Source organism: Danio aesculapii, chromosome 10 (assembly GCF_903798145.1).
Source record: "Danio aesculapii chromosome 10, fDanAes4.1, whole genome shotgun sequence".
Lineage (NCBI taxonomy): Eukaryota > Metazoa > Chordata > Actinopteri > Cypriniformes > Danionidae > Danio > Danio aesculapii.
Genome location: NC_079444.1, coordinates 13,745,401 through 13,817,489, shown reverse-complemented (window position 1 = coordinate 13,817,489; position 72,089 = coordinate 13,745,401). Strand labels below are relative to the sequence as shown.

Below are 72,089 nucleotides of genomic sequence, written 5' to 3'. Positions count from 1 at the left end.
AGGCGCTAAGTGATAGTACATTCATATTTTTTTTGCTTACTAGATTCATCAAAATGGACACCTGGTTAAAAACTGGCACTTTAAAGAAGTCAAGTGACAGTTGGGATGAACCATTTACATCGGCCTCTTCTATAGAGACGTGCAGTGGCCTTGAATATATGGACACCTAGAATAATTAGGCCTACACTAGAGAGTGAGAAAATGTCAAGTAAGAAACACTAATATAGCGACAGTTACATTGGTTTCGGGTTTACATGGATAGGAGATGCAGAAAATCCAAATCCGCAGTGTGTAGTCTGTGATGAGGTTTTAGCTAATAGCAGTCTTAAGCCCTCATAAATGGTCCGGCACTTATAAAACAAGACATAGCCACTTACAAGAAAAAAGGAGGCACAAAGGAGCAGTAGCTTTCATCTAAAAAATGCACCATTGGTTTCTTGCGTACGCTGCAGCATCCACCAAGAAGCTCTAGTGAAGAAAACATGCCAGATTCACTTTTGTTTGTACTTAATGACACTGTAAAGATTACGTCCATTAAATTCACAATATTTTATTATTTTTATTTTAATCACGTATACAGAAAATATGTGTATTTAGATATTGTAGTTAAAAATGTGGAGTTTAATCACATTTGCCAGGTGTCAAATATTAGAAAACGGTGCGCACAGAAAAAGTTGGGGAACCACTGCTGTAGAGAATAAAAGAGAAGCAACTTTACTTGGACACATTGTGCGAGCTCTATCTTTAATTAATATCTTCTTTCATATTATTATATTTACATTGGTGCTGATTGGGTTGGCATCTTTAACACACCCACTAAACAAGAGAAATTGTATCTCAAACACTCAGACTCCATTCAACCCAGAAACCGTAGCAAAATGTTGTCAACTGGTTTGAGCTTAAAATGTCACTGGAGGTTTCTGTTGTAAAGTTGGTCAGTTTTTTTGCCTGTTATATACTCCCCTCCTACCGCAACATCCACTTCTGCTGATATCTCATGAGAAAAATCTCCTCACAAACACACACACACAATAAAAACCAGAGGATGTCTAGCGATGCATTTATGTATTGGAATTGTTCTGAGGCCTTGTAAACTGTTACTGCCACAGTGTTGAATATGTGCTGCTAATAGAGCTGTGCAGTGATGTAAAATTCTCCTGTAGCAGCGGTGCGGAATCTATTTGCTTTGCTGGTTTGTGTATAAAGTACAGGCCGGTCCTTCCTCTCACTGAGATAAATCACACTCCATACAGCCGAACACACTCAACCCTAAATCGGCCATGTACAATGCCTCAAAAGGTATAAAAGGAAAAAACATTCCTGGAACGTTTGCCAAGGAGCTCCAGAGATGTGTTTGGTTCCGGCTACTCTGTCCACGGCTGCTTTTCCTTATAAAGCCATTCCTAGAGTCCAGACACAGCAAGAGTCTTCCCTACAAACAGCGGATCTGTCTGCTGCGGGAGTATAGTCTTCAATTTCTTGTTCAAAACTACTTCACATGATTCTGATGAAAATATTATGATTCATCTTCTGATAATATGATTGTTGTTGAGAAACATTCACAATAATAAGTGTTTCATAAGAATCATTCTAAGATAGGATGGAAGGATTGTGTATTGTTTTAGCCAGATTGGCTTGGCTCATAGTTGCTTATAATCTAAAATTCATTCATTTCCTTTTAGGCTTAGTCTTTTTATTAATCTGGGGTCGCCACAGCAGAATGAACCGCCAACTTATCCAGCATATGTTTTACGCAGCGGATGCCCTTCCAGCTGCAGCCTATCTCTGGGAAACAATCATACACAACTCATTTACACTCAATTTTTAGCCTATCCAATTTACCTGTACAACATGTCTTTGGACTATGGGTGAAACCGCAGCACCCAGAGGAAACCCACGTGAACGCAGGGAGAACAGGCAAACGCCACACAGAAACGCCAACTGACCCAGCCGAGGCTCGAACCAGCGACCTTCTTGCTGTGAGGCGACAGCACTACCTACTGTATCACTGCGATAGATAGATAATCTATCTGCGATTGATAATCTAAAATTATCTATCAAAAATGGCATTTTCGGTTTTTATTTGAAAGATAAATGAGTAAAAATTCTAGCTGAAAAAAGACTATCCTGTGCCGCACCGCCCAGCTGTCTTCAGTGTGCTGGTTTCACTCCAGCTGTAGTCACTGTACACTCTGAGAAGCGGCTTTCACACCAGACAAGGAAAGTTCTGCATTATGAAACCCATTCATTTCAATGGCTTGTGCTGTTTGACAAGTGCAGTTTGTTGCTGCGTCGACTTGCTTACAAGCGCTTACTGTGGTCAAAGTTCAAAATAGCTCCATATTCCACACTGTGGATATTCAGCAATATTGTACCCTTATCACAACAATTGTATTCATTTGGTAGATTCCTCCAAGGCAATGTTTTCTAAAGCCAATTTTTCACTTTGCGGAACAGTTCAGTATGGCTCTGCGCAGTTTGCATTTCCACTATAGTTTAGCAAAGCTTAAAGTGGGTGGGATTATCGCTGCAGTTGCACCACCTCTACTGCTGTGACTTTATGAAAGACATTTTGATTCTGGGTCACCCCGTCCAGCATTTCCACTGACCACGATGCAGTTATTGCAGGTGTATTGATATAAAACATTATACGTGAACAACAATACAGCAGTGACTGTTTAAATATAGCTGGTTTTGTGTCTTGAACAAATCCAATTTTCTCCGACCAATCGGTAATCAGCAGCGTGTATACATCACATTCTGTGATGGTCTGGCTCACATAGAACCTCATCTGAGGCGTCACTAAGTGAAGTTTTATAAACTAATTTCGAGAGGATCACTTGCCATGATTGGGCACAGCTGGTCTCACATCAACAATCATATGAATGACCAATCGGACGAATTCAAGCGTACATAAATAGCTTGTTTCCTTTACCTCTCTCATCTTCGTTTTGAAGAATCCCCCCATCCACCCAATCTCCTCCTCTTTCACTTCTGTACTAGAGGAGCTCTCGAGACCCACCTGAGCCCGAGCTCAGGACTCTCTATTGAGACAGCATGCCAATCCTGCAAATATTATCAAGCATTAGCTAAGTGTCAACTCTTAAAAAGTACTAGGTGTGGAAACTCTACCTAAAAGTGAGCTGTATTCAATTTTACGACATATTATTTGTATATATTGGTATTTGATTGTAACTTTACAGTGCTTTTGATGAGCATTATCCTCATTTTTACTCGAGAAGAAAATGTCTATGGCTATTTTTGGTTTTGTTTGTACAACGTAAGAAATTCTCTGACATGTCTGTTTTTCCCCCATTAGGCTGCTGGTAATGCTGTCAAGAGGGCGTCTGATAACCTGGTAAAGGCGGCACAGAAGGCTGCGTTTGAGGCTCAAGATGATCAGGCTGTGATGGTTAAGAGCAAGATGGTGGGCGGTATTGCTCAGGTAAAGAGAACAGCAGTCTTAACACAATTACAAGAGCAGTTGTTGCAAGTGAACGCACAGATTTCTCCATTTTATAAGCGTTTCAAACACAACAATTGACAACTCAAAAATGCTATATTTTAATGTCAGTTTCATACTGATGCGTGTCAAGTGTCCTTTATATTATTGTTTTTACTTTGTACTTAATAAATGAATTGTAATTGTGCTTGTAGCAACAAATTAATGCAATTGCACCTGTAGCCACAAAATACTTATAATTTTATCCACAAATTAAAGTAGCTCATTGCAAATACAAGCTTCAACCTACATTTTTGTCAAACTACAAAAATATATATGTAAAATGAACGCTACGGAGCTGTTTGACACCAACCACTTTTGTTCCTTTTCATACTAATGATATTCACAGGGATTCATTATCGAATATTACTAATATTATTATTATTAAAAATCAAGGTAAAATTACGTGGTTTTGTTTGCTTTTGAAAACACTACTGGATGGGTTTAGGGTAGGCCAGTGGTTCGCTAGACCAGTATTTCTCAACCATGTTTCTGGAGGACCACTAGTCATTGAGTACTGCATGTTTTGGATGCCTCCTTTGTCCCACCCATTACAGCCCTTTCAGTCTCTGCTAATGAGCTGATGATCTGAATCAGGTGAGTTTGATTAAGGAGACATGAAAAATGTACAGAGTTGGTGATCCTCCAGAAACGTGGTTGAGAAATACTGCACTAGAGGATCTGTATAACAAGCTCTGCCTTCTCATGGACATGTACAAGAAGGATGTGTATCTGAGATGTAAACCGAAATGTACCCTAAGCAACATTTTTCAGATTTGCACAAATTCAGATAGCGCCCTCTAGTGGATTTGTCATCTCAAACGTGCGACAAAACATACCCGGAGCAACGTATTTTAGATATACTGATTAATACAGAATATTTATTCTGAGTTTTGGTGTTGTACTGTAGATATTGATATTACTGTGTGTGTTACCTCAGATCATCGCTGCTCAGGAGGAGATGCTCAGAAAGGAAAAAGAGCTGGAAGAAGCCAGAAAGAAACTGGCGATGATCCGACAGCAACAGTACAAGTTCCTGCCCTCAGAGCTGCGAGAGGACGGACAAGAGCAGTGAGCCGCTTCAGAGACTAATCCATCACATTCAAAGTCAATCATATGCAATGAGTATAAAGTGAACCATGTATCAGGATGTCTATTTTACAAGTGTTTTTGTTGATTTCTGTCCCTTTTATGAGCATTGCCATGCCAGCTTTATTGGATTGTTGTATTTGGATAATACGCCACATCTATAAGTCCTTTTTAATTGCTTCTATCATATTTTTTCCAGTGCTATATAGATTAGATGAGGAGTGTGTGTTAAAGCTAGTGATCATGGCGCTGGGGTCAAACAGTGTTCGTAATGTCCACTAAGCTTGAGCAAGAGAACATTTGAAAAATTCTCAAACTAACTTGTAAGCTCTTCTACAAGTCTATTTTTCTTTTTTATATATATAATATTATTATTTTGCGGCTGATTTGGACCAGGGGTGCAATGATTATCTTTGCGTGGAAACAATTCATAGAGAAAACATATCATTTTTCTAAAGAACAGAATAATAAAGCTTTGAAATGTTACAAATAGTATCTCCTGTTAATGTTTTTACAGCGTCAAGGGTTGCATTTGTGATAACTTGTTGTTCTTTCTATCAAAAGTATATCTTTTATAAAACACAAAAGCCATATTTCCATATTTTGTTTGCTTTTTATAATGTATTTTGTTGCAATTCACTGTTGATGTAATTGTCATCCAGATGTCGATGGACAATATTAGATGAAAAAAGGATTTAGTTAATTCAAATGTCTGTGTTTATCAAAGATTAATCAGAGTAACTATAAAGAACTGTATTAAAGAAATGCTAAAGACTGTTATTAATGGATTCAATGCAGAGAGATTATTCTTTGCCATTACAGCCTTTCCTTTTGCATTCAGTATATTCTGCCTTTATATTTGTGTATTTAACAGTTTCTCACCTGAACTAAGCAAACGCACTTGTGTTTAACGAAAAACTCATAAATTCACTGTTTTGCAAAGACTTCTGATTGCATTTGTGTGTTTTTTTTTTACAGACGGGTGACATCAAGATAATTAATAGGTCATTAATGAACATTAAATCCTTTAGTACTTCATGCACTCTCAAATATAAAAGCAAAGTTATTATTCTCCTGGTTAAAGAAATTCATATTTAGTCTATAAATAAACTGAGAGTACATGGCACCCAAATATTACCAGGAAAACCATTTTAAAAGTCCTAAGCACCTTTATAAAACTGAATGGATTGATGAAGTAGCTGTTTAACACATTGGTAACATGTTTTCTTTTTTATCCTAACCTTAGAATATTTATAAAAGTGGAATAAAATGAGAAAAGTATGAAAAAAAAATATTACTAAGCATGACACACTATCACTTCAGAGATGACATCACTTCTGTTTAGATACTTTTGGCTACACATTATTTTTCTGATTTATGAGAATTAAGAAATGTATTGGACATCCATTCCGAGCAAACTCGAAAGAAATTAAAAAATACTGCACATGAAATGATCACCAGAAAAGTAGTTCCATCTTTTATGATAATATTTCTAAAGGAGAGCATATAGAGGTAAAACAGGGTGTCTGCTGGGTCTTGCAAAGTATTAAAAGTTGATCAATCAATTATGAGGAAATTAAGACCCTTACAAGGTATTAATAAGTCTTGATCATGTTTTTACGTGGTCTTAAATTTTGTCCAAGCGTTGTCCAAAGTGTTTGACTCCCAAAAAAAAGTGTATATATATTTATTTTCCTCCTGATATTAACAACAGCGTGCTAGACCCACTTGTTTGGGTTGTGGCACGTCTCTCCGGGTGGCGTCACGTAATTCGCTCGCAGGACGCTCTCCACATGTAGTGAAACCATAGAGCGAAACACAGCAAAATGGGGAAATGTAAGTTTGCGTACTCTTGGTTGGAGAAAGACGAGTTTAAAAAGTGGCTGAAGCCTGTTGCTGAAAACAACCATGTAATTTATTCTTTCAAGCTTTGTTTCTTCCGAGCTTATATGAGTTCTGTTGCACAGTTGTGCTCCATTAATTAAACAACTGTTTGAGGTTTGTTACTGATTAGAACTTGACCTTGTAACAGAAGAGGACCTAAAACCGAACCTTTCACATTTCACTTCTAGCAGTTAAATCTTGTCAGTGGAAACACTAATGATAGGCACTCAAGCACAACAAGTTGAAATAATGTTAAGATATTTGTATGACATCAATCTGTCATACTAAAATCTGTATTTTGTTTGCATACATTTGTTGATTTTTGATCCCTTTTAACACAGATGGATTATATTCTCTATTTAAAAAAAAAAAATCTGCACATCTGGGGTCTGTTCTTTATACCTTGCTTAAATGATCAGAGATAATTTGGCAGATCCTGGATCTGTTAATCTTGATAACTGATCTCTGGCTAATTTGGTTCTTCAAACAAGTTTGCGAATCAGATTAAAATGTCTGGATGAACTGATCTGGGATCGCTGCGAGTGTTGTGAAGGACAGATCTATCAATCTTCGAAATCATGATCAGCAATGCAGCGATTGGCTGACAGCACAGCAGCGTAATGACATCATCTGATTAATATTCAATTATCCACGTGAGCAAAATGACTAAATTCACAGTAAATATTTTGTTTAATATGATAAACAATAACTTTCCACATTTGTTGTGGACTGCAGGCTTTACACTCTCATGTGTCGAGTATTTAGCAATTTATTTAGTTTTACATTTAGAGCAGATTTTCTTCTTAGGCTTATTCAAGTTTCTTAATAAATAGCTGTTTAAATAAATGTAGCATCAAAAAGCATTTTGATATTGGTAAAGGTGTCTGCAACTTTTGCGAAGCATCAAATCACCGTCATATTAGCATAAATTATTATTCATTTCCTTAAAGAAAGAACCCAAAAAATTGGCCATGTCTATTATTATATGCAAATTGTACTAAAGTTGAGTAAGGACCTTAAATAGTATGTGTTTGTATCTAAACAGTCCATATTAATAAGCGTTTTATTTGAAGCCCTTCCCCAATTTCTGTTTAACGGAAAGAAGATTTTTTTTACACATTTCTAAACATAATAGTTTTAATAACTCATTTCTAATAACTGATTTATTTTATCTTTGCCATGATGACAGCAAATAATATTTTACTAGATATTTTTCAAGACACTTCTATACAGCTTAAAGTGACATTTAAAGGCTTAACTAGGTTAATAAGGTCAATTAGGCAGGTTAGGGTAATTAGGCAAGTTATTGTATAATGATGGTTTGTTCTGTAAACTATCAAAAATATGTATCTTAAAGGGGCTAATAATATTGACCTTAAAACCTTAAAACTTAAAAAAAAAAAACCTTTTAAAAAATTAAAAACTGCTTTTATTCTAGCTGAAATAAAACAAATAAGACTTTCTCCAGAAGAAAAAATATTATCAGACATACTGTGAAAATTTCCTTTCTCTGTTGAACATCATTTGGGAAATATTTAAAAAAGAAAAAAAAAAACAATAGGGGGATAATAATTCTGACTTCAACTGTATTTTATATGTATGTATATATATATATATATATATATATATATATATATATATATATATATATATATATATATATATATATATATATATATAAATAAATTATTTTTTAAAAACTATTTTCCCCAGTGTATGTAATCTATAGGTTACTCCCCATCTATAGGTTAATATCAGCATTCGGTACATACTTTCAGCATTATCTTTGCTTGAACTGACCTGATTTTATCCTGTTTATATGAAATAAGCTGCTGCTCCCGATCAGTATTGAGCTATCAGAACTGTTGCAATGACAACATCTCTTGGATGAGTTTTGAAGAACGATGATTTGATCCTGTCAAATCGTCAATAACCAAATCCAGCTAATTGAGTAATCAACGTATAAAGAACGGACCCCTGGTCCTATAGTCTGCAATTGTTGTTTTGATTAATACTGCTACAATATGCATATATGTTATCCACCAGCATAGTGTTAAAAGTAGCACTGAGACAGTGATGAAGATTGACACCTGCTGTACACGAGCAATCAATTAACAACCAATTAAATCTCTTAAAATCTAAAATAAACAACTCCCGAAACATCATTTGCAGCCAGTTAGATTTGCAAAGGTTTCTTACTGAAAGATGTACTGTTTTGTTGAACATTCATTTTCTTTTCAGCTTAGTCCCTCCATTAATCTGGGTTCACCACAGCTTGTGCCGCATATGTTTTACGCAGCGGATGCCCTTCCAGCTGCAACCCATCACTGGGAAACATCCATACACACATGTACACTTCAGACAATTCAGCTTACCTAATTCACCTATAGCGCATGTTTTTAAGACTGTGAGGAAAACCGGAGCACCCAGAGGAAACCCACATGAACACGGGCAGAACATGCAAACTCCACACAGAAGAGCTAACTGACCCAGCCTGGGCTCGAACCAGCAACCTTCTTGCTGTGAGGTGATTGTGCTACCCACTGTGCCACCGTGCTGCCAAAACATATATTTTTATATTCATATTTGACCAAATCAGTGCTGCAAGTTACACTAAATTAGCATATACCATGTGCACATTTCAAAAACCATCAATTAAGTTTTTGCAATTACTGTATGATACTCTATGGAAATGCCAACATATGCATAAAATCTTACAGTGCAATTAAGAAATGTGAATAATACACAAATAATCTGAGACGGTCAACCAGCATATTGAAAAGCAGATCATCTCAAATGTAGATTTGGTGATGAAAATGATTTGGTCAAATGACCTCCTAAGAGTGTGTTGAAGCATCTGGCATCTGAACCCAAGAAAACATCTCGGCATTTGTTATTGCTCCGAGCTGCAACTCACACTGTTATCAATTCGTTTCTGCCAACTTCTGCCATTAGAATGGCCATCAAATATCAGGTCATGTTTTTCACTTCCGGAGCATTATACAAAATTTAAAGCCTGTGGTCTATGATATTGGTCATCCAATCAAACACACTTTGTTCCTAACACAATAGCTACATGGTTTTATTCACATTCATTGAAATGTTTGCCAATTTTTATAGATTATATACACAGAAAAGAGGAATTGCGTGTACTAATTAAAGTTAAAAATTGATTATGGAAATTCATTCATTCATTTTCTTTTCAGCTTAGTCCCTTTATTAATCTGGGGTCGCCACAGCGGAGTGAACCGCCAGCTTATCCAGCATATGTTTTACGCAGCGGATGCCCTTCCAGCCGCAACCCATTACTGGAAAACATCCATACATTCATTCACACACACACACTCATACACTTTGGTCAATTTTAGCATACCCAATCCCCCTATACCCCATGTCTTGGGAAACCGGAGCAGCCAGAGGAAACCCACGCGAACACGGGGAGAACATGCAAACTCCACACAGAAATGCCAACTGACCCAGCCGAGGCTCGAACCAGCGACCTTCTTGCTGTGAGGCGAATGTGCTACCCACTGCACCTGCAAGCTTTATATCAGGATTTTAAAAAACATGTCTGTATATTATAATGAACAATAGTTTCAGTTTTATGTCTGTCAATTATAATCTACAGTAGGTTCTAATAATGTGCAGTCTAAAAAACAAAGACCTCAAAACTGAAGTTCAAATGTTTTATTGTTCAAGTTTGCAAATTTAGAAGAAACGTAATAAAGTAAACTAAAGAAGTAAAGTTTTATTTTTAATTTCATGCTGGTGTATTGTTGTTGCTGTAGGGCTGTTTTTCTTGACCTGATGTCCATTTAAAATGTCAAAAAAAACCATCAAAAATATCGAAGTCATTATACTTTTTACTTGGTGTCATTTATGAAAGCCTTAAGAACAAAGAAAATGTACTTTAACATTTTTATGAAACTTGAAACGTAATTCAGGTCTGTGGGAAAAAAAAAAAAACTCATGTTAAAAAAAAACATGTTAACCTAAAACATTTAGATTGTATGTATAATGTTTGCATTGCATTTATAGAGGGGGAAATAGCTAAAGAGGTTTTGCTGATTCACAGTATTACAATTGTTTTTAAAGTGACAATTTCCCAACAAATTCTGATTTTGTTGAACACAAGAGAGAAATGATGCTTCCCCCCGACATTATGCAATATTCCAAATTTTGTATAGTTTAATTAACAAATTTGATTTAAACTGCTAGTAACCAGTGGTTTGTGGATCCCATTAAGTGAAAAAGATAAGATGTTCTTGATATGCCAGTTACGGTGCTTTTTAAGATAAACTGCAACCCTTTAAAATTTATTCTCACTCGCTTTTAAGTTTGCCCATTAAAGGTAAGCATATCATCTTTGAACGGCCGCGGAGGGACTGTGTTTCAAAGCCATGCCTTCTGAAACCGCGAATGCGCGCACCGCGAAATTAAAGCAGACCACTAGTTCATGTCATTCGCCAGTTAGAATTGTAGTTAGTGGTTGGTGGCGGCGTGCAGGAATTACACTTATTACTAAGCCACACTTACATGCTATTTCAGAGCGGAGGCTGTCAATGTTAATAAATGAACCAATGTGAATAAAGCAACTTCAGCTCAGTAAAGCAGACTAGGTGGACTATAGTGCTATAGGACTATAGACTATAGTGCTATTTACTGATGTCTTGTTGTTAAACTAAATAAAATCTACGTTATCTATGCTGTAAAAGGACCTTATGAAACTGAAAATAGTCACATCACCAGGAGATTTCAGTGGCTGAACAACACTTCTGTGCATATAACCCATTCATAACAACCCAATCTACATCAGCTTTGGGGGACTAAAACAGTTTTAAAACAGATCACCTCCTGTCTAACAGAAATACTTCAGCCATGGTGTCGTCCTTCCTCCAGCGTGCAAAAGTAAGCAGGCGCGTTTGCACTAATGGCAGATATGCTTGTTTGTTGACAGTTTCAGCTACTGATCAGAATTATGGGAGATGTCGACCCAAAGAAAAAGTCATTTAAAAAAAAAAGAAAAGAAAATTTTTTTGTTTTATGCCCTCCCCAGAATATAAAAATACATATGAACTACTGGACTGTCAAGAAACTTTCAACCAGAACAATAAAAAATGTTTTTGAAGACAATCAGCCTACTGCACCTTTAATTGAATCCATTTAAATCTTTGCTCCATCACCTCCTCCAACCTTCTTATTCCTTTTTTCTACTTTTAACATTATTATTTAATAACTAATTATTAAATTAACTATATTATCTAACTAACTAATATTTTTTGTTATTGATTTATTCTTTTGTTTTTTTGCATTTACAATTATTTTTTAAATAATTAAAGTTCTTTATTTGTCATTATTCTGTTATTTATGCGGTGTTATTATATGTCTTGTTCTTGTTGCAAAAGTTTAAAATAAAATGTGGAAAGTCTTTCATTATGTCTGCCATTTCAAGCATTTATGTACTTTCCACTCAATTAAAAAAATGAAACGCTAATAACTACATAGCTATAACTTACAGTTAAGACTAAATTATTAGCCCATCTGTGAATTTTTGTTTCTTTTTTAATTATTTCCCAAATGATGTTTCACAAAGCAAGGAATTTTTCCACAGCATTTCTTACAATATTTTTTTTTTTCTGGAGATAGTCTTATTTGTTTCAATTTGGCTAGAATAAGAGCAGTTTTTAAAAACATTTTATAGTCAATATTATTAGTCCACTTAAGCTAAATGTTTTTTGATTGTCTACAGAACAAACTGTTACACAATGACATGCCTTATTACTTTACCTGCCTAGTGAACCTAGTTAAGCCTTTTAATGTCACTTTAAGCCGAATACAAGCATCTTGAAAAATATCTAGTACAATATTTTTTTTTTCTGTGATCATGGCAATCATAAAACAAATCAGTTATTAGAAATTAGTTAATAAGACTATTGTGTTTAGAAATGTGCTGAACAAATCTTCTCTCCGTTAAACAGACATTGGAGGAAAAATATACAGGGGCTCATAATTTAGGAAGGTTAATAATTCTGACTTCAACTGTATACAATTAAATGGACGAAACCACATGCCATCAAAAAATAATAAATTGTCCAGTCAGTGAATGTGTCTTCATCTGATCCATTACTAAATTACCAGCAGCATCTTAAGATTGTGAGAAAATAAAGCAGTGTGTTTGAGAAATAGGATTACGTCAGCAGTTGTTTTAACCGAAGCGCTTTAAACAAGCCTGACCTCAGATCTTCTGAAGCAGAACTGGAGAAAGAGGATCCGCACACAGCCTCCCAAACATGGACAAAAGCACAGGGTCAAACGCTGAGCCCACCGAGAAGACGAATCACAGCGAGGGGACGTCACTCACCCACAGACTTTACACAAGTTTCCAAAAAAGAGCAGAGAGTTGCTCTGGAGAGGATTCCAGCCACCTCTCAGCTGCGCTCAGCGTCGCCCGTCTGCCTCGGCTTCTCAACAAGCTCTCCTCTTTCTCTTCGGCTGCTAGCACGAACACAAGACCGCAACAATGGAGGCCATCAAGAAGAAAATGCAGATGCTCAAACTGGACAAGGAGAACGCGATAGACCGCGCAGAGCAGGCTGAGATTGACAAGAAAGGCGCTGAGGACAAATGCAAACAGGTAAACTGATTGGGTCTAACTGAAGGAGCAGCAGACAAGATGTGTTAACCTAAATTAGGAAAATTTGGAGTAAAAAGATTATAAAAATGGTCTAGTATTGTCAAAATGAGCAGAAACGCATGTCACATCCTATTTGGTTGACAGTGATGAATATTTTTATGCCACTGGCTTTTATAGAATCTTAAGGTCAATGCTCGCTATTAACAAACCCTAAAGTTTTTAGCTCAATAACCATGCAAACTGCTAATTTGATGCTGATTAATAGGTATTAATGTAGTCATTGGGTTTTTGTTGACTAGGATTTGGGATGTAGAATAAGATTGTGAATATGGACTTCATAATTACTAATAAACAGCCCAAATCCTAATAATAGCAGCTAATCAACCACTTTTTAAAGGGATAGTCCACCCAAAATGTCATAATTTACTCATCCTCAAGTGTTTCTAAACCTTTACACGTTTCTTTGGTCTGTTGAACACAATCTAATTGCAACCTAACCATAACTCAATCTTTGATAACTAACTTTGCAATTACATGTCAACTATTTGGAGTCATTGGAGTATTTAGTAAACTCTGAAAATACATGTAAACTTGTTCTACTTCTGTAGATCTGTCCTTAACCCAAATACGCAAATGACTTTTGGTTAACGTGTACTGTAAACGGTAAAAATTAATCCATTAATAGGTTCGGTTTTTCGTGATTCACAGTTTGTTTGTTTTTTTGTTTGTTTGTTTGTTTGTTTATTTATCAGGGTTTATACACATTTTTACTACTAAAATTCCATCACTTTTCCATGATTTTTCCAGGACTTTCAAGTAAATTTTTAAGACCTAATGTTTCATGCAATGTCTACATGCGTGGTAAAAGAAAAACAATGCATGTTCAAATTTGTTACAGCATATCGTAAAACACGCAGCTATTTAGTTTCAATTTATATCTAGGTAAAACTGATTTAGACAATACTTAAACAGCACTAATAATGTGAGAGTATGTGATTGGCCAAAGACAGAAAAGAAGTAAATAACCTATATTCAAGTATACAGATTTGTGTTGTCCATGACTTTTCCAAAACTTTGTGGGTTTTTCAGTTTTTCCAAAACTTTTCCAGGGCTGGAAAATGCCATGTCAAAATTCCATGACTTTTCCAGGTTTTCTATGACCGTATGAACCCTGATTTATGCTCATTAATTGCATTATTCAACATTGATCTTTGCTCTGTCGACTTTTGAGGTTGAAAATTAAACTCTGTAGTTTAACAAACTGACTTTTAACAGTTTGAAACAATATATTGAATAATAAATAATATATTAAAAAAATCTGTAAAGTCTGTAAAATAACAGAAAACGTATACTGGCAATTGATTACCAGATCTTTGCACCTTAGTTTACAACACCAAACCAGACAACACATCATATCAAAAAATTTAAAACGTCAATAATATTAATATTTTTAACATCAAGCATTGCTGGAGGAAAGATCAAGGTCTCATAAAACAAAAATATGAAAACTGTTCATTTTAGGGATATTTTTTATAGTGCATTTGTAAAGTTACTTAAGTAAACTATCTGACATGTAACGAAAAGTCACAGTAACTACAATTTAGTGTGAAAAACCACACTGAATTGAACTAAATTAAACTGAACTACATCTCTGAAAACTGGACTGACACAGTTTCAATTTACTAGAAATTTAAGCTGCTTTGACACAATCTATATTGTAAAAGCGCTATAGAAATAAAGATGAACGCCAGTAATTTACAGTATTAGTAGACTAACGCATATCAGATAATACTCCACACTACTACTCCACTGACATATTAGTCACAGGTCCATGTTTCTGTTGTTTTCTAATGTCCTTCAAAGCTAAATTTGAAATATGGGACTAAAGGATGATAAATAGTGTAATTCATTCATTCTTTGTCCATCTTTCTTTACAATACTGATGGATATTATATTCGTTGTCCTTCCTTGTATAAGTTGACTCTATACTGTATATGAATGATCAGCAATCATCTGTTCAGTGGCATCAACTTCCCTCCAGAACTGATGATTAATCACAGCAGTTTATGATGTGCATCTCTAATGCGTGGAGCTATTTTTAGTCTCGTTCCTTAAGACGCATCAATCACAACTAACTGAGGTGATCAGTGCCCAATATAGAGGTGTAAATATGTTAGCAGGTATACTCGATTACAGTTGTTTGAATAAAGAGCCAAGCAAACGTTTTACAGAATTTGACATGGATTACAGCACAAAAGGGCCTGTCACTTTCAAAAATGTCAGACAGTGACATATATTCTAATTTATAGAATCTTTACTAACTTTGCAAATTCACGCCAACTTCCGGTAATTAGAGTATTTAGTAAACCATTACTGCAAATAAATGTGAGCTTACTCTGTTAGACATAACCTTAACTAAAACAGTCTAATACTCTTAATAACTTGTAGTGAACATGTAGTTGCAAAGTTACTCAGTAAACAAAATCTTTAAAGGAGACATGTCAGGTAACAGTCATTATTAGAGTATTAGTAGACTCTGCAAGTACACGTCAGCTTAGTCTACTACACCTAACAGTCTACCAATACTCTACTACTGCTATTACACTACATGTAGTTTCAAAGTTAGTCAGCCAACCAAGGGTTACACTTTATTTTAAGGTGATACACTTACAGTGAAACTGTACTTACTATTTGGTTGGGGTTAGAATGTGTTCTTTACATGTAATAAAATGCATAATCCCTTGTAATTCCTATTGTGAGTGCGTGGAACATGTGTAACTACTGTATGTCACCTTAAATTAAAGTGTTACCCGACAGTTTTAAAGGTTACGTGCAACTTCGAGTCAACTACCAGTCGTTATTAAAGTATAAGTAGACTGCAAGTACACGTCAGCTTATTCTACTACACCTAACCCTAACCAATCTGTCTGCTAATACTTCATGCTATTACTCCAATGACTTGCATATTTGATTTGTGTATACATATTAATGTCTTATTGTGTGTATATATAATAATGTATTGTTAGTAAAGTTTTTAAATGTAACAACAAGCAGTTATTATTAGAGTATTAGTAGACTTTGCAAGTCCATGTCAGCTTATTCTACTACACCTAACTCCAATCTGCTAATACTCACTATTACTCTATAACTCCAATGACTTGTTTATATGCTTTTTTGTATATATATATATATATATATATATATATATATATATATATATATATATATATATATATATATATATATATATATATATATATATATATATATATATATATATATATATATATATATATATATATATATAATGACTTGCAGTCGCAATGTTACTGTCAAGTCTTTAAAAGTAACATGTAACTACGTCAACTATTAGTCATTATTTGAGTATTAGTAAACTCTGAGAGTATGCGTTGGCTTATTGTACAACACCTAACAGTCTACCAATACTCTACTAATACACTACATGTAGTTTTAAAGTTAGTCAGTCAACAAAAGGTTACACTTTATTTTAAGGTGTCATATGCACAGTGAAACTATTCATTTAACTACTGGATAATATGAATTATTTACATAGAATTACTGTATGGTTGGGGTTAAAATGTGTAAGTTACATGCAATAACATGCATAATTTCTTGTAACTAATATTGTTAGTGCATGGAAGATGTGTAGTCATGTCACTCTAAACTAAAGTGTTACAGTCTTAAAGGTTACATGCAAAGGTAGCATGTCAGCTACCAGTCATTATTCAAGTATTAATAGACTTAGCAAGTACACGTCAGCTTATTCTATGACACCTAACCCTAAACAATCTGCTAATACTCTACACTACTGCTCCAATGACTTGTATATTTGTGTACATATAATAACTTGTAGTCCCGACATTACTCTCAAGTTTTTAAATCTAACTACGTCAACTAGCAGTCATTATTATAGTATTAGTAGACTCTGCAAGTACACGTCAGCTTATTCTACTACACCTAACAGTCTACCAATACTCTACTCCTGCTAATAGACTACATGCAGTTTCAAAGTTACTCAGTCAATACAATTTTTAAAGGTAACATGTAACTACATATCAACTACAAGTCATTAGAGTAATAGTACAGTTCAATTACAGCTTATTCTAGTACACCTAGCCAATCTATCTGCTAGTACTCTACTATTACTACTACTGTAAATGTATTTCCAGTTACTAACAGTTAACTATGAAACTACGTCAACTAACAGTCACTATTAGAGTATTAGTAGACTCTGTAAGTAAACATCAGCGTAGTCTACAGTCTACCAATACTCTACTCCTGCTAAATCACTACATGCAGTTTCAAAGTTACTCAGTCAATACAGTTTTTAAAAAGGTAACATGTAACTACATATCAAATAAAAGACATTAGAGTAATAGTACAGTTTAAGTATAGCTTATTCTAGTACACCTAGCCAATCTATCTGCAAGTACTCTACTATTATTACTACTGTAATAATTAGTAGACTCTGTAAAGTACACGTCAGCTTATTCTACAACACCTAACAGTCTACCAAGACTCTGAAACTACATGTAGTCTATTAGTAGTAGTAGTAAAGTTACTCAGTCAATTTATTATTCTATACCTAACAGTCTAGCAATACTCTACTACTACTAAAACACTACATGTAGTTTTAAAGTTACTCAGTCAATAGTTTTTAAAGGTAACATGTAACTACATATCAACTACAAGTCATTAGAGTAATAGTACAGTTCAAGTACAGTTTATTCTAGTACACCTAGCCAATCTTTCTGCTAGTACTCTACTATTACTACTGTATTAATACTGTGAATGTATTTTCAGTTACTTAAAGTCAACAGTCTACTAATACACAGTTTCAAAGTTACTGTCAACTTTAACTTTTAAAGATTGAACTTCTTGTCAACTAGCAGTCGGCAGAGCATTAGTAGACATGATGGTATTTTTATCAGCTGAGAACTCGTGAAGAGCTTATTAAGTGTGTGAAGGAGTCACATTGGCACAGGAATGAGTTAAGAAGTCCACTTGTTCATAATGCTCTCAAAATATAGATGGCAGTGTTCTCTACAGTTTATTTAATCGACCAAACTCACCATGTGTGTACTCAATCTAGAAGTTACCTATAATTAAAGATCAGCTGACTTTCCCTTGGGATTAAGAAACATGTGAACTGATTTTGTTGGCACTCATGAAATCTGATATTTGGGAAATTTGATTTTGAATAAGTAATCTTACGATATCTCATTGTTTTGGGACTGGATTAGTGAGTGAATTGATTTAATTATGTTTTCGGTTTAACAAAGATTGAGCCTTTGTTCTGGTGGCACAACTCCATCTATTCTGGTCTCAAGGCCTTTGTTACTGCATCCCTGTTGTCCGGCACACATGCCGTCCTTGTTCTTTTTCTGTCCCGCTCCACCTTCATTGAATTGTTCAGTATAATAGGATCAAGGCTTTGTACCATCTGGAGCCACCGGGCTGCGTTTGACGCCAATGCTTCCCATAACTGGCCTGTCCCGGTCCGTCAAACATAATAAAGAGAAGGCATCTGCTGCAGTTTTAACGCTGCTTGCTTGTTCTGTCATTCACCCTAGTTATTTTACACTTCTCAATTTATGAGCGGACCAAAACACCATCTACCTATAAAGCTTGGGTCTATTTTTACAGCCAGCATTTTGCTCTGTGTGCGCTTCCATATGCAGAAGTCAACTGTCTCCTTGGCACAAAGTGTGCAATAAATAGAGGCTGCTTTATGACACGGAGCTATGTGTGATGTTACGGTTAATGGGTTGTGGTTTACTTGACGTCTGTTAAGGGTTGGAGACTAGCAGCAGCTGCAGGATAAAGCATAGCCTTGCCTTTTATAATTGTCTGCTCCTTCCCTCCCCTGCTCTACATTCTAAAGCAGCCCACCTAAATGAGACTGATTTATGAGACGGGATTAAGAGATCAGTTATCATTGGAGCATGAATGGGTTTGCATTACTTAATTGGACATATGTTTAAAATGTGGAGAAATAAAAAAGTTAAGAAGTCTCAACTTCTGAATTTTTGGTAAAAAATAAATAAATAAATAAACTTTAAATAATTTTTTTTTTTTTTTAATCATATTGCTGTATTTTAAGTGTTTTTTTATATGTTCGTATGTGTGTGTGTAGCTGGAAGAGGAGCTTTTGGCCCTGCAGAAGAAGCTGAAGGGTGTTGAGGATGAGTTGGACAAATACTCAGAGTCCCTGAAAGATGCTCAGGAGAAACTTGAGCAGGCCGAGAAGAAGGCCGCAGACGTGAGTGACACTGATGGTCAACAAAGATACACTAATGGCAATCAAAAGTTATACCAGACACATATGTTGATTTCTCATACAGTGCCCAACATAAATGAGTACACCCCATTTTGAAAATGCATATTTTTAACAATTTTTCTCACTTCTCAGTGAATATAGGCAATGTATTTTGGTGCATTTGAACAAAACAGATTAATTAAACAGATATATTCATTAAAAAAATTGCCTGGTCACCCATCTGTTGAAATAGAAAGATAATACATTTAAATTCAAATGAAATGTTGCAAAAGAAAATTACAAACAACAACATTTAAATGAAATGTTATATATTTGTGTTTCTCTTGAATTTTCCTCTTTTTAAAATTTGTATTTAATATTTTTCCCCAACATTAATTTGGGTGTACTAATTTTTGGACCGTTATCGCAAGTCATTTTGTTGAACTAGCTTGAGACTTGGCTTCAATACTGACTAATCTAAAGCATATGCACAAATATAATATTGTATAGCATCCTATAGAACATATTCATTTGAAAGAAAGCTTTGTGAGGGGTATACTGATTTATGCGGAGCACTGTATATGCACAATAATATGCCACTATTCAAAAGTTTGGGGTCAGAAAGATTTTTTTTTTTATCCACAAGGACACAGTAGTAGATGAAAGTTGGAATATGCCATGGAATAAACTGATAAAAAGGTAACTGGGATCTTACCATGTTTTATGTAGAACTATTTTCCCACATTTGAGAAGTTTATCAATTGAGAAGTCAGAATTACCTTGATTTTAAAAGGATAATTCACCCAAAAATGAAAATGTAATCACTATTTACTCACCCTCAAGTGGTTCTACACCTTTAGTTACTAATGTAACTAAAGAGTAGGGCCAGACAGGATCTGAGGACATTTTTTGCTATTTCTGCACAGAATATTGTAAAAATAATCTGCGCATTTATGCAGAATAATATTGTGTGTATCATAACTAAAAACGTATTGCAAATGCAAATCCTATTATATCCACTTAGTAAATAAAGCAAGTCTCTCATATAATATATCTACTAAAAGACAGAAATTATTACTTTACAGACTGTATTGTAAGGAAATCATATGAGCGTTTTTATATTACTCAGTAATATTACTGAAATTAAATCAGCTAAATAAATAGACACAATGATGGGCAAAAAAAAAATCTGCAGAAATCTGCGGATTTTTGCACTTGCAGATTCCGTTTGGGCCTACAAATGACTTCCATAGTAGGTAAAAGAAATATTATGGAAGTCAATAAATACAGGTTTCTAACATGTTTCAAAATATCTTCTGTGTTTAAAAAAGAAAGATAAAACATTATATTAAAGATAACACATAATGGTTCGAAACAAGACAAGAGTGAGTAAATGATTAAAGAATCCCTTTCAGATGAAAAATATAAATACCTTTTATTTGTAAGATATAAATTACAATACAGACCCACAAAAAAGATTTTCACCTCAAAAAAAAAAAAAAAAAAAAAAAAAAAAAAAAAAACTTTTTTCAGAATTTCAAGTTAGAAATGCATAATAGTTTATACATTGTGGGGACACAAACTAATTTCTGAGAAAAAAAAGAGATAAATAAATAAAAACTTCGTAGAATTACAAGAAGTAAACTTCAAAATAAAAATTTAAAATGGAAATAATGATCGCGAAAACAAATATTGTGTTTTTCACAATCAAAAATGACCACACTAGAAATTAATCCTACAAAAATGTTACTACTGTTTCCTAAAGGTATACTATTTTTACTGTTTAATATTTACAGAAAAATTATATAATATAAATAAATATATATATTTATTATATCTAATATAATAAATAAATATAAATTAAAGAGCATCCTAATCTAATGTATCGATCAAATACACTACCTGACAAAAAAGTCTTGTCGTCTATCCTAGTTTTAGGAACAACAAATAATAACTTGACTTCTAGTTGATTATTTGGTATCAGAAGTGGCTTACATGAAAAGGCAAAGGCCTCTAGATTATGCTTATTTTACCAAAATAAAATATGACAATTATTTAATTATAGGACAGTAAGGTCTGACTTTGCTCGGAAAAAAGTCTTGTCAGTGAACAGAAATAATGTACAGTATATAATATAAAGTCATGGTGCAGTGGAAAAAGAATGAACATTGTGTGACTCCCATGAGCCAGCATGGAGCCAGCCTGGAACAACTGCATCCACACATGTCTGCAATCACTCAAATAAATTATTAATAAAGTCATCTGGAATGGCAAAGAAAGCTTTCTTGCAGGACTCCCAGAGCTCATCAAGATCCTCTGGATTCATCTCCAGTGCCTCCTCCATCTTACCCCAAACATGCTCAATAATGTTCATGTCTGGTGACTGGGCTGGCCAAATTTGGAGAACCTTGACCTTCTTTGCTAACCCCAAACCATGATTTTTTTCTTCACCAAACTAGACTGATTTTGTGAGAATCTTGGGTCCATGCTGGTTCCAATAGGTCTACTACAGTATTTGTGATGATTGGGATGCAGCTCAACATATGATTCATCAGAAAAATCTACCTTCTGCAACTTAAATTATCAACTAGAAGTCAAGTTATTATTTGTTGCTCTTACAACTAGGATCGACGACAAGACTTTTGTCAGGTAGTGAATATATATTAATGTATAAAGAATTATATATGATAATAATAATAATAATAATACTAATAATAATAATAATATGTACCAAAAGAATAATATGTACCAAATATTTTGGGCCAAATGGTGTCACAGATGTTATAAATGTAAATTGTCCTAAAAATAAGCCAATGAGATGTTTAAGATGGAGAGTGATGGAGCGGTCAGCATGCGTCCTCCTGTGGCTACAGTCAGGATAATACAAATCTAAAGTTAGCCGAGTGTCATGGAGAGCTCAGGCTGTTAATCATGAGCCTGGATTCATTGGGGCCCATCCTGTCAACAGCTGCTCTGGAGAAGGTGTCAAGCCCACCCATGGTATCATGTTCAGTAAACACTTCATAAACACTGTCAGCACCTCACAGCGGATGCAGTGTGTGTTACGACTTCATCCAATAACCGTTTCTGTGTGCGGCTGCATTTCTTCCAATTAGACAGTCAGTGGAATTCAGTGATCTTACTAAAGTAATGAGTATAAAGTCACATTCATTGTTTCTATTACAAATTGTGAATTTAAAGTGATAGTTCACCGACCCCAAATTTTATTCTGTCATCATTTACTGATCCTCCTCTGGATCCAACCTGCTTATCTGTTGAAGTATAATGAAGGATTCTGGAAAAAACAGTCATTCACTTCCATAACACTACAATTGATTTTTTCCCCCAACATTCTTCAAAATATCTGGTTTTGTGAAAAAAAAAATCATAAAATTTAGACACAATTGAGTGTGAGTGAATGGAAGAAAATGTTTGGTTTTGGGTGAAACATCTCTTTAACTTGTACACTAAAAAAATCTTGCTGCCTTAATTTTTTTTTGTTGAATCATCAAATTAACTTTTTTTAGTCATCTCAACTTACATCAATCAAAAGTAGATTAAAATATTTAGTTAAAGGTTCAGTAGGTGACCTGCCAAAATGCTAACTAGTTAGCATATTATCTTTCGATGGCAGGGGAGGGACTGTGTTTTAAAGCCACGCCTCCTGAAATCGCGAACGCACGCACCGCGAAATTAAAGCAGACAACCCACTAGTTCATGCCATTCACCAGTTGTGAAATGTAGTTAGTGGTTGGTCTGCAGCGTGCAGGAATTACACTCATTACTAAGCCACCCTTACATGCTAATTCAGAGCGAATAGTCAGAGTAGCATGGTAAACAGTAAAGGGAGGCTGTCATTGTTCAATAATGAACCTTCCTCCAGTGTGCAAAAGTAACTTGATACAGGATTTTAAAAGGTTTTGATTCAGCATTTGATTTTTTTGACTGTGACTGTCTCATGTGCATGTGAACGCGCAACGCGTGCAGGCATGTGCACGCTAATGGCGGTTATGCGTGAACAGGTGCGCAGAAGCCCAAATCTACATTTGTTAACAGACAGTTTGGGCTACTTATCGGAATTATAGGAGATGTCGCCCCGACAATTTTTAATTGGATGAACATTTTTTTAGGTTTATGCCTTATCCAGAACATAAAAATAGATATAAACACATTTAGATCATTACTTTAATCATGAAGATTGGACTGCAAAGAGACTTTCAAGCAGCACAACAAAAAAATCTTTCTGAAGACAATCACCTACTGCACCTTTAAACTTTATATACCTAAAAAATTAGTTGAAACCTGACTAACTTATTAAAATAAGTTAAAGCAACATAAAAATATTTGTCTTGCATTTAACATTTTTTTTACAGTGTATTGACCTTATTCTGTGATGCAGAAATACGATTGTTTTAGAACTTCTGATTCAGTTGCCTATGGGTAGGCCCACGCGGAATCTGCGTATGTAGAATTCCGCAGAATTCCACAGATTTCTGCAGATTTTAAGCCCATCATTAATTCTTTTTTTTTTTCTTGAGTAAATGTGTGTAAATCTATATTTATTCAGTTTTTAAATTAATTACAGTAATATTATTGACTTATATGAAAAGGTTGATCTGATTTATGTACAATGCAGTTTGTCTTTCAGTAGAGATATTATATGAGAGACTTGCTTTGTTTACCAAATAAAGTGAATCTAACTGGATTTGCATTTTAAACATTAAATAAAAGTTTAGAAAGTATTGCTTTTTATTTCACATATGAGGTTTTAGTTATGATACTCCCAAAATAATTCTGCAGAAATTTAACACAATGAATGAATGAATGAATATCAGTTATCAAGCAGCTGTTTTTAACATCTAAAAGTCAATGGAAGTGAATGAGACCAGAAGTCTCAAGCCAAAAAGATTCCAATGTGCCTACTTATATGTGAAGTATAAGGTTGATAATTCATATAAGGCAATATGAATTCTGCAATGTGGAAAATGTGAATGGAATTGAAGAATACAAAAATGAAAGTGCTGGAATCTGCTTGTTTAATTTGAAGTCCAAACACTCTGTCAGATGGTACTAATATGCAGTCACTGTGTCCTGTAATACAACTGAAAATTAAAATGGTAATGTTTATACGCTCAAGAATTATTTTGCTGTTTGTTCAAACTACTTATTTAAAATTAGCTGAAACAACACAATTCTTGAGTTGAACTAAATAGTTTTGAGTTAAATTCACTTGAATTTGGAAAAAACTAAACAAATAAGTGAACTTAATCATGTTGGCGCAACACAAATCGATTGTGTGGAACTGATCTTTTTTAAAAGTGTACTCATGTCGGACTCGTTTCTTTAAAGCTATATGCTTTTAAGTGATTGGCGTTTTAATATGGAAATTATTCATAAAATTACTTTGCATTTCCAGTAATATTTATTTTCATAGATATTGTAATAAGGGAGTTGTACAACATTTTTATGAGAACAATTGTGTACCTTAATTTCAAATGTACCATAAAAGGTACAGAACATTATCATAAGAGGTCTTTTCTGTACCATGCAGGTACAACTTTTACAAAGGTACAAAACTGTTCCTTAAGGAACATTATTTGTACCACCATGTACCTTTTTTCTGAGAGTGTAGAGGAGTGAGTGATACATCAAATATTATAAAAAAAAGAGATAAATTCAATTGAGCAAAGATAAAAGTGAATTAGTGTTTTATGGTTTTCAACAACAGTATTAAATGTACAGGATCTAAATAATAAAAATGCAAAAATAACACAGTACATGTGTTATTGTATAAATAATTCAATAATATTTATATTTATAAAAATAAAATTTGACTTCTTATTCCTGAATTACTGAAATTACTTGAAATGCTCACACAGTCACAGGCCTTAAAACACATTCGAATGATCACTATTATGGGTAAACTCTGTGATTACTCAACAAATCTCATTGTGGACACTGTGGACACTGGTCAGCCAGAATCCTGACTCAAAATTGTGCATCCCAAGATTGCACATAGCGATATCGATGCTGCAACGATATATTGTGCAGCCCTATTGTAAATTACTTGCACGTTTTAGATAAATATTTGAAAAGTAGGCCAAAAAATTTTTTTCGAAAGGTAAAATATGTTTCCCAGATGCATTTTGTTGCACGTTTAAGATGCTCTAGAGGGCGCTGTCTTTATTTTTGGGAATCTGAAATACATTACCTATGCGTCATTCACACTAGCAGTGACTAACTGCATGTGCTCTGGGTGGCGATTGAAAACGTTAGTAGGCGTTCCCACCTTGAGGTTGCTTAGGTAAAACTTAAAAAGTTATATTTACAGAGAGCAAATGAGTTTACGTGTTGCTGAAAGTAAACATTGTTCATAGAAAACACTAAATATGAATGGAATCATTACATAAAATGCTTGATTACAAAGATTCAATCATTCATGTATTTTCCTTCAGCTTAGTCCCTTTATTCATCAGGGGTCACCACAGCGGAACGAACCACCAACTTATAGCATACTTATAGCAACTTAGCATATGTTTTACACACTGGCTGCCCTTCCAGCTGCAACCCAGTACTGGGAAACACCTATACATTAGCACACATACAGTACGGCCAATTTAGTTTTTTCAATTCTGATTGCAAAGATGATAAAGAAAATAGTGTGTTCTCTGTCATTGCGGCTATTTATCAGCTGCAAACGCAGGTCTATGTAGGTCTACAGCACGGGGAATACAACCAGCCTATGCAGGAGCTGAGGGAGGATCACATGAGCTCTACTGATGCTACTACTGGTTATAGATCAAAAAAGTCGCTCTTCATTTGGAAACATTTTTGCGAAGCGTAAAATGCGTTTCGTGGCACATTTCAGATGACACATCCTCTAGAGGGCACTGTCTATATCTGAAATGCATTACTTATATTTAAAAAAATGCAGGGTTCCAGACAATTCGTTCATGTTGTCCTAACACAAATCGATTAAGTTTACTTAACAAATTTAATCGCATTGAACATAAGTTGTCCAAAAAATATCTCAAGAATTGTGTTATTTCAGCTCAAATTAAAAAAAGTAGTTTGAACAAGTAAAATAACATTTTGTTATTAAAATAAAAACCCTCTATAATTAATATGAATATACAGTTGAATTATTAGCCCCCCTGTTTATTTTTTTCCCCAATTTCTGTTTAACTGAGAGAAGATTTTTTTCAACACATTTCTAAACATAATAGTTTAATAACTCATTTCTAATAACTGATTTATTTATCTTTGCCATGACAACAGTAAATAATATTGTACTAGATATTTTTCAAGACACTTCTATACAGCTTAAAGTGACATTAACTAGGTTAATTAGGTTAACTGGGCAGGTTAGGGTAATTAGGCAAGTTATTGTATAACGATAGTTTTTTCTGTAGACTTCTGAAGAAAATTAAAAACTGCTTTTATTCTAGCTGAAATAAAAAAATAAGACTTTCTCCAGAAGGAAAAATATTATCAGGCATACTGTGAAAATTTCCTTGCTCTGTAAAAACATAACTTGGGAAAAATTTAAAAAAGAAAAAAAAATCCAGGGGGGGTAGAGGAGGGCTAATAATTCTGACTTCAACTGTCTGTATGTTAACTTTTAACTCTTTGTATGTGAAATTCATAGTGATTGAAACGATTTGGGGAACCACAGTAGTTTAGTTTTTAGTCAGAAAATGTCTGTGGCTGCTTGCATTTCTTGCAGTGAAAAATGAGAAGGTTTAACTGTGAAGTCAGAAGTGCTCCGTCTGTGTTTATTGTATTTGCACCATCAATACATGTCCAAAAAAGGACAAAAATTAAAGGAATGCAATCATTTGTTTATAGTTAAGTGATGTCATGATTTCCAGTGCTTCTTCTCAGCGTTTCAGTCAATGAACTAGTCTGAGAACAGTAATGTCAGATACTAATTAAAATCCTGTTTTAAATTAATTTGCTTGTAAACAGTGTAGAATGTTATGAACATACATTATAAACTGAAGCTTATGGATAAAGCTCATGCTTTGGAAAATAATTATTGATTTTAATTTCATGTCAACTTAGAAACAAATTGTGTCTTTTAAATAATATACAGTAATTATTTAATTAATTATATACAGTAAAAACCTTTTAGAGTTTTGTGATTAATCTACTGATTAATAATTAAAACAACTGTAATTAACCAATAGATAACTAAAAAGTATTAACTGGAGAGTGGTTAATAAAGTTAATCTGAGAAAGAACATTACAAAAGACCTTCTAATTAATCAGCAATACTGTCTCCATCACCAAACATAGCATACATGTGTATAAATATCATTATTTATTTTAATATATTTAATATATGAAAGACACTATCAGTAATAAAGCACATTAAACTCCTCTTTATTTGAAAGTAAAATTAGATGATCCTAAATAAATATGCTTAAAACAACATTTGATTTGCACTTAGTTTTATAATATAAAGCCTACTATAATATACGTGATGTATACATTTCTAAGGGCTCTAAATTATCAATATAAACAAAGCATCATCTGATTGTCATTGTCTGACTGTGTGGTAAATGTCTTCTGTCTATTAGGAGGAGTTTACATGACAGTTTTCAACTTAAAACAGAAAACAACAGGTTTTTCTTGTTTTCTTTTTTCCTGAAAGCTATACAGTTATTCAGTCAAGAAAACAATTAAAAATGCCACTAGGTGAAAACAATGACATCAAGCACAGCTATTAGACGGCTAAAATAATGGTAAACTACAGCAGTCGATGTGCACAGAACAAGTGGCAACATCCCGCTCTCCCTCGTGAAGCCAATACGGAAGTAACTGAAACTGCAATTCATCCACTCGCCTTTGGGGGCTGGCTCCAGAAGTTCGAGATGTTCACTGACTGCAATGCTAAATTGGCCAATTTTACAGCTGATAAAAACATGTTTACAGCCTGGTACAAAAGATGGTTTTGGTTCAAATGGCTAATATTACCATTCATGACAACTATGAGGGGGTGAATTTTTTTATAACTCATCCGTTTCGTTTTTATTAAGTTATATTAAGTCTGCATAATTAAGGGCATGGCCACTTGAGTGACAACTAAGTCTTGCTGGTTGCCGTTATGTCATTCTGGGGTGCGTTTCGGAAAATCATCGTTAGCCAACTAATGTCGCAAGTTCCATCGTTACAAACAAAGTTCATAGATTTGACGTTTCCCAAATCCCAAATTGATGTCATTTTGAACACAGCCCGAGCGGAATTTATGTTATGTCTTCAAAGCTAGTATATTTTTCACAGTCATTGCTCCAAAGCTGGTGAAAACAAAAACATAGCATACGTTAATGCTTTTATTTTATAGTAGGTTATTTATTAAGAAATGTAGCCTACTGTATATGACATGGGCCTGTTGGTTAGAACATTTTTGCAGTGGTTTGCATGTGTCAAATTGTAAAAGTAGACTTTCCAAAAAAATAAACAAACAATATCCTACTTGTTATTATTATTATTATTATTATTATTAATAATATTATTAATAATAATCATCATCATTATTATTATTATTATTTTTTTTTTTTAAAATTACTTTCCTACTAAATAATAAATATTACATTTCATTTCTTAATAAATCGCCTCATTATTTATTTATTTATGTGATATATGATATACATATATGTAATCATATATATATATATATTCTAATATATATATATATATATATATATATATATATATATATATATATATATGATATTAGAATATGTGTTAGCTTTTGTAAGTGATTTTATGCTATCTTCTCAATAATATTTCTTAAGGACACATAGGCACTACAGTATATGTGCCATTTATTTCAACATGCAACTAGTTGGAAAACGAGTGCATGTTTTTACCGAAAATAATATATATATTTTTTAAATGCGTGTGCGTGTAAAACAATATAATTTGCACAAATAAATAATGGGGTTCTTCTCTAAAGAAGTTGTTACTCCACCCCGTTTACAGCATCATTACGGGCCTTTTATGTTATATATAAAATGTGGTTCAAACTATGGATCTGCGACAGAGAAACTATGCGTTTTGGGAAACACTCGTCACTACATCGTTCTATTCCCAAACATTGCATCGTACTATGATAGTTCAGCTGCGAGTTATGTCGTTGTTTGGGAAACGTACCCCTAGCTGATCAGCCGCTGAACTCGGCATATACATCATATTTTTGTTTTGTTCTATGTGGCTTTATACAGTCAATTGCCTTTTGGAACTATTTCCTACAATTATCAGAAGAACATAAGAACAATGTTAGTGGCTCAATGTATTACAAAGTCTAAACACTTTATTGATATAGTATACAACCAAGCACATGTGGTCAGAACACAAACCAGTTGCAGGTAATGAAGTATTAAGCGTTTCTCCAAAAGAAAAATTTGTCTAAGCAAAATGCTAGCAGGCGTCTGTAGCTCCGCCTCTTTGCCCTTGTTTGTTATTCCCCGGTCGATGCGATGACACGCGGACAAAATGGCAACGGTTGGCTACGCCTACCTGTAGCTTCATTTGCGCTCTTCAGAAACTTATGGGTGACATCACGCATACTACGTCCTTATCTTTTACGGTCTATGGCACAGACATGCAGTGCTTCTTTACAAAGTGACATCGCCAACTACTGGCCTGGCATGAAAATTACATTTGTTTTTCATGGATCCACATTAATTTTGCCAACATTGTTGTTTATACACAAAACATTTACATTTACTCATAGCAGATGTTTTATTCCAAGGCAGTGTACAAGTGAGGATAAAAGAAGCAAATCATCAGAGAGCAGCAGTATATAAATGTTATGACAATTCTAAGTTATTTTTTGTTTTCTTTCTTTCTTTATTTTTGTTGATATTTTATTAGTTTTTGTCCCTCTGATTATATGAAGAGGAGAGAGTGTTGTACAGGTGGTTTGTCAGGTCCACTTACCTGTGTGGAGCACACTCAGAATTGCACAATATTTTCCAAGAAGTGTGGGGTACTTATTAGAAGGTGTCTGGTGCATATGGAGAGAAGAGATTCTTTCATACAGCTGGTTTGTCAAGTTCACTCACCTATGGGACTCACACTAAGAATTGCAAGATGTTCTTCCAGGAACATGGAGTGTTGATAAGAAAGTCTCTGGTGCATAAGGAGAGGAGAGTGCGTCTCCTACAGGAAAACAGAAAACATTTCCATTTTTAAGTGGATCGCTCTTGTGTAAACACACAATTTTATAATTGTAAAAACACCAACCTTCACTTTTTTTTTTTTTTTTTTTGGAGTGAAACCTTTCCTGATGTTTATAAGTAAATGTAAGAACTTTATAAAGAAAATGTATTTTTAGCATTTTACCTTCATTGTAATAAAACAATTAGAAAAGTTGGAGAGTGAGGGTTAAAATGTGAATATCAAATACAATATAAAATTTTTATCTTAATTTTTAGTCATAGAAATGTTTTACATTTTGACCAAATTAGATTTAGGGCTTTTGCTTTTGTTTTCTTTATTGAGATCATGTGACCATATTCTATATTTTTCATATTAATATATTTTTCGATTCATTCTTAAAATAAATTAAAGGGATGGTTCACCAAAAATGAAAATTTTCAAGTGGTTCTAAACTTTTTTTGTGATTAAATTTTTATTGATTTTAAATGTAAATGGTCACAGCATCTTTACAATTTTCTTTCAATAAACAAAACAAGATCCACTCCTCAACCCCCTCAATATATATATATATATATATATATATATATATATATATATATATATATATATATATATATATATATATATATATATATATATATATATATATATCTATATATATATATATATGGATTTAGAGGGTTTTGCATCTGAACTCTTCATTTGTTACAAAACCTTTTTTTTCTCAACATTACACAACCTTTACTTTTGTTTTTGAGATATTATGTTTCACTGCAACGCTCTGCATTTTTGACATGACTGGGCAAACACTATTGAATTGTTCATTTTAATATGCATCGCATGTCACAACGTAGTTTGCATTGACTAAATATGGTTGAAAGTGGAAAGTAAATGTAAGACTTTTGCACGTATGCATATTCTCAGGTAGACTGGGATGATTTATAAAGCTGAAAATGTGTGTGGATGTGCGTGCGCAAGGTTTTATAAATCTTTCTCTTTTTTGCATGCACCATTTTCAGCAGTCTGGTGTATGTTCATTTTTAGGGAGGTTTCCATGCAAGGTTTTATAAATGAGGATCCTGGTTTTTACATCATTGACTACACAAGTGTCCACTACTGGCAGAACATCTGACTAGGTTTAAATGGAATCCCCTAAAGATTCTGACGACATGATAATCTTGGACAAAAATATCACAGTTTTATGGTTTTACGGTATTGTGATTACTGCTCTAAAATACATATTTTTTTTAAACGTCTGGGTAAACACAGGGTTTCTGCAGGTTGCATCATGTCAAATTTAAGATTTTTTAAGACCATTATCAATAAAATTTCAGACTTTCACAGGGCAAAACGCTAATAATTTTCTGTAATAGCCAGGGTTAGAATTTTTTGAGCTAGAACTAAACTGTGCGAGCAGCGGCCCTCCAGGAACTGAGTTTGACACATGTGCCCTAAACCCTTGAGCACTTGGAAAATTCACTGTGGTGACATTACAATTGCATTTCATTCTGGGGCATATTGGACACATAATGCAGCCTTGCTCCCTCTGTCAAAATCAAGGGGTCATGCATTGTCCATGTAAACTTCCCTCATTCACTTGAAGTGGAACGTACTTTACAATGGAGAGAAGAGAACGCATGTCTGAGCATGACACTTTTGTGCTTGTTGACTTCCATTTGTATTTATAGTTTTACTACAAATACCATGGTTAATTTGTGGTTACCATGGGCATAGGTAGTAGATTTGGACATCAAACCACATTGGCCACAAGGCTTTACATTAATAATTGACCATGGACCATGAATAATGAACCATTTAAAGGGAAAGTTCGCCCAAAATGTAAATTAAGTGGTTCTAAACTTTTTAGTTTCTTTCTCCTGTTGAAGACAACAGAAGATATATGACTGCTGTTGGAAACCTGTGACTTAGGAATAACAAATAGTAGGAAAACAAATGCTATGAAAGTCAACGGTTACAGGTTTCATTTTTCAAAATATATTCTTTTGTGTTCAACAGACGAAAGAAGCTCATTAAGGATTGAAACAAGTACATAATGAGTAATCATGGCAAAATATTTGGGTGAAATAGTTATACCTAGCTAAGTTATCTCTTTAAAAGTTTGCGCTCGTCAGGTGTTTTGACTGGTTTTCTGGATTCACCTGTGTCTTGACTCATCCGTGGCCTCTTCATCATGTCTCACCTATCAGTTCATGAACTTTACTACTAACAGAAGGTGGTCGGTTTTTGCTTCACACCAAGAAACGTTGTGGGTACAGAAAAGCAGCCACGGTTGTTCGTTTTCTGCAGACTTTCGGACAGCAGGAGGGGCTCTGGAACTTTCCTCCTTCTTCTTCTGCGTTTCTGAACACCTGAGAGGTGCGCGGCGCCATCTGTTGTACCGGCGTCCATATAGCGTTACTCGTGCTCGACGCTTGTTTGTTTCGCTCTTTGTGTGAATAGATTATTGTCCTCCAAACATTTCCTGAAGAAACGAGAAATTCACGCTTTTAGGTGTAAATATTGCAAGAGGACACTGAACCGAGACGTATTTGCTGTGGTTGGTGTTTATTGATGAACGCATTATTCTTCACGGGGACGCAGCGACATCTCCACCGTCCGTCCCGTGTCGCGTTTGACATTTATTGATAGTCGATTTGGGGGATTCAAGAGGAATGGCATCGATAACCTCCATAGAGGCCGTGAAGAGGAAGATCCAGACGCTGCAGCAGCAGGCAGACGATGCGGAGGATCGGGCAGAAATGCTGCAGAGAGAGGTGGACCTGGAGCGGCAGTGCAGAGAGAGAGTGAGTGCCTGCTGGATACTTTAGCACCGGACCTGAGGCTCGTATAATCAGTTGGATATTGAGTTTATTTATTTACAGACACGCTCTATTAACTTAAATAAATGGCATATATTTTTTTATTTATAAGAATAGTCAGGTGTTTTAAGGAAAGGGGCCCCTTGCAGGCCTCATGGCTTTAAATGTCAGGTTGACCTTTGATATCTATCTAATTAGATGTAGATGACAACTGTTCATCATGGTTGGAAAATTACATCTTGATTGTTTTATAGTGACATTGAGGCGTTCAAATTTTATTAAAGCAAATGCATTTAGTTTACTTCATCATGGACATAGATGTAAAGTTGGTTTTATATTCGGATATTTAGACTTCTGCTTAATAATATAATTTCAGAAAAGTATTCTTTGCAAATTCTAAATTGGGTAACAGCAAATGACTATCAAAGTAAAACCATGTTTACTGTAAATTAGATGGTGTTGATGTTGTTTTGAAGTCCCATGCTAATTGTGATTGCATATTCAGTTTAGCATGATAAACAATGTAGAGGCAGTTAAATGAACGAATGTGCGAATTTAAAACCAACATGGACATGTGTGACCATAGACCTCAAAACCATAAGGGATTAGTTGGTTTCTAGAAAGAAGTTGGTTTTATATTAGCACTTTTGGACTTTCTCCTTAAAATTATCCTTTCAGAAAAGAATTAATTGCAAATAGTAAATGCTGAAATCATATTAGCAGCCAATGACAATTAAAGTACAATTCTTCACTGAGGCCTCCTCCCGGTGGGACATGCCTGTAACACCTCCCTAGGTAGGCGTTCAGGAGGCATCCGAAACAGATGCCCGAGCCACCTCAGCTGACTTCTATCGATGTGGAGAAGCAGTGGCTCTACTCCAAGCTGCTCTCGAATGACAAGGCTCCCCACCCTATCTATAATGCTGCGTTCACACCAGACGCGGTAGAAGTGTCAAGCACGAGTGATTTACATGTTAAGCCAATGCAAATACGCGAATAGACATCCTGCGGCGTGAATGAGGCGGCGCGAATGAAGTGGCGCGAGTTGAGCGTTTTGCACGAATCGCTCATGTTAGAAAATCTGAACAACAGCAGACATTCGCGCTGCGTTAACCAATCAGGAGCTTTCTCTTGTAGGAGCGTGCTTATGTAGTAGCGCCTGTTTTTGGTGTCCCAGGGGAAAATCCTCCTGCCGACACCATACAACAGTTGGTCAAACTGGGCTGGGCTCAGTCAGAAGGACCACTGAAAGCCTCCATCATCCAGGTTAAGTTTCTGGGGGAGTTAATGAAGTCACAGATCTAGTGGACTCAGACACAGCTCCAAATGAATTGACTCTGTTTTCAGCCTTTATAAAGCACATAAACACAGTTATTCTCTCAATAAAATCCATGTTAGCCATTTAGCAACAAAGCTACAGCAAAGACCCTGAAGGCAAGTCATTTCACTCGGCGGCCATCTTTGAAATACCTCTTGGGCAGTATGCTCGGTCATTCCGTCTGAATGGGGAACATCAAATTCTCCAAAACTACTTGCCAAGATTAGTTACATTACATATTATGAATAACCAATAAAATGAAACAAAAACTGCCTTTAATTTCATTTATAAATAAACTCGCGTCTAGTCCAAGCCCCTCCTCTGGAGAATTGTCATTCTATAGCGATCGCTGATTGGCTCCTGTACTAGAAGGCAGGTTTTATTCGCCATATAGCGATTTGCTGATTGGCTCCTGTGCTTGAAGGTAGGGCATCTATTGCATAGTGAATTTGACACATGAATTAAGTGGATTTGACGTGCGAATGAAGCAAGTAAACTCAAAATGTTCACAGGTCTATTTACAAACACGTAAATAACGCATTTATACCACGTCTGGTGTGAACACAGCATTAGGGTGCACGCTGCGAAGCAAACTCATTTCGGCCGCTTGCATCCAAGATCTTGTCCTTTCGGTCATGACCCAAAGTTCATGATTATAGGTGAGAGTAGGAACCGGTAAATTGAGAGCTTTGCCTTTCGACTCAGCGCCTTCTTTACCTCAGTGGACCGGTACATTGACTGCATTAGTGCTGCCGCTGCACCGATCCACCTGTCAATCTCACGTTCTATTCATAAGATAAAATTCATAGGAGAAAATTCGTAATTTTAGGGGGAAATTGAGATTTATAACCTAGAAGCTGAATAAGCTTTCTGTTAATGTCTGGTTTGGTTGAAATGGTTTGTAAGGCTGCACGATATTGGAAATATATTGCGATATGAAAACAATTTCACCAGGTGACTTAATATCGCTATTGGGAAAGAATTTATAGTATTAGATTGATTGGGATGATTCTGCGGTTGGAGTGCATTTCCATAACATCTAATAAACAATCTATAAACTTTTTGGGTTCCCCTGATACATTCTCATTGTGGTCGATGTTATTTGCAGTGCATTTCTGTATTTGCTTGTGTTGTGAATATTTTCACGTATAGCAATCTATAAATGTTATAGAGAAAAAGATACAATTGAAATAAAGTGTTTTATCTTTTCCCGAGTCAAACAGTATTCAAGTACAGTAACCAAATGATAAAAATAAGGTCATAAATGGTCACAAATGTTACAATATCTTATACCTGAATGTTTTTAAAACCATTATACAATCACAGGCATCAAAGACACATGCAAATGAAAAATTATGACACAAACTCAACATTGCAGATCCTGTGGTGGGACTATTGCGAATAGCCCTAGTTTGAATAAAGTACGATTTCTAGTTATTTTATTTGAAAATAGCCTTTAAAGTTGTTCAAATTAAAATGGTACTCATCAAAAATCATGTTTTGATATATTTGCCGAAGAAAATTACAAAAGTATATTGGAGGATGTTAATAATAATTTTTTTAGCACAATTCAACATATATTTCGCTATTCCTACAAATATATCCATGCAACATCAGACGGGTATTGTGGTCCAGGGACATATATCAGAACAGCATGCGATGTGTAATAAACAAGTTTGTAAAACGTCAGTGAGTGTCAGCCTTCTGACCTGTCAAGTGAATTTGAGCTAATGCGCTGGACACAAGGAGCGGATTACAGTTTATATTGAGGGTGGATGTGGGATGTTGACCCACATAAACTCACAACATCCCTCACACCGAAGTCAAGTTCTTCCCGTTTATGACTTGGAGATACAAATACTGTGGGTGATGCAGATGGTCTGTTGAATGTGGTGTTTGTGCAGTATTAGTCCATGTTAGGGAAGACGCTGAGGATCTTGAATCAGAGGTTAATCCTCTTGCGCGCTTGTCTGTGTAAGACACCAGTTTGACGTTTGTTCTTTGAGAAGCCGTTTCAACTGTACTTGACACTAGGCATGGGCTGGTATAAGGCCCATGCCTTGGATAAATATGTCATGGTTTCACGGTATTGTGCTCACTGCTCTAAAATATATTCTTTTTAAATGTCTGGGTAAAAACCAAAAACTTTTTCCCCTTTGAATACAATATATTAGCTTGGCAGTAAACATGTCAAGCTAAATGGTTGAAATGAACCATTGACTTCTGCTGTCTTGATTTCTTTCAAAAACACAGATTTCTTTACAATTTAAAACAGCATCATTGGGTATCTTTTCTGTTGGAGATACTGTTGTCCTAAAAAAAAATAAATCTTTTTAATAAAAAAATCTTACACATACCTTAGGAATGGTATAGCAGAACATTTTGGCGGTTTTAAAACCTTGACTTTTCCAAACCGCAGTGTACCTTAAACGGTTATCGTCCTATGCCTACTTGACAAAATATAGTTGCAATGGTTTATCATAGTTTGCTAACTTTATTCACTATTGTTTCGTTGTTGTTTTTTTGCCTTGCGTTATCTTAACCTCCTAGGGCTTAGTGGCTTAAGTGACTATAGTAGTCATTCAATTGCTTAGAAAGTGAAGATAGCATTACTATATGCAAATTACTGTATGACTAGTTAGGCCTGGTTCACACTTCTGCGTCGATCGGCGTGACCCACGGCACATGCCTTGTTCATTGTCTTGGACTTATACTTCTGCGCACTGTTTCTGTTGCTCTGCAATAACATTTCCGAAACGCTATCTGGCAGTAGGTGTTTATCTTTCTCTGTGTCGAGTGTCTTCGCTGGTGTTTTGGTTTTTTCTCAACGCAACCTTAATGTACAAATGGCTAAAACCCGCTCATTTTGAGGCAGGAACCGGCAGATGTGCAACAACTTTAATCATAAGGTAAACACAAAACAACAGTTTCCATGTAGAACTCCTTCATGGGACTTGACACTTGTAAACACTCGCTGCATCGGGCTTGCAGCTCTCACCTTCACCCACACTCGTCAGCGCTACCAAGCCGACCAATCACAGAGCTTGCGCCATGCGTCATTGCGACTTGTAGCTACATTTTTTGAGAGGTTTGTGTCGACAAGGGCTATGCGACCACACGTAGGCTGCGCCAAAGCATATGTGTGTGCTTGACGCAGAGGTATAAATCAGGCTTTACACAACACTCTTAAGCCTGGTTTATACTTCTGCGTCGAGTGATCAGTGTGACCCATGGAGCATGCAATGCGCATAGCCGTGCATTTATCATTCTGCGCGCTGTTTATGTTTCTTTGCAATAACACTTCCGAAACGCTGCTAGTTTGTGTAATAAACATACATGCTTCAGTGAACCAAATTCATATATTTAATTCAATTACATCTCATTGGTCAATCAAACTTACTTAAGCTTGAGCTGATTCTGACCTCTGTAACCTTATCTTTTAGTTAAGAAATTCTAATTCAAAACATTTTAATAGCGTATAATAATCAGTTTTATTAACTTGCAATTGTTAATAATTCAAATGAACACAATTCAAATTCAGATTGTTTTGGCATACTATTAGCTTCATACGAATTTAGGAGACATTCACCCAGAATGTGTCTTCGCACCTGAAATGCCAAACCAATGACTGTAAAAATGGAAGCAATGCACATGTATTATCATGAACGACTGGTCATGAAAGTTTGGTAATACACCCTAACAAAATCTGACTGTAAACTCATTTAAGATATCAACTAAAGAGACCAAACTTAAAAACATACTTCATCCATTAACTGAACTTTTTTTATTTAATTTTTAATCATTTTTGAGTGAACCAACCCAATAAATCTATGCCATCATATCATATCTATCAATGTCATAGTGTTTTTTTAAAATAGGACAATGTATTTAAATGTAAAAAAGTACATACAACATATATAAACGTAATTAACCATGGCGTTAGGTGCTGGAAAAGCATAAAAATGCACCTTGAAAGTGCTTGAAAAGTGCTGGAATTTAAGTTTGAAAAGGTGTAAGAACCCTGAATGTCTTAACCTGGATTTCTCCATGAAAATGGCTGGAGATGCTGCATGGCCTACAAACAAATTGGGCCACCTTTGTACTGACATTGTTGGTTTACTATATTATAAAGATCAGCATGAGAGAAGACTTGCCCTTTTTCACTGTTGGCTAATGCAGCTATAGGCACATTGTTCTTCAACATGAGGAGGAGATCTTTAAACTAAAGGACAGAGAAACCATTCATTCATGTCCATTGTACTGTGTACTTGGTGACATTATTAAATGTTCCCACCTTTAAAAGGCTGACCGTGTAATTGCGTTGCTAGCATGTAGTTAGCTATTAAAGTATTGGACAAACAGACCATGATCTCAGCCCTCTTTATGGTGAACTTTGCATTTTTAAACTTAAACGCCAGCAGTGCCTTTAGAGAGAAGGCTGCAGTGTCTGGTGGAAACATCAGCTTCATTCAGCTACATAATAAAAACGTAAATAAATAAGCAAAGAATCGTCGGAGGATGAAGAAACTGATTAAATATGGGTTGAATGCACTTAATAACGTCAATATAAAAAGTATTTTTCCATTCTTGTTCATGAACAGTGATTTTGATGAAGAAATGCCCTCAGCAGTAACAGTAGCTGCACGATATTGGAAAAATCTAACATTGCGATATTTTGTATACTTTATATTGCAATATGAATACCATTTCACCAGATGACTTTAATATCTCTATTTGGAAAGAATTCATAATTTTAGATTGATATAAATGATTCTATAGAAAAGTGCATCTGAATAAAATATAATAAACAATCTACAATTTAAAAAATGAATAAATATGAAGTTGAAATAAGCAATGTTTTATCATTTTCCAAGTCTAACAGTATTCACTGTTAAATAAAATTAATCATTATTAAAGTTACAAACGGTACAATTTCTTAATATTATTATATATTCTTATTTTCTTGTTCATTTAATGCTTTTAAAAATCATTGTACAGTCACATGCCTTAAAAAACACATGAAAATTATAATATATAATGTAATAATATATAAACTCAACATTGCGTATACTCGCGATGTTATTATTACAAATGTTCACACTGCGATATCGATGCTGAAGCAATATATTGTGCATCCCTAGTAACATTAATTCAGCATGATGTATTTTCAGAGATGTTCTTCTTCTGCAGACCTGGATTGTAATGTGTGGTTATTTGAGTTACAGTTGCCTTTCTATTAGCTCATCTAGTCTGGTCTTTTTTTTCTGACCTTTGGCATCAACAGGGCACTTACACCCACAGAACTTGTTCTTACTGAATATTTCTTGGGCTATTTTCTGTAAACCAAGTCGTCTATGAAAATCCCACTAGCTCTAAAACACTCAGATCACACTATCTAAAACCAATAAGCATGACACATTCAACCATGTCACTTAAATCTCAATTCTTGGGCTCAGTTGGCAAAAGAACCACTCTTCACAAACCCCTAAATTTGTCCACTACCTGCTTTGGATCTAAAGCCAACAATTTGTTCTTGCATTAAAACAAATGGCAAAGAGCCCATTCAAATAACAAACGTCAGGAAATTAGCCCTAATGTTGGACAGAAATGTCTCTAAATTCTCCAACCTGTGGGATCAGATTGTTTTTACCCATTGTAGAATGAGTCGCTCCAGGAGGACACAAGTTTTTAATTCTTGGAGAAGATCCTTCCACATGAAGCATGTCTTATTAGATTGTGTTGTTTTCTATTCTGTGAGGAATTTATTTTATTTAGTGCATTCTTTTTAACAGTGTTAAGCCAAATACAGCTTTGGAGATTTTAGTCAAATTAAATTGGAAAACCTTAATATAATCAATGTCTCTAGTATACATTTTCTTTCCATGGAAATGTCCATAGAAGCTGGAATGGCATAAAACTCAAACAAACAATCAATCTGAGGCTCAGTTCGAACTTAGCAGATCCTCTTGAAATCATTTGCAGTCTTAGTGAGTTGCTGCCATGTGATTGGGACTTTTGCATTAAAATGTTAGTTCACCCAAAAATGAAAACTAGCCCATGATTAACTCACCCATAAGACATCCAATGGTATACACTGTATAAGTCAGTATAATTAGCCCCCCTGAATTATTAGCCCCCCTGTTTATTTTTTCCCCCAATTTCAGTTTAACGGAGAGACGATTTTTTAAACACATTTCTAAACATAATAGTTTTATTAACTCATTTCTAATAACTGATTTATTTTATCTTTGCCATGATGACAGTACATAATATTTTACTATATATTTTTCAAGACACTTCTATACAGCTTAAAGTGACATTTAAAGGCTTAACTAGGTTAATTAGGTAGGTTAGGGTAATTAGGCAAGTTATTGTATAACGATGGTTTGTTCTGTAGCTTATTGGAAAAAATATAGCATAAAGGAGCTAATACTTTTGACCTTAAAATGTTTTTTTTAAGTAATGACTGCTTTTCTTCTAGCCGAAATAAAATAAGACTTTCTCCAGAAGAGAAAATATTATCAGACATGCTGTGAAAATGTCCTTGCTCTTTTAAACATCATTTGGGAAATAATAAAAAAAAGAAAAAAATTCAAAGGGGGGCTAATAATTCTGACTTCAACTGTTTATGACTTCTTTCTGACTAATCCATCCGGAGAATTGTCTTTGATTTGAATGCTTTAGAATAGCAGTTAGCAGGTTTTAAAACTCATCAGTCCAACAGAAGTGAAAAACCGACTTACAAATGAGGACATGGAAGCAGTTTACACAACTATAAGAGCAACAGTGAATAAGTGCTATAGGCAAGTTTCAGGTGTGTAAAGTCTAAGAAGCAAAGCATTAGTAATGTAAGTCTTATTTTTTATTAATTTTTTTTGAGAGAGAGTACAGTTAGTGGTATAGCCAGAGAGGCAGTTGCAGATTAGGAAGGAAAGTGGAGACTAAATATTTGAGTTTTTAGTCGTTTCTTGAAGACAGCAAGTGACTCTGACTCAAACGTCCCTAATAAAACATTTAACTTTTGTCTAAAATTGAATAGTCTTCAATTTGTGTGGTGTTCTGAGGCGTTTTACTTATTTTACTGCAAAACCCAGTGTAATATTAATCAGTAATAATAATAATAGTTATTTATTTGAGTGATTTATTGATTATTTGAAATAAACAGTAGCCAAATAAACCGTAAAAGCCTACCCTTCTTTCAAAATGTCTACTTTTTAGGCAACAACATAGTGGTGGTAGTTAAAGGTGATGATATAATGTCATTAAAAGTAAAAGTGATTAAAATGAAAAATGCTGACCCTTTTGTAATTGTCCAACATCACAACTTTATCAGTATGTGCACTGAAATAATGTTAGCTAAGTTTGCAGACATTTCAATACACCGACTTACAAGCAAAACAAAAGAAAAATAAACTGTGATGTTAATGATAATCAGTTTGCACATGCTTTTGCATCGTTTTATTCACAACAGAATCACACTGCATGGGTAACTACATCATTTACTCTATTATTTACCCAGTTAAAGGGATCGATCACCCAAAAATAAAAAATTGTCATAATTTACTCGCAATTCAATAGTTTCAAACCTTAATGAGTTGCTATTTTTTTCTTCTGCTGAACACAAAAAAAGATATTTTAGAAAATGTTGGAAACCTGCAACCATTGAGTCTCATACTATTTGTTTTTCCTACTATGGAAAAGTTAATAGTTACAGATTTTCCGCTGCTTTCAAAATATATTGTTTAGTGTTCAACCGAAGAAAGAAACTTGTAAAGGTTTGCAACCACTTCAGGGTGAATAAATGTTCATTTTTGGGTGAATAATTTCTTTAAGCAGGCACTTACTTTCATGTGGTTTAAAAGTAGTTGAGGGTCTATTTAACTATTTAAGATTGTAATTAACTCTGAATGAACTAAATGGCTTTAGACCCTCCTTTAAGATCTAAGCATTGCGTATCGCCTTCATTACCCAACACGTTTATCACACATTTTTCCTCCATTTCATGCAGTCCTGTTGTTCATTGTGTGATTTCCCTTTGACCGCAGGCCGAGGCTGAGGTGGCATCTCTGAACAGACGTATCCAGCTGGTTGAGGAGGAGTTAGATCGCGCTCAAGAAAGACTCGCCACTGCACTACAGAAGCTGGAGGAGGCAGAGAAAGCTGCAGATGAGAGCGAGAGGTGTGGGAGCAGCATATCACTATTAACTTCATGACTTGTGTGCATTTTTTTTTATGAGAGAGCAGAACGTACGTTAATGGGTGTTTTTACAAAGTTACTATTGGAAAAGTATTAGAATTGGTTTAGAATAGAAAGATTTTATATTGTGTCAGTTATTGTAGTGCTTTTATTTTTTTTTTATTTTGGATGTATATCTGCGTGAAACTAAATTATTAGCCCTCTTGTGAATTGTTTTATTCTTTCCTAAGTGATTTTAAGTAGAGCAAGGACATTTTTCACAGTATCCACAGATTCTATTATATATTTCTTCTGGAGAAAGTCTAATTTTTTTTCAGTTTGGCAGGAATTACGCACGCACGCACGCACGCACACACACACACACATACATATACATATACATATACATATATATACATATACATATATATACATATACATATATATATATATATATATATATATAATTACACTTTAAACTGAATACTGTTATTTAAGTAAAATAACCTAAGATTGCTATTATAGTAAGTATATGATACAATATTATGTCATCATGGCAAAGACAAAAAATGTTTTTAGAAATTAGTTATTAAAACGGTAGTTAAAAAATGCCCAATTAAACAGTGCTTGTGAAATATTTCAAAATTAATAACAAATTTACAAGAGGGCTATTAATTTTGTCTTCAACTGCTTATATGCATGATTTTGCTAAATGGTTGTGTACAATTAACTAAAACTATATTTGTATGCTAAATATTGTAAATGTTAATAATTTTGAGTTTGACATGAGTATAGCCTTTGCTGACATTGGGACAAATAAACAATAAATAGATAATAAATAAATGCATTTATGGGAAATTAAAAATCAAGTGGTATGGGAATGGGTAATTGAGGCCTGTACTATGAAGCTATATTATAATAATATTTAATATTTTCAATAAATATATAAAACAAATATTCATTATAAATAAAAGTATTATTGTTATTATACAATTATTATTCTAAATAATCTGAACAAACTCCACAAACTGGAGTGATATGCTAAGATCATTTAAGAAATCTTTTGCATGAATATTAATTTAATTTGAATGAAATTGTGTAGACAATTCAATAGAATACAAAAAAGGATGTTTTATAGAATTATTTGTTGTCTTCGACTTGACACATGGCAGAGAATTAGGTTTATTAAGTCTTACCTCCTTGACTCGTCATCCCTTGCTTAGAAGATCACCCTCATATTGTTTAAACTTTAGTTTTGTCAACTTGCAAAACAAAAAAGGCTGTTACGACGGTTTTACAACGCATAAGCGGCGCATGAGCTGCAAGTTTTTTGGCCTGCATGTTAACTACCGGGACTCGCACCAGGAGAAGAGCAGCGCGTGCCAGAGGCGCGCGGGTTCTCTGTGCACAGACGGAGATGCGTCAGTTTGCTTTTTGATTAAACTACACTGCTTTCACCAGCGTTGGTTTAGTTGCACATAGAGAATATCGTCCTTATTTCGGAATTACCACTCTTAATAAATACACTTGCATATAAGGTAAATCGAATCTCAAAGTATTTACTGGGGCACTGGCGAATTAAATAAGTAAATTAGGTCTAGCGACGCCTCTGAGCTCGACTTCAACCACTCTTTGTTATCATGGTATTATGAAGCAGCTGAACTGAGCTACCTTTATGGAACCTAAAACCCAGAATTGGTAGAAACTAAACTGAACCTGACTGGCTACCCAGCTGGAAAGGACAGTGGCTAAACAAAGTATTTACTCTCTTGGTTGGTTGCCTGCTGATGTAGACAACTGTAGAGTGCTGTGTGAACAAACCTTGGAGAATCATGAGAAAATACCACAAGCCTGTTGAGTTTCACCTTGTTAAGTTAGTGCATTGATGGAATTGCCTGAATGTAATTCTGACCATGTGCTGTTGTTTTGTGCAGAGGAATGAAGGTGATAGAAAACAGAGCAACAAAAGATGAGGAGAAGATGGAGATCCAGGAGATGCAGCTAAAGGAGGCCAAACACATCGCTGAGGAGGCTGACCGCAAATATGAGGAGGTGTGGACCCCGGACACTTTCACCTCCCCTAATGACCGATTTTAAATTAAGCTTTTTAAAACAAAACCATATATGCCAGTTTTGCCCTGTAGGTGGTAAAACCAAAATTGTTACCTCATGACTGGTTTATATCTCGGTAACTATATATTGAGCCTGAATCACACTGTGGACTTTTTAATAACCCAAAACTATTGTAGCTTGTCAGATTGTATGAATATGATCCCCATGTCACACTGTAAGATCTCAGCTGTCACAATGTAAGACTGAACGGAAGTCAAGACATGGCAAACACACACACGTGCAAGATTCATGTGGAGTTTGATGTCGTCAATCCATGACACGCACAGTAACTGAAATGATAAATCACAGTTAATATGAACAGCCAGTAGCATTAATCTTAATCATAATATTCATTGATATTAAACCAGAAAAAAAGCATTATTCTGCTGTCGGTGAACATGTCAAACCAACGATTAAAGATCGCAGATTTTAGCATTTTTTAAATTTTCTCAGATGAACAAATTGTTGATGAAATTGCACTGTGTGAGCCGGGCTTTACAATATTTTCAGTTTCACACCTTTATGGTTTTTCTTTAGTTATTATAAGACAATGCACTTACAATATAAATGAAAACGTAATTTTGCCTATGGTTCAGAAAGTTCACAATAAATAGTGGGGACATTATTTTTTCTAGATAGAGAATTGAATAAAAATATAAACAAGCTAAATCCATAAGCGTCTTACAATAATTTATTCATGTTTCCTTGAAATTCATTTTGAATATGTATTATTTTCCAGAATGCATTTACATATTTTTGTTGTTGTAGTGTTGTGGGAGTTTGATTTCTCAGCATTATTAATTATTGGGGATTAATGTTGTTCTCAACTTTTCTTTACATGTCATTGATATATGTATACATGTATATATATGTATATGTGTGTATACATGTGTATATGTATCTGTAAATTAGTTTTTTTTGTGTATTTTCTGACTTCAGGTGGCACGCAAGCTGGTGATTCTTGAGGGTGAGCTTGAGCGCTCTGAGGAACGAGCTGAAGTGGCTGAGGCGTAAGTACACACAAATCATAATCAAACTGTTTAGTAAAGATTGGGTTTCATTGCATTGTTGCATAAAAACACCAGTAACCTTTTACTCCTGTGTCATTGATATTTGTTACTGATTCTGTTTTTTGACTCCACATTGCGTGAATGTAGACTATAACTAACACAATGAAAAGGTGTAAAAATGTCCAAACTTGCGTTTGATTCATAGTTATATTCCTTACAAAGGTGCAATTAACAAAATTGAATTAACTGTAATGTTTTATTTTAAAAACAATGGGTATTTATATCTGCATGAATAACTGCATATGCCTGTGGTACCTGTAATTAATAAATAAGCTGCGTTCAGTGAACTTACCATTCAATAATGGAAGTTATTTGTTATTTCTGAAGACTTCAGCTGCTGCAAATGTGCTTTTCTTAAAGGGATAATTCACCCAAAATTACAATTCTGTCATGATTTATAGCTTTTTTTTCCCCCCTAACAGTGTTCAAATTGTCTTGTTTCGTGTTCAACAGAAAAAAGAAATTCATTAAAGATTCATGAAGTCAATCCGGGGCCATATACTTGCAACATAAAAGAAAGTTTTGCAACCAAAAAATAAAGTATTAAGCAAAGAATTTAAATAATGCAAATTTGGAAAAACTGAGTTTTGAGAAATAAAAATTTATTTTTCAAACAAAAATAAAGAAATGCAAATAAAAATCAAGTAGTGCAAAAAAATACATTTTATATTTGCAATTTAAAAAAATACATATATTTGCATAAATATTTTTTTCCAGTATTGCCTTTACAAAACCTCTCAGGTTAATTGCAATGCTCATTTTGATTTGCTTTTCAGCCAACCATGAGTTTGCGATGCTGTTTTCTTTTTGCACTTCACATTTCTTTTTCTTTTTTTTTTTCTTAATAATAATTTTTTGGGGGGGGTTTCACCTTTATTATAATAGGACAGTAGAGATGTCAGACAGGAAATCATTGGGAGCAGAAAGAAGGGAAGGAATCGGCAAAGGACCTCAAGCCGGGAATTGAATATCTCTAGGCTATTGTCGCCAACGGCACTTCACATTTCTGTGCTAGGCCTTTCTGGCCCTGATTTGAAAGGGCGCGGAGTCATGTCGCTTCATAGGAGGCAGGTCCAGGCATGCCGTACACACCCCAGTTCCCATGACTCCGCCCCCTTGTCATGTTGCAAGCATATATGGCCCTGTATTGACTCCATAAAGATTGAGTGTGGGTAAATGAGGAAGACGTTTTTATGTGAATTATGTCTTTAATTAACAGAAGAGTTCTCAGGATCAGTTAACAACAGCAAGGTTTCTGATTGTGGTTTTTTCCCCCTGTCTTCCAAATGCATGCTCCATTGATCATGCCCTGTGACTCCCCCATTACCTCCTTTTCCCCTACTGGCCCATTTTGGACTAACCCAGTCGAGTCAGGCAGCTGGAGGAGGAACTTAGACTCATGGACCAGAATTTGAAATCCATGATGGCTGGAGAGGAAGAGGTACCACTAAGAAACTGATGTAGTACGCTTACGCCAGCTTCTGTTGACTTTTCCTCTCTTTCGGAGATCAGTGACCTCCTCTGCTGCTCTTCTTTATTCCTCTGCAGATCAAATGCACCTTTTTGCAAAAGGAAAAGTGGCCTCAACTAGAACCTTGGGCAGCACCACGTTTTTAACCATTTCTCTCATGTAGCAAATTTGCAGGAAAAGGACTGTTTTTTTATTTATTTATTTATTTATTTTATTATCATATGAATTGAAATGATAGTCACTTTGAAGGATTTAAATTCTTGTGTTCTTTATGTCTTGTTTCCACCGAGTTGCACGGTACGGTTCAGTAAGGACAGTATGGTATAGTTCAGTATGGATCACCCTGTTTCCACTGCCAACAACAGGACTTTGTAGACATTGTTACTTTGTAGACATGATGTATGGCAGAAATGTGTGGCTTTTTCTTTTTTTACATTATTGCTGCTTTTGCGCACTCAAGTTTATTATTTCAAATGTAGAAGCACAACAAGCACATGCAAATAGTGAGGTAGTCCCACCTCTTGCACTTTCTACACATTTCAATGTATTGTGAACGGCCTCGTAAACAACAATGGAGGACATACAGCAAATTCAGTTTTTGCTGCTGTGGCTTTTGTGTTTTTTGGGAGACATATTTAATCGCTATACATTTTACATTCTTTTTTGGCCCAATGTGTACCTGCTATGTGTATAAAAATAATGCTGATATGATGTATGAAACGCAGTCGGTAGTTGCCAAATATATTGAGTGGACATGTTTGTAAATCTGACTTTGAAAGAGTCAGTGCCTCACTAGCTACAAACCTCACCTCACGTCACTGTTTAATGCGGCACTCATGTCTCATCATAAATGGGCAAACAAAACTGACATTAAGTTTACAATCCTTGCCCAACCTACACTTTTATCATCTGTTATCTCTCTCTTTATATATCATAGTACCCAATTTAACGTAGATTAATTTTGGATTTAGGAAACCAGATCTAATTTTAACAGGAACGATCGGGTAAAAAACAGGGCGGTCGGGCAGTGGGGGAACAAAAGCTAAATATACAGCAGGAGCGGTCAGGTGCAGAATAAAACCTGGCGGGAGTACTAAAAAAAATTCAGTCCCGTGCAGATCTCTAGTTCGGGCCAGAGCGCGCCGGCCAAGCTCCTCCATCTGGATGATGTGACGTAATTTGCGTCAAACGCAGGTGATGTGACTCTCTCCACATGTAGCGAAACCATAGAGCAAATCAGACGGTAAAATGGGGAAATGTAAGTTTGCGTATTCTTGGTTGGAAAAAGGCGAGTTTAAAAAGTGTCTGAAGCCTGTTGCTGAAAACAACAATGTAATTTATTCTTTGAAGATATGTTTCTTTCGAGCTTATATGAGATCTGTCGCAAGGTTGTGCTTCATTGATTTATTTAACTACAACTGTTTATTAAGTTAAAGGTTTGAGACTGATAAGAACTTGAAGTGGCGATGAGGCTTAAAATATTCTGAGAAGGTCTTTAAAAAGTCTTAAGGTATTGATATTATCTTTAGGATTCCTGCATAAACTCTGTAAATTTATGTGCCTGTGCTCTTTGGGTAAGGGATTCATCAGATTAAAGAGCAAAAGTAAGTCTAAGGCACTTGAAAAATGTGAAAGAAAGATTAAAAAATCTTTATTGACATGGCTGTTCCTTGAAACTGCAGCTACGCGTTTCGGCAAACACTTGCCTTCATCATGGTAACAGGGTAGTATCATTACCCTGATGAAGGCAAGTGTTTGCTGAAACACAGAGGCACAGTTTTAAGGAAATGACTAAATTAGTTTGAGCTTGGGTTGACCATAGTTCATGGCCACATAACAGTGTGTTTCGACTGTGTGCTTTAAAATGGTGCGCTTTCTGTGCTGTTGTTTTAGTCTAGCTCCACCTTTTTGGTGCTGTAGTAAAGGGCTGCTCGATTAAGGGAAAATATTATTATTATTATTATTATTATTATTATTACGATTATTTTGGTCATAATTGTAATCGCGATTATTCAAAACAATTATCAGTGAAAGTCAAAAGTTATTCGCCCTCCTGTGAATACAATTTTTTTTTTATATTATTTTTAGATTCAGAAATTTTTCACAGTATTTCCTATAATATTTTTTCTTCTGGAGAAAGTCTTATTTGTTTTACTTTGGCTAGAATAAAAAGCAGGTTTATTATATTTTGAAACCTATTTTAAGGTCGATATTATTAGCCCCCTGAAGCAATAAATCTTTTTGATTGTCTGCTGAAGAAACTATTGCTATACAATGACTTGCCTAATTAAGCCTTTGAATCGCACTTTAATCTGAATGCTTGTATTTTGAAAAATATCTAGTCAAATGGTATTTACTGTCATCATAGCAAAGATAAAAGAAATCAGTTATTAGAAATGAGTTATTGAATCCATTATGTTTAGAAATGTGTTCCGTTAAACAGAAATTGGGGGGAAAAGGGTCGCTAATAATTCAGGAGGGCTAATAATTCGGACTTTAACTGTATATATACAGTTATTTTCCTCCCTGTAAATAAGAAAAGGGAAATAAATACAATAGAATAAAAATATGAAACAAACTGCTTTAAGCATCTTCACTGTATGAAAAAAAACTTTAATTATAGCAACAAAAGTCCTTCAGTCAAGAGCAGTGAGTGATTTTTGTCCTTTTGTCGTTTGATTAATGATAAAAACAGTCGACAGCAGGAATATTGCACGCTGTCACTTTAAGAGCAGTACGGTTCTGATTTATGGTTTCACTTTCACATGTCTTTTGATTCTCAACTCATTTCTTTATTACATAAATGAGGGTTAATAAAAATAATCACTAAACACCATGTTTTGACACCTATTTGACCATTAAAGTGCTCACATTAAGATGACTTTAGATGTGTGTGTGCTCTGCTCGTCTCTGTGGCTGAGCGCGCACACACACAACAGCATGCGATCTCAATCGCGCTTTTAAAAATTTGAATGTACATCAATGAATGATGCGCATCCCGTGCTGCAAAAGTTACACTACAGTACATGATTTTAGTCATTTCACGTGAAACTGAGATTTGCAGAGCAACAAATGTGTACAACTGAAAAGGGGCGGTATATGATGCAATAATCATTTTATTTAAATGTATGTTTTTTCAGTATCGTTAGAAGCCAAAATCGAAACCGAATTTTCAATTATTTGCACAGCCCTACTGTAGTACTGTTAAGTAACCTTATGAAAGGGTCATAGAAATATAGTCCAGTGCAGTTCATTATTTTAGTACATTGAAGGTGGAAACGTGATGTGTATCATACTGTATTGTACTGAACCATATCGCTCAGTGGAGCCATTATTTAACTTGTCATTTTAGCCTGTCGTTATGTTGTCCATTACATGGACATTTTCTAGTAAATTGCTTTGTGAGTAAAAAATTTAAGGCATTTAAAATTTTACCGTGCTTTAAATTTTCTCCGATTACAGCTAGAATCGCCTTATCGTTTCATTCAAGTTGGGGTCCCTTTAACTAAATGGCTGCCTTTCCCATCTTCTCTAAGTGCTCTCTTTCTCCTCTCCTTTTCCTTTCTTTTCCTGCATCCTTGTTATGGTACAGCAAATCTGGTGACCTTGAAGAAGAATTGAAAAATGTCACCAACAATTTGAAGTCCCTGGAGGCTCAGGCAGAGAAGGTAGGCAGAGTACATGTAGTATTTCACAGCCCAGTCCAAATGATGCTCACTTTTAAGTCAGAATCAATTTTTATCCTTTAATTGTGGCTGTCAGCATTTGTTTATTCTTTGTGCAAAAAGTGTTTCAGGATGAAATTGAGATTCCCTTGTATGCAGGGGTAGGCCTGTCACAATAATCAATATATCAACTTATAGCACAACACATGAACATTACCTCAATTATTTTTGGTGATGCGATATATAATGCATACATAACCAATGTAAGCAAGATTTTAGCTGATTATGCAGCCTCTGTGAATTCATCCAATCTCTGTTGGAGGTGTTAGTGTCATTATGGTTAAATACAAACACTAGTATTTACTCTAAAGTAGTAAAGTATTCAGTCTAAAATGATTTTGTTAAAAATGTAACTTTTCCTAGTTCTTGTTACCTTACACTTTTTTTGTTAACATTTATTATTGTTATTAATTTGTTTGGGATATACATTTTCATATTCTGATGACAATTCCTCATTATTAAATTGTCATTGATTAATTACAATTGCTGCAATTCTATTAAATATTGTTAAGAATATAATATTACACGTTCTTTGACAATGTACTTGCATTATGAGGCTGTTATAATGTCATAAAATGTCTTGACAGCGATTAATATCATTTATTGCAATAAAGTTTGGTGCAATATATCATACAAAAAATAAGATATAGTGACAGGCCTAATGCAGGGTGAGACAAGCCATTTTTTTAAATTAGTTTTTTAGTCAAGCAAAATAAATTTCTCATACTCATTGACTTCACAGCCATCTCTGTTGCCTAAGCTATGCAAAGCTGTTCTTCTTCTGATTTCAGACTCAATGTATTTTAGTATTCTGTTGTAGGTTTTAGACTGTAGAGGGAATGATGTTTAAAGCAACTCTTTATCTTTCATCTTCAAAGGCTTGATTATCGCAAGAAAAGCTCTTGAATTTAACACAGTGATGGGTGCATCATTTATTGTTTCCCCCCCATTTATTTTCCAGTACTCCACAAAGGAAGACAAATATGAAGAGGAAATCAGAGTACTCACTGACAAACTCAAAGAGGTGAGTTTGAGTTTCACTGAATCGCTTGAGTGCATTGAAATCAACCGCTATTTAAAACACGATTTTAAGCTTAGTCAAACGTTTCTAATAAACATCTAAGATCAAAATAGGTGAGAAGGGTATAAACGGAGGTCGGAGCCAGCTCCAAGTGAGTGGGACTTGAGCTTCAAGTGGACTGTACAAAAGTTTTTATTTATTTAATGGCTTGTACATGACACAGAGTCCAATATTGCGCTCCATGAATGGCTACACCTACCCCAACCCTAAATCCTATCTCACAGTAGCCTGATGTGTTTTATTAATGTCTACACCACCTAAATCTAGCCCACCTGCAGTGTAAGTCCCTCTCACTTGGAGGTCACCCAACTTACTTGCGGTGTAATACCTCCCATTTGGAGGTCTCCGGGCTGCAGCGATACCTCCTTGAAATAGGATACATTTCTCTTTAAACGTTTCTGTCATGAGTGAACTCTAAAATTATTCCATTTTAGCTACCTTTTGAATAATTCAGTGTGAATAGAGGTTTGATGATGCCTGAGTAAAAAATGAATGACAAATTCATCAAATGTCTATCATGTTTTATAGTAAATTACACTACTGGGCTGTTGAATGATTGGTTCTGTTTTACATTTTAAGGATTTAGATAATCTCACAATTAAAGTAGTTCAAGGCAGATTTTACCATATTATAGTTCACAGTTTAATGGAAAAAAAATTAATTAAACAAGTAGAAAAACTAAAATAAAAGGCAAATAAAACAAAAGGCTTTGGGTGAGATGTGAAAGTAACTAGTACTACACACAGGAGCTGTTTAAGGACAAACGCCCAACACATTTCTTAAAATGCAAGTGTGTCTTTTAGATGTGGTAACTGTAGTATAATCGGTATACACTCTGGGGGAAACATTACAGGTATTGACATTTTGCACTAGTAGATCATAATCCGATTGTAAGTAGTGCTTTAAAATACCCAAAGAAGACACAGGTGCAAAAGCCAAAAAAACAGAGAATAGGCGATTTATTGCAAAAAGCATTTAAACTCGAACAGGCTCAAATCAGCTGATCAAAAATTTAGGACCATAGGCCAAAAAAAAAAAAAAAAAAACGACAATAGAAAAAAAATTGTCAAAAATTACTCTGTAGTTAGTAACACCTCCATTCTTGTAGATTACTTCAAACACTCATTTTGGCACTTGATACAAGTGTTTCCTGAAGGCTGGTGGTAATGTTGCTCCATGTGGTTAAGATGGCTTCAAAATGGTCACCAATGGTCTGTAATCGACGTCCGTTTTTGTAAATCTCACCTGCCATCCATCCCCAAATGTTCTCAATTGGATTTAAATCAAGGGAGCATGCAGGATGGTCCAAAAGAGCAACGTTATTCTCCTGAAAGAAGCGTTTTGTCAGGCAGGCATTGTGAATTGCAGCATTGTCCTGTTAAAAGATCCAGTCATTACTGCATAGACGAGGGCCCTCATTCAAGAGGGATGCCCACTGCAACATGTCCACATAATCAGCAGCTGTTTGAAGCCCCCGCACAACCTGAAGCTCAGTTTTACCATTGAAGGAAAAAGCACCCCAGATCAAGATAGAGCCTCCACCACTGTGCCGTGTAGAAAACATCTCCTGTGGAATCTCCTTGTCATGCCAGTAACGTTGAAAGCCATCAGGACCATCCAAGTTAATTTTTTTTTTTATTCATCAGAGAACAAAACTTTCTTCCAAGAAGACATGGCCTCTGAAGACGTTTTTTGTACTTTAAGCCCTTCTCTTGAAGATGTCGTCTTATTGTTATTGGGCTGCAGAGGTTGAGGATCTGCCGGTGTCTTCCCGGACAGCCCGTCTGATCCTCCGGCTTAGTGTAGGTGAAAGTTTTTTCGTGGGTTTAAGTGGATGGATTTCCCATAGCGCTCAGGATCTTTTAAGATATTTAAAATGACTGTCTTACTGCGTCCAACTTCGGCAACAATAACGGACTGTGAGAGACTTTGCTTGTGCAGCTCAACAATCCTGCCACGTTCAAGAGAGAAAGCCTTTTTGCCTTTGCCATCTAGAGATCATGAGAGTGTTATAGGCCAAAGGAAAATTACAGCAAAGCCAGTTTTGCACAGAATTTAACTTTTTAAGACTATGGTCCTACATTTTTGTTTTGCTGATTTGAGCCTGTTTGAGTTTAAATGCAGTTTTCATGTAATTGCCGATTCTCTGTTTTTTTGCACCTGTGTCTTCATTTGGCATTTCAAAGCAGTGCTTACAACCTGATTACGATCCACCAGTGCAAAATGTGAATACTTGAAATGTTTCCCCCAGTCTTAAGATTTTGCTCAGGAGTGCAATTGACTCTGGTCCATTGAATAATTAGAAAACAAAGAGCCCCCGATGGATCATGGCTGCAACACCACCTCAGATGTGCATTATTAATCTAATAATTCAACAGCATATCTTCAATTATACCTTAAAAATTGACCTTTGTTGTTTCACGTAAGAGTGAGCCCAGCCATTGCAACGTTATTGGCTCAAGCCTTTTGCTTTCATTCCCTTTCATAGATTTTTAGCTGCAAAAAAATAGCTTGTTATGGTGCTTTATTTTACTAACTGGTATTTTCCCCATAAACGCACTCATTTGTAGAGCAGTATATTGCTTTTTGTTACAGTATAGTTTTTGTTGCCATATGAAGTAAATTGGAAGTCCTAAAACAATTGCAGAAAAGAGCTTACTTCCATTTTTTTAATTGATGTTTGGTATCAGACGTTTCCATCTTGTTCTAATTGTTTCATAAGAATATGCTGGTTTTCATTTCTCTAGGCTGAAACACGTGCTGAGTTTGCTGAGCGGTCTGTGGCGAAGCTTGAGAAGACCATTGATGATTTAGAAGGTACGACTTCAACATTTATTATTCTGCCTGCACATATTTAACTGACCAATAACAACAGTGTACTTGTGTGTATTAGTGGTGTTGTTGCCTCACTCTTCATAGTGTGTCATTCTAAGTTTAATTTCTTTCTATAGCTCTGGCCAAAAATTGTTAAAATCTGCTATGTGTAGATTCTGAGATTTTTCAAAACGCATCGCTGTTCTCTCTTGGATCAACTCTCAGCTTAGTTTTAATTAGCTGATGGCCCTTTTGGCAAGTCTTTAACAACAAATGATGCTCTAGGCTAGTTTTTAACAGTAGATGACACTCTAGGCTAGTTTATTTCAGCAGATAGCGCTATAGGCCAGTTTTAAACTGCAGATGGTGCTTAAGGCTGTTATTTTAACAGCAGATGACACTCCAGGCTTGTTTTTAACAGCATATGGTGCTCTGGGCTAATTTTTAACTGCAGGTTGTACTCTAGTCTGGTGTTTACGATCATGTCGCTCTAGGCTAGTTTTTAACAACAGGTGGTGTTTTAGGCTATTTTTTAACAGTCGACGGCACTCTAGGCTAATTATTTTCAACAGATGGCACTCTAGGCTAGTTTTTAACTGCAGATGAAGCTCCTGGATCATTTTAGGCTAGTTTCTAACAGCAGATGGCGGTTTTTAGCATCTGATGACACGCTATATCTTTACTGCAGACGACGCTCTAGGCTAATCTTTAACAGCAGACAGTGCTATAGGCTTGTTTTTAATAGCAGACACCGCTTTAGGCTAGTTTTTAGCAACATACGGCACTATAGGCTAATTATTATCAACAGACAGTGCTTTAGGCTAGTTTTAGGCTAATTATTTTCAACAGACGTGCTCTTGACTAGTTTTTGACAACAAACATCGCTCTAGGCTAATTATTATCAACAGACGGTGCTTATGGCTAGGTTTTAACAACAAACATCGCTCTAGACTAATTATTATCAACAGACCACACTTCAGGCTAGTATTTAATAGCAGATGGCACTCTCTGCTGTTTTTTAACAACAGACAGTGCTCTAGGCTAATTATTATCAACAGACTGCGCTTTAGGCTAGTTTTTAATAGCAGCTGGGACTCTAGGCTATTTTTTTTAACAACAGACAGTGCTTTGGGCTAATTATTATCAACAGATGGTACTCTAGGCTAATTATTATCAAGAGACGGTTCTCTAGGCTAATTTTTATCTACAGATGGTGAATTAAGCTAGTTTTTAACAACAGACAGAACTCAATGCTAGTTTTTAACTGCAGATGGCGCTCTAGGCTAGTTTTTTAACATCAGATGGCGCTTTAGGCTAGTTTTTAACTGCAAATGGCACTTAAGGCTAGTTTTTAAAGGACACTTTAGGCTGGGTTTTACCAGCAGACTACACTCTAGGCTAGTTTTTAACTACTCTGAAACGATACAAGAGAGAATTGCGAATCAATGCATTTTGAAAATCACAGAATTGATTTTTCCATAATTTTTTTTTGCCACAGCTCTATTTCTTACCTTTTTCAAACTAGAAAGACTAATAGAAAACACAGTTTTGCATTGTTTGAGCTGGTTGTAATATACTAACATTGCTTGAAGTGTCGAAGGCGTTGTGTGCCTTTTGGAAGATGGATCTAGTGTGTTTTTGATGGATTGGACTGCATGTCATCTGTTTATTGGCGTGTTGACCGACACCTTAGATGAACAGTGCATAAGTAGACGACACGTGAGAGCATGTTTCGTGGGTTTAAGTGGATGGAGTTTAATTTCAGACAACTTAATCAAGACAAGTAAGCCTGACATTTATTCTTTCTAACCAAGATTTCATACTGATTGCATGTTGTGCAGACATGCAGGCGGCGGCGTTGTTGTTGTTGAAGGTGGCCTTTATAGTCCTTCATCTCACACTGTTGTCTTGTCTTTTTTCTGCTCATTGTTGGTTCTGTCTTCTGTTTGTTGGTCTTCTCTCTGCTCATTTGGGATGATGTACAGATGAGGTGTACGCTCAGAAACTGAAGGGTAAAGCCCTCAGCGAGGAGCTGGATCTGGCTCTAAACGACATGACTACCCTCTAAACACTCTTTCGGTCTCCTCTGTCTTTTCCTGTCCATTTGGCTGATTCTGTCCATCTGTTTTTTTCTCCATGTGACTGTGAAACAAGCATCAGGTATCATGATTCAGTCTGATTTGATAAAGCTCATGTTTTGTGTCCTGTCTTTCTCTCCTGATCTTGTGGTGCCGTGGTCAACATTGTGTGTTGTTTCCATGACTTTCCATTTAGTGGTTCTTAAAGTCTGATGTTTCGCACTGTTGACACTTCCACAGCAGAAACTGTCTCAATGCTGTTTGTCTGTCTCTGCTTTACTTTCTTTTACTGCTGTAATAAATGTCAAAATGTCTTCCTTCTGTTTGAATTTCATTTTTTGTGCAATTACAGTTTTCTCATGCATTGTGCAACATAATGCATAATGTATTCACGAAATCTCACTCATGCATGCGTCATTTTATGTGTAAGTGGTGATCAAATGTTAAAGTCATCATGAAATCTAAATGTACTCTTAGCATTTTCATATGTATGTAGTAGTGCTTGTTATGGCTGCACAATATAACGTTTTGAGCAGGGGTGCCCAGTGCAGTTTAAGGCATTCACACACAAGCCATTTTACCATTTGTAACTTTTATAGAGAATAATTTTTTAACTGTTTAAACAGTAAAGTCTTCGCATTGTTGTTTTATATTAGATTTCTTCCTTTTTTATTTTTTTTTTATTTTTTTACCTGAATATGATTTGACTAGCCTGAAAACCATAAAGTACTGTATTTCACTTTTATGTTTGCTCTATTGCATTAAGCTATTCTTGTAATTTATTACGTTCTATGCATGATTTGTTCCCCTACAGAATCATGCCAATCAATAGAAAATTAATTAATTAATTGTTTCCAAATAGAGGGACTCAAGTGAGCTGGTGAAATTGTTTGTATATAGCAATACACACTCACCGACCGCTTTATTAGGTTCACCTGTGCAACTGGTCATTAACACAAATTTCTAATCAGCCAATGACATGGCCAATCATTCAATGCATTAAGGCATGTAGACATGGTCCAGACGATCTGCTGCAGTTCAAACTGAGCATTAGAATGAGGAAGAAAGGTGATTTAAGTGACTTTGAATGTGGCATGGTTGTTGGTGCCAGAAGCACTGGACTGAGTATTTCAGAAACTGCTGATCTACTGGGATTTTCATGCACAACCATCTCTAGGGTTTACAGAGAATGGTTCGAAAAAGAGAAAATATTCAGTGAGCGGCAGTTCTGTGGGTGCAAATGCACTGTTAATGCCAGAGGTCAGAGGAGAATGGCCAGACTGGTTCCAGGTTATAGAAAGGCAACAGTAACTCAAATAACCACTCCTTACAACCGAGGTATGCAGAAGAGCATCTCTAAATGAACAACACGTCCAACCTTTAGGCGGATGGGCTACAGTAGCAGAAGACCACACCGGTTGTCAATCCTGTCAGCTAAGAACAGGAAACTGAGGCTACGGTTCACACAGGCTCACCAAAATTGGACAATAGAAGGTTGGAAAAATATTGCCTGGTCTTGATTTCTGCTGTAACAATTTTATGGTAGGGTCAGAATTTGGCATCAACAACATGAAAGCATGGAACCATCCTGCCTTACCTCAACAGTTCAGGTGTAATAGTGTGAAGGGATATTTTCTTGGCACACTTTAGGCCCATTAGTACTAATTGAGATGGTTATTCCATATTCAGACTGTTTTCTTGAACATGACAATGAGTTCACTGTACTCAAAATCTGCACATTTTTTTGTAAAAAATCGTATATCCACTTGAAATGGTCCTGGAATCTGAATAAAATGTAGGCCAGGGTGATGCATGATTTTATCATTTGGAAACCAATTGCATTGTTGGAAGATGTCACATGCCATTTCATGTCACATGCCACTTTATAATATTTGTGGAATAGTTTTACACACAGCAAAAGTTTCATTTAGTGTAATTGTCTAGACTAGTATTTAAAGGGTTTCCGCAGGGTCTTAATGTCTTAAATTTTAAAAACTATATTTTAGGCCTTAAAAAGTCTTAAATTCAATATTGTCTTGTAGGTATTAAATTCATTTAAACAAGTCTTAATTTTCACCTGTCCATGACATGTCCTGAATCACCAACAATTCATCTCAAAAAACCTTAAAACAATCTCTGTATACTAATATGTTTTTTTTTTTTTTTTTGAAGAAGAAAAAAGTTATGTTAAAAATGTTCATGGATACAACTAGGGTTTGCTTGTTTTGACACATTAATTAAAATATGTGGCAAAGATAGAACTAATTAGATTTTTTTTGGATGAGGCAAGTAAACCTCTTTTCCATGTGACCAACCGAAAAAAAAATCCTTAGTGTTTAGCCCTGTATACATCTTGAAGTCTTAATTTATTTCGTGAAAGCTGCAGAAACCCTGTATTTTTTTGGACTCTCTAATAAAATACAAAAAATTAAAATAATTTTTTACTAAGTGCAAATAGTGTTGGCTGTGACTAGGAGATTTTATTTTGAAACCTCTACTTTGTTTGATGTATATTTTGTACCAGGATCAAAAAGTCTTGCTGATAAAATGGGTTAAATTTTGTGGCTGAAAGATTAAATGAAAAGTTGAAATTGAATACATTTACAGTTATACAAAAACATAATGCTAAATGATCATTCATGGGTGTTTCCGGGCCTGCACTGTGATAATGAAATAAAGTAAACTAACAATTAATTTCTCCCATAAATAAGCCAAAGATGCTGGAAAAAAGAAAGAAGAAAATAAATCAATAAATGTTTTAAATATTCTAGATTTTTGATTTTTTTTGGCAGTTTAAACTAGTTCTAGGCTTTCTTGTGGTGTGCCGCAAGGCTCTGTTCTGGAGCCTACTGTATGTTATTCTCATTGTAGATGTGCCCTTAAGGCTCTATACTTAAAAAAATAAATAAATAAATAAATAAATAAAAAAAACAAACAAAAAAAAATAATATATATATATATATATATATATATATATACAATATTATGTATTGTCTCTATGCATAAAGGCACTGCAAAATTTGTATATCCAAAGATTATTAAGGTTCTAAGCCTTGGATGCACTTGCTCACTTGGATGCTGTTTAGATGAGATCCAGAAATGCCTCAGGTGATTTTTTTTTTTTTTTTCTCCACAGTAAGAGTGGGTGTGTTGTTTCATATAAAGAAACTATAAATCGATTGACCTCCATGTTGATTAGTGTGGCTGTCTATGAAAAGAATTTGGCCATTATAAGGAACTTTTAAATAAACAGGTCACTGGTGTTGTTATGGCTGGGTTTCATGAACGTCTGATTATATCTATAAAACTTCATATTGATTACTGAAATTTGTTATACATTTATTTCAGCATAAATTATCTCATCTTCAACTAGTGCATACTGCATAATGTTCTAATAGTGAGTAGGGCTGCACAATACTGGAAAATAATACCATATTGTCATTGACTATTGCATATAATGGTATTTCGCGACATGACAGCAGACAACCCACTAGTTCATGTCATTTGCCTTGCCAGTTAGAAATGTAGTTAGTGGTTGGCGGTGGCATGCAGGAATTACACTTATTACTAAGCCATACTTGCATGCTATTTCAGAGTGAATTTTCAGAGTAGCATGTTAACAGTATAGGAAGTAGGCTTGGGCGGTAATATAATACAGCGGGATCTAAAAATAGCAACGGTTTCAGTTTCAATACCATTATACCATCATAAAAAACAATGCACTTATATAAGAGACACGTATTAAATATTAAATATCTTTTATTCAATGCCTGAAAATGCGTTTGCGTGATTGTCATCACAGGACAGTGTGGAGGAGAGCAGTTTGCCAGTATTTCGAGTTTCGGTCTAACAAGGGAGACGTGGTAAATACAAACTAAAGGTCTGTATTCCCGCTGCTGTACTGCAGGAGCCACGGGACCCGACCAGATTTCTTGCGGGAATAAATTTGCGAATAAAGCGCGGGAGCGGTCGAAAACTCTGGTGCTATTTCAGTATTGGATACTTCCTGCTTCGCTACCGCTTTCTGCCCACCTGCTTTTATGTCTTATACCCTAATTTTAACTTGAGCCTATCAGCACAGTGCTCAAACAACACAGCTTGAAGATCAGCATTGATTCTACAAACTTTCTGGAATATAGCTTTACTAACACGAGGGAAATTATCGTCTAAACAATCCTCCCGCTACCAGCTATCAGCTGCTCACATTCCTGAGATGGAAAAATACAGCTGTGAAAATGCCTCTGGATTGGATTAATTCAGATTCTCACTGCTGTACAAACTGCCACAAACTTCTACAAAAGATTGCAGTTCTTGAAACAAAGTTACTTGCAATCCAACCAGAACTGCAGCTTCATTGTAGACACGTAGGTGAGTCCCATAAATCTATTCCTGCCACTGTTTTGAGCACAGAAAAACAGAATAAAACTGTTGAAAATGAGCATTGGCATAAACAAGCTGCGAGACCAAAGAGTACTCGCGGGGACAGATCATACGCTGCCGCATTAGCGTCTTCTACCCCAAATACAGCTCTTACTCAAATACAGCTTGAGAACAGATATGAAGTTGAGTAATATGGGTGAAGAATCCCCAAATGCAGTCAGTAAGAGATCGCATGACTCAGCAGCTAACTCTGCATAGAACAGAGGCTCAAGGCTGACTAGACAGCAGCATTTTGCTCCGATCGCACCTGAGATAAGAACACTAGTTGTAGGAGATTCAATAATCAGGAATTTTAGGAGCAAATCTACAATGACATTCTGCTTCCCTCATGCAACAGTTTCTGATGTAAACAAGAACTTGAGGAAATTCTGAAAAAACACAAGACTGCAAAACGGATTATCATCCATGTGGGGAAGAATGATATTCGGAGGGAAAAGTCAGAACTGCTCGAGAGATTTCTGTGAGCTTTTGGAAACAAGAAGAACAAATATGTTTTCACGGCTTCTTGGTCTAAATGTATGGCTGCAGAAAACATGTAACAGGAAAGGACTGAATTTTATTGACTTCAATCTCTTCTGGAACCAAAGACAACTGTTGACATTAGACAGACTTCACCCAAACAAACTTGGTGCTAAGGGACAATATCTTTTTCTCCCTCCATTAGCTGTGTGCCACTGATCTCAATCCAAATGGCACATACACACCTAGCAAATGTCCGCATGACCACAGGACCTCAAATCAGCTCCTGGATGAACTTGGGGCTGACGCATCACCCAAGGACGGTGATAACGCCACGCAGCCAAAACACCCACTGTTGATAGAGGCACTGTCACTGGCCCTCTGCTCAACACAGATAGACTGTGACGCATCAGGTCAGCATCAAGTCTCGTCACTCAAAAATGATCCTCAGGAAAACATATTTCAGCAGCCAGAATCTCCAGACCCTCAGCCTCTGTCACCAGACACGTTCTCATTGTCACCTTCTGAATGGTTTAGGCACAAGCCAACAGTTTGGTGATGCTGTCTGAGCCTTACATCAATTTTTTTTTATTATGCAAGGTAATACCGTATACCGAGGTAAAATAGGGAGGAGGTTTGACGGTATCAAAATTTGGATACCGCCCAAGCCTAATAGGGAGGCTGTCATTGTTCAAAAATGAACCAATGTGAATATAAAAGCAACTTCAGCTCAGTAAAGCAGGCTAGGTGGAATAGTGCTATTTACTGATGTCTTGTTGTTAAACTAAATAATAATCTACCTTATCGATGCTGTAAAAGGACCTTATGAACCTGAAAATAGTCACATCAATCTTTCACCTGGAAATTTCAGTGGCTGAACAACACTTCTATGCATATAACCCAGTCATAACAACACAATCTACATCAGCTTTGGGGGACTAAAATAGTTTTAAAACAGAACATCACCTTCCTAACAGAAATAACTCAGCCATGGTGTCGTCCTTCCTCCAGCCTGCAAAAGTAACTCCAATATTGATTCAAGATTTTAAAAAGTTTAAATTCAGCATTTGATTTTACCACTGTGATCTCATGTGTCTCGTATGCACATGAACGTGCATCGCACATGCAGGCATGTACGCGCTAATGGTGGATATGCGTGAACAGGTGCGCAGAAGCCCAAATCTACATTTGTTGACAGACAGTTTAGACTACTTATCGGAATTATAGGAGATGTCGCCCTGACAATATTTAATTGGATGAACATTTTTTAGGTTTATGCCTTACCCAGAATTTAAAAATACATATAAACACATTTAGATCATTTACTTTTATCTTGAAGATTGGACTGTGAAGAGACTTTCAACCAGCACAACAAAAAAAATCTTTCTGAAGACAATCACCTACTGCACCTTTAATTCTAATTCAGCTAAAAAACTGTCAAGGTGCAAACATTTTGTCTTTAAAACAATATGAATGAGTAAAAACCTCAGCAGATATTCTGACTCTGATTGGCTATGTCATTTTCCTCTTGTCTTGACGCCCGACATTAGTGTTTATTTTCAGCTCTATGTTCACCTTTGAGCCAATACAGCCAATAGCAGAACAGCAACTTCTGGAAAGGTGGGGATAAACATACAGTAGTAAGCCCCCATCTGATTGGTCAAATGGCATTGCACCAAAAACTATTGCGATTGTTTTAATAACGCAATATCTTGTAGTCAAATTATTTTTTTGTGTCCCTAAAACAAGGTTAAGCTTAAAGGGTCTTTTTGGTTCCTGCTCCACATTAATGAAACCCACATCCTTGGCACATTAAATCTGCTCCCTTCGGTGATGCTTTTAAATCAAGTTCCAAGTCCTTTCATCATAGCCTTTAAACCTGGCTAGTGTCCATTCATTCATTTTCTTTTTGGCTTAGTCACTTTATTAATCTGGGGTCGCCACAGCGAAATGAACCACCAACTTGTCCAGCACATATTTTACGCAGCGGATGCCCTTCCAGCTGTAACCCATCATTGGGAAACACCCACTCAATCACACGCATACACTACGGCCAATTTAGCTTACCCAATTCACCCATAGTGCATGTCTTTGGGGGAAACCGGAGCATCCAGAGGAAACCCATGTAAATGCAATGCAAACTCCACACAGAAATGCCAACTGACCCAGCCGAGGCTTGAATCAGTGACCTTCTTGCTGTGAGGCGATTTTGCTACTTACTGCGCCACCACGTCGCTTCCTGGCTACAGTGTTTAGCTTTTATATTGACTATGTCCTTATTCTTGTTGTTTTAATGCAGGCAATTAATAGCTGTTTTAAATGTACTATGCAAAATAATTTCTTGTATGTCAATGACATTTTAGTCTGTGTCTTTTGTAAATCATAGTAAAAATGTATGATATTTGTTAGAATTGCTTACATTTTAAAGCTGTATTACACTTTTTTGATGCTTGAAATCCCTTTTTCATCTTTGACACACTTGCCTTGGAAGAAGGTCAGTTTTCTGCTCAACCTAATCTAAAAATATCATCATAGCAGAACCAGCTGTACTTGTGTAATGATGATGATGATGATGATGATGATGAATAGCATTAATAGGAGTTAAGTAAATAATAAGTAAAAGTGTTTTAAGTAATTTTTTTTTTTTTATGTTCTGTACTTTGAAAGGAGGGATTTGATGGAAATATATTTCTGGTGACGGATGTTTTCTGAAACCTGTATCACAGTATTTCTGAGCATTTTGAGTATTTAACCATGCTGGGGTTGCCATCATAACCATAAGGAGACAATAGTGTTTATTTTCCACCCAGGAAAAAAGAAAATGTTCCCCACATCATTACATTACCAGTAGCCCAAACTATTGATCCAATGAAAGATGGATGCATACTGCCATGTTGTTTATGCCAAATTCTGACTTCACCACCAAATATTACAGTGGAAATTTGGGAGTTCTCAGTCAAGGCAATTATTTTTCTAGTTTTGTTGAGCCTGTGTGAATGTGCTATATACATGGGGACAATTAAATTTAAGTAAACCAGCTCAGGTGCTGAACTGTCATGCCAATATAAAATCACAGCAGTCTGATTTGTTTAAGGTCAATGATCTTCACTGCCTGATCGAGATGCAATGTAAAGTGGGTCTCACACCAGACCAGCAGCACTGCATTAAATAACGTTGTTTTGGTTCTTGTGGAATTTGGAAATTTATTTTAACTCAATGTTTTTAATGGAGTTTCCGTGTTCGCCTGCTGCTCCTGATGGCACTTGTGCTTAAACAACCTGTCATCTGATTTTAGGTTTGAACAGCTAAATTAATGCTGAAGTCTATTTATCTAGTTGTATTTTTTTTTATTAGTGCTATAAAAGGAACTTTATTGAAAATAGTCAAATAAACCTTTCACTGGAAGATTATCGGTGGCTGAAAAACACTTGCCGTGCATATAGCCCCTTTCTAGTATCAGTTTGCTGTTGTTATCTGACCTGTGACTCGTCTTTTGGAGCTGTTGCTCGTCTGCTTCAAGATTGAATGTGTTGTGTGTTCAGAGATGCTTTTTTTGAGTGATTATTTGTGTTGGTTACTGTTTTCTTACTATCAGCTGAACCATTCTAGCTGTTCTCCTCTGACTTCTGTAATTGACGAGACCGTTTTGCCCACAGAGCTGCTGCTGATTGGACATAGCTGATTGCACCTTTTACTCTAAAAATTACATTTGTTGTTTGTTCAAACTACTTAAAATGAGCTAGACCAACACAATTCATGAGTTTTTTGAAGGGGCAGCTTAAGTGTTTTTAACCACACACTCTTTCACACACATACACTACAGACAATTTAGCTTACCTAATTCACCTGTACCGCATGTCTTTGGAATGTGGGGGAAACCGGAGGACTTTGAGGAAACCCACGCGAACGTGGGGAGAACACACAAAAACGCCAACTGACCCAGCCGAGACTCGAACCAGGGACCTTCTTGTTGTGAGGTGACAGCACTACCTACTGCGCCATCGTGTCGCCCCTTATTGAATAATCTTAGTGCTTAAATCTGATTTTTTTTTTTTTATCAGATCTGATTTGTTTGCATAGTTGTTCACATTGTTGTTATAAATGTGGCCAAAATCAGATTTGCAGTGTGAACAGATCATGGTCCTAAACTGCTTGGCATGCACAAAAGTACAATTACGAACAGCTCAAAATGTCTAATTATACACACAATGTGTGTACTGTATGAAGTAAGCACATTGTCAGATTATGCTTAATATGATTATTACCCTTTTCACAGACATCCGTGGTGTATTTCATGAACTGTAAAGGGTTGTTCTGCTACTACTAATGTGTATTTCGGTATTTGAAACCTAAAATAAGTATCTTGTTATAGACTGGGTTCACCATGGTTGCCATGGCATTTTTCCAGGCCATTTCCCACAAAGTTTTAGAAAAGTCATGGAAATTAGTTTAACATATATCTGTATACTTGAATTAGGGCTGTGTGATATTGGAAAAATCTGACATTACCATATTTTGTATTTCTGTGATGTATATTGCAATGTAAATACAATTTCACCAGATGATTTAACAGGTTTATTTGGATTGATTTTGTAAAGGAGTGAATCTCGAATAATATAGAACAAATAAATGACAAGCATAGATAAATAAAGTATAGTAAAGATAAAAGTGAATTCTAGTTTTCACTATTCAGGTACAGATATTGAATAATCAACACTGCATAGTCTTCATTGTAGATTATTTAATCTTTATTAAAGTTACAAAACATTTCTTGTGGCCGGATGTTTTAAAATCTGAAATATTGAAATGTTCACACAGTCACAGGCCTTAAAGGGACAGTTTACTCAAAGATTAAAATATGCTCACTATTTACTCACACTTCACTTGTTTCAATACTATAGGAGTTATTCAATTATATTCTTTTTATGTTTATTTTAAAAAAAAGAAAACTCATAAATGTTTGAAAACAAGTGAAGGGTGTAATGAAAATGGGAAGTAATTTTTGGGTGAACTATCTCTTTAAAAATGCATCCAGATGATAAACTTTACTCCATTATGATTAAACTCTATATTAAACTATAATCCCAACATAACTGAATATAGGTCAGCTGTCTTTTTTTTCTGTCATTGGCCAAAAGTTTAATTAATGAGCAGCCGCAGAATGAACTGTGCAAGTGGAGTTGGTTTCTCTTCGTTTGCAGAGTTATTTTAACTTACTTCGTTATAAACAGAAGGCACATGCAGAAGAGGGGTTTTGGGTGCGTGAGCACCTGCCTCTTGTTCTTTCAGAGAAAAGTTCATCTTTAAAATGATCTTTAAAATGAAAGTGCCCCCTCCTTTGCACACGGATCCCCTATCCGCAATACCTCCCAATGCTCTTCAGTTTCTCCAACAACCCATGCACCAATCATTAACCAGATTGGTTAACAAGCACCAGTACTGTATTAAATTTTTTTTTTTCAAATTGAACAACCAACTTCCTGTGGTAATGTAATCGGCCTGTGTGCCATTTCACTATGCTGCTAAGGAGTAGGTGATGCTTGCAGCACAAAATGATGATGCATGTCACTCAAAGATTATGCAAGTCACATGAAATCCTACATAACCGTTCACACTGCGGTCGCATTGCAAAACATCAGGGGCCGTATGCATAAAACTTCTAAAAAATGCTCTTAGGAGTAGTCTTAAACTTTGACTTAAGTGTCTTAGTAAGAAGTAGGACTTTTTTAAGAGTAGGAGACCTTTATAAAGAATCTAAAAGCCAATTTCAGTAAAGTTTGAGACTGATTCTTAAGTTCTGACTTAAGTGTTGTAAATTAAGGACTGCAATGATTGAAACACAAAATGGCTGCCCTTGACCTCTGAATCAGCTTATCAGGAGCCTGCAAGGCACTATTCACTGATGAATTAATACATTAAAATTATTCAATAATTTAAATTATCATCAAGGAGTTGTTTTGCATTATGTAAAAAAGAAATTACAAATAAGTACATGCATTTTACACAATCTTGCACAAATTGATTGATTGCATGGACAAATGTGATGCTGCTTAAGTCATTAAGCTGATAAATCACATAATTGTAAATTGCACTCTTAGCTGTATATAAAAGAAAGACCAAAGTTTAAAACCCTTAAAAAAATGGATTCAAAAAGAAAACCAAACTGGTCCATGGAGGAAAGTGTTCTTCTAGTGTCAGTGAGTAAATGGAAGACAGTGATTAGAGGAAAATTCAGTCCAACTGTAACAAGCAAGGACAAAATAAATGTATGGCAAAAAATTGCAATCACTATAAATGCTGCATTTCCAAGAACAAAACGTTCAGCAGAAGACTGAGAAAAGGTGGTACAATGTTTTGGCATCAGCACGCAAAGAAATCGCAGCTTACAAGTAAAGCATGCGAGCCACTGGTACATTTAATTTTAGTCTTACTAATTTCTTTTAATGAAATGATTGTGTCTGTGGGGTCAGCAACTGAGTTGTTCTGTAATAGGTAGAAGGCCTCCATGTAACCCTTTGTCTGAGATTGCTAAAATGGTGGAGGAGATCCCGGGAAAAGCCAAGCCTTCTGTTTGTGGTATTGCAGATTCCCCAGACCCTGCACTGCTTAAATTCAAGGAGTTACAAAGTTGGTCTGACTAGATTAGTTACAAAAAGAATGCCTTCAGGAACCTGTATCATTTAAGCAACTCCCTGTCATCATATAATTGCAACGCATTCATTTGTTCTTAAAAGGTGCGTGGTCTCCTCCTCTCTGCTGCCATCTTGTTACTCCTAACTAAGTTAAGATACATCCCAAACACTCCTAAATAATTTAGCTGAGACCAAGTCTAAACACTTAAGAATGAAGTCATTTTTAGAATTTTGACACACTTAAGAGTAAAATTCTACACTGAGCAGCTTTATACATACGGCCCCAGATCTGTGTCTGATTTATTACTATTACTATTATGAAAGTGGCACAAATCTGGATCAAAAACATCAGATTTTATGCGGTTTGGGCTGTTCACACTGTCAAGACAAAAACAGAGTCACATGTGGGCCAAAAAAAAGTCTGATTCAAGCCACTTTTGCCTACAATATGAACATAGCCTTAGAGATGTTGCCAAAGACGTTCTGGATTTAGTCTGTCTCTCAGTTTGTTCTGTTTCTTCATGTCAATTGGTATCGATTGAGTCCACTTGTGGTTTTGCACATCACTTCAAATGGCTGCTCCCTCAAACAGTGCGCCATTTTAAAGGTATATGGGTGAATTCAGATACAGCCCCTGACTCACCAAGTCTCTTTTTGTTTTCATTTCACCAGAGAAAGTAGCCCAGGCTAAAGAGGAGAATCTGAACATGCACCAAGTGCTGGACCAGACCCTTCTGGAGCTCAACAATCTATAAGGAGGAAGTCTTCCAGCGCACTGAGCTCTCCATCAGGCCCAGACGGAGCGTCAGTTCTTCGCTTTGAGAAATGAATGTCTTATAGTCACACACTCGCCAGTTTGTTCCCAAACAGCCCAATGCAAATAACGTCTTGTAACCATAGCAAAGCCAGCAGTACGCATAATTAACATTTTAGAGTAGTTTGTAATCAGTCTGAGGTTTCATTTATAATGAACATAATGTTTACTACAAATGTCGTTTTCTCCAAAGTCAGCCAGAAGCTTTTTTGACCTCAACTGATGAATTAAATGCTGAAATTGACAACTTTAGATTTAAAGGGATAGTTCACACACAAAAATGCCCCTCAAGTGGTTCCAAACCAAAGAAGATACTTTGAAAAAAGCATGAAAACCTGTAACTATCGACTTCCATAGTAGTAAAAACACATACTATGGAAATCAATAGTTACAGGTTTCCGACGTTTTTCGAAATATCTTCTTTTCTGTTCAGCACATGAAAGAAACTAATAAAGGGTTTGGAACAAGTAAAGGTTGAGTAAAAATGTTAATTTATGCGTGAACTATCCTTTAAAGCATAACAAAAATATACAGGAAAGGTTTTTGTACAATAGATACACTTTTGAGATTACCGTTTTTAAGCTTTTTCATTGATGTGACCAAAAAAGCACAACTTGTGATTGTATTTTTGTCTCAGATCGCCTCTAAAATCGTCAAATGAATGTTTCAGTCTGCAGTGCTGCAATCTTGTGGCCTTTTTGTGAAAATAGCTTTTTTTTAGATGCCAGATGTCATTTACGTCATCCATGTGGATCTCATGTACCACCAACAGGGAAGCTCCAAAAGTAATTTATGAAATACATTTGCTATATACAGACATGGATCCATTTTAATGTGATTATAATAGTGATTAGGAGTGTAAGATGGAACATTTGTTTTTTGACTAATATCTGCTACAGATGTTCGCAAACTTTTTCTTCTGTCTGATATATCTGACCAAATCTGTGAATTGCCCTTTAAAGGGAAAATGAAGCGCTCAGTCAAGTTTACATTATATTGTACACTGGATCCCACTTTAATGAAAATATATTAAACTCGATTAATGTAACCATTTAGATGAAAACAGCATGTTTTACTATAGCTTTTAGACCTATGGCACCGCCATCTTGAAGTATTGCTGTGTCTGACGTCACAGGGTTGGTTCCGTTCCCTCAGCTGAACAGATAGAGTGGAAGTAAAGAACTTAACACGGAGACTGTAAAGCCTGATTTAACCCAATGCGTGAAGTTGTATATGTGGAGCTGGTGCAAATACAAGCAACAGATGTGTGTCCAATATGAAAGTATATATAATTATTCTATTTTTATTTTTTTTCCCTTTTAATCATTTGATGCGCTTTGCTCCACTCTGTATTACGCTGCCTGACTGCCTGTATGGATTTCAAACATGGTTTCCACTAGGTCCGCTACTGACGTAATGGGGGCGGGTATTTTCACTTTTCACTGCTACAGCCCTCACCTCTGCTCGTGTTCAAACCAAACTAGGATTGGTTCGGTGTTTCTTATGGCAGGTTTTATCCTTCATCTGTTGCTTGTATTTGCACCAGCTCCACGTCCACAACTTCACGCATTGGGTTAAATTAGGCTTTGCAGACTCTGTGTTCAGTGCTTTACTTCCACTCTATCTTTTCAGCTGAGGGAACGGAACCAACCCCGTGACGTCAGACACAGTGATATTTCAAGATGGCCGTGCCCTAGATCTAAAAGCTATAGTAAAACATGCAGTTTTCTGCTAAATGGTTACATTAATTGAGTTTAATATATTTTCATTAAAGTGGAATCCAATGTACAAAATAATGTGAACTTGACTGAGTGCTTCATTTCCCTTTTACGAGTACACTTATATCAGTCACACTACTCAAGGCGATAATAGTCAAATTTAGAGTTATGCTATGTGAAGGAATGCAATGATTTTCTTATTAATTGGGGAAATCCTTTTCACGTTGTTTAAAAGTATCCTCTTTGTTTAACCATGTAGCAAATCCTAAAACAAACAATGTAATTATTTGGTATATGAAGTATATGAAAGGGATCTAGTTAAAAAAACAGCTTTTGGGTCATTCTTGCACACGTTTTTAAACAATTCCAGCCATTTTTTAACGCATCACTCATTTATGTATCCTATGCAAATGTTTGAGCTGTTTGATTAAAATTCGATTTTTGAAATCATAATTTTGACTCGTTTATTTGTTTGAATGATAACGGTCATTTATGGGGTCACTTTGCCATAGTAAATATTTGTGTAGTTTCTTATGTGTCTTAATACAGGGTGTCCGCGGGGTCTTAAGGGCCATGAAACCCCCCTGTCTCAGCAGAGTGTTTTCACAACTCTACTTTGGAAAAAAAAAGTCAGGAAAGTGGGTGAGTCAAGTGGTGAAAAAAGGAAGGGTTTGCATGAAAAGGGGAGAAAGATGTGTGGAAGTGGGGGATTTTCAGTCCATAATATTGTAGTGATATTACTGTACTCTTAGTAACGAAATAATTTTGACTACGGTATGTCCTCAAAAATTGAAAGAGTACTGC

General features: G+C 35.6%; 2 protein-coding genes across 6 annotated transcripts in view; both read left to right on the top strand.

Moving 5' to 3' along the window:
* tln1 (talin 1) overlaps window positions 1–5,535 on the top strand; it is a 213,123-nt gene extending 207,588 nt beyond the window's left edge. The window contains exons 55-56 of the mRNA XM_056466629.1: window positions 3,320–3,445; window positions 4,443–5,535. Coding sequence (XP_056322604.1) covers window positions 3,320–3,445; window positions 4,443–4,577 — 261 coding nt within the window. The 3' untranslated portion in view covers window positions 4,578–5,535. The remainder of the gene's footprint in view (window positions 1–3,319; window positions 3,446–4,442) is intronic.
* Window positions 5,536–12,853: 7,318 nt separating this feature from the next.
* Window positions 12,854–70,607, top strand: tpm2 (tropomyosin 2 (beta)). Of its 5 annotated transcripts, none has more exons than XM_056467123.1 (9): window positions 12,854–13,109; window positions 19,267–19,392; window positions 42,741–42,874; window positions 44,806–44,923; window positions 45,923–45,993; window positions 47,419–47,494; window positions 52,211–52,273; window positions 55,078–55,147; window positions 69,426–69,679. In XM_056467123.1, the coding sequence occupies exons 1-9, from the start codon at window positions 12,996–12,998 to the stop codon at window positions 69,506–69,508; spliced, it is 855 nt and encodes a 284-aa protein (XP_056323098.1). In that variant the 5' UTR covers window positions 12,854–12,995; the 3' UTR covers window positions 69,509–69,679. The 5 variants fall into 5 exon arrangements, with proteins under 5 accessions (XP_056323098.1, XP_056323097.1, XP_056323096.1 ...); XM_056467122.1 differs by lacking the exon at window positions 69,426–69,679 and adding an exon at window positions 57,130–57,536 and having other exon boundaries at window positions 12,857–13,109; XM_056467121.1 differs by lacking the exon at window positions 47,419–47,494 and adding an exon at window positions 51,117–51,192 and having other exon boundaries at window positions 12,858–13,109; window positions 69,426–69,669.
* The last annotated feature ends 1,482 nt before the right edge of the window (window positions 70,608–72,089 follow it).

Excerpts from the sequence above, each read along its gene's own strand:
- tpm2 (XM_056467123.1), top strand. The coding sequence starts at position 12,996 with ATGGAGGCCATCAAGAAGAAAATGCAGATGCTCAAACTGGACAAGGAG. Across the intron at positions 44,924-45,922 it reads CTGACCGCAAATATGAGGAG|GTGGCACGCAAGCTGGTGAT; the intron begins GTGTGGACCCCG and ends TTCTGACTTCAG. Across the intron at positions 55,148-69,425 it reads GACCATTGATGATTTAGAAG|AGAAAGTAGCCCAGGCTAAA; the intron begins GTACGACTTCAA and ends TCATTTCACCAG.